This window comes from Tachysurus fulvidraco, chromosome 7, assembly GCF_022655615.1.
Source record: "Tachysurus fulvidraco isolate hzauxx_2018 chromosome 7, HZAU_PFXX_2.0, whole genome shotgun sequence".
Classification (NCBI taxonomy): Eukaryota; Metazoa; Chordata; class Actinopteri; order Siluriformes; family Bagridae; genus Tachysurus; species Tachysurus fulvidraco.
The window spans coordinates 5,705,838-5,773,171 of record NC_062524.1 but is presented as its reverse complement, the minus strand read 5'-3'; the positions used below and the strand labels follow the sequence as shown (position 1 = coordinate 5,773,171).

At 40.3% G+C, this 67,334-nt stretch overlaps 6 protein-coding genes across 11 annotated transcripts in view; 4 read left to right on the top strand and 2 right to left on the bottom strand.

Annotated features, from left to right (window-relative positions):
- Positions 1–12,495, top strand: part of sacm1la (SAC1 like phosphatidylinositide phosphatase a) — a 22,307-nt gene extending 9,812 nt beyond the window's left edge. Inside the window, exons 7-20 of the mRNA XM_027133837.2 lie at positions 2,409–2,442; positions 2,538–2,639; positions 2,720–2,805; positions 3,594–3,680; positions 5,804–5,872; positions 5,960–6,039; positions 6,615–6,713; positions 6,796–6,934; positions 7,369–7,438; positions 7,990–8,062; positions 9,116–9,209; positions 9,320–9,412; positions 9,584–9,641; positions 9,798–12,495. Coding sequence (XP_026989638.1) covers positions 2,409–2,442; positions 2,538–2,639; positions 2,720–2,805; positions 3,594–3,680; positions 5,804–5,872; positions 5,960–6,039; positions 6,615–6,713; positions 6,796–6,934; positions 7,369–7,438; positions 7,990–8,062; positions 9,116–9,209; positions 9,320–9,412; positions 9,584–9,641; positions 9,798–9,934 — 1,221 coding nt within the window. The 3' untranslated portion in view covers positions 9,935–12,495. The remainder of the gene's footprint in view (positions 1–2,408; positions 2,443–2,537; positions 2,640–2,719; positions 2,806–3,593; positions 3,681–5,803; positions 5,873–5,959; positions 6,040–6,614; positions 6,714–6,795; positions 6,935–7,368; positions 7,439–7,989; positions 8,063–9,115; positions 9,210–9,319; positions 9,413–9,583; positions 9,642–9,797) is intronic.
- A 6,674-nt stretch (positions 12,496–19,169) lies between these two features.
- On the top strand, positions 19,170–25,728 carry LOC113634708 (zinc finger and BTB domain-containing protein 12). Of its 5 annotated transcripts, none has more exons than XM_027133832.2 (5): positions 19,170–19,327; positions 22,125–22,328; positions 22,567–22,761; positions 22,882–23,067; positions 23,302–25,728. In XM_027133832.2, the coding sequence occupies exons 2-5, from the start codon at positions 22,125–22,127 to the stop codon at positions 24,319–24,321; spliced, it is 1,605 nt and encodes a 534-aa protein (XP_026989633.1). In that variant the 5' UTR covers positions 19,170–19,327; the 3' UTR covers positions 24,322–25,728. The 5 variants fall into 5 exon arrangements, with proteins under 5 accessions (XP_026989633.1, XP_026989632.1, XP_026989631.1 ...); XM_027133831.2 differs by lacking the exon at positions 19,170–19,327 and adding an exon at positions 19,428–20,067 and having other exon boundaries at positions 22,570–22,761; XM_027133830.2 differs by lacking the exon at positions 19,170–19,327 and adding an exon at positions 19,731–20,067.
- A 507-nt stretch (positions 25,729–26,235) lies between these two features.
- Positions 26,236–30,385, bottom strand: nelfe (negative elongation factor complex member E). 2 transcript variants are annotated; one of them, XM_027133839.2, is made up of 11 exons: positions 30,270–30,385; positions 29,925–30,009; positions 28,944–29,013; positions 28,617–28,762; positions 28,403–28,477; positions 28,277–28,314; positions 27,927–28,201; positions 27,608–27,752; positions 26,933–26,987; positions 26,746–26,848; positions 26,236–26,476 (listed from the first exon to the last, which is right to left on the bottom strand). In XM_027133839.2, exons 2-11 carry the CDS (start codon positions 29,997–29,999, stop codon positions 26,403–26,405), a joined length of 1,056 nt encoding a protein of 351 aa, XP_026989640.2. In that variant the 5' UTR covers positions 30,000–30,009; positions 30,270–30,385; the 3' UTR covers positions 26,236–26,402. The 2 variants fall into 2 exon arrangements, with proteins under 2 accessions (XP_026989640.2, XP_026989639.2); XM_027133838.2 differs by having other exon boundaries at positions 30,299–30,368.
- A 251-nt stretch (positions 30,386–30,636) lies between these two features.
- On the top strand, positions 30,637–48,569 carry skiv2l (SKI2 homolog, superkiller viralicidic activity 2-like). Its single transcript, XM_027133829.2, has 29 exons — positions 30,637–30,762; positions 31,335–31,456; positions 32,038–32,159; positions 32,328–32,445; positions 32,622–32,736; positions 33,232–33,306; positions 33,441–33,494; positions 33,592–33,749; positions 35,168–35,335; positions 35,475–35,620; positions 35,899–36,045; positions 36,285–36,369; positions 36,553–36,659; positions 36,868–37,014; positions 37,979–38,075; positions 38,208–38,420; positions 39,684–39,794; positions 40,438–40,549; positions 42,497–42,615; positions 43,610–43,741; positions 44,080–44,217; positions 44,359–44,463; positions 44,579–44,714; positions 44,816–44,942; positions 45,026–45,236; positions 45,670–45,780; positions 46,081–46,299; positions 47,105–47,245; positions 47,975–48,569. Exons 1-29 carry the CDS (start codon positions 30,750–30,752, stop codon positions 48,173–48,175), a joined length of 3,750 nt encoding a protein of 1,249 aa, XP_026989630.2. The 5' UTR covers positions 30,637–30,749; the 3' UTR covers positions 48,176–48,569.
- Positions 48,570–50,540: 1,971 nt separating this feature from the next.
- On the top strand, positions 50,541–56,044 carry prrt1 (proline-rich transmembrane protein 1). The gene is made up of 4 exons (XM_027133911.2): positions 50,541–50,872; positions 53,194–53,540; positions 53,800–53,991; positions 54,832–56,044. The coding sequence occupies exons 1-4, from the start codon at positions 50,854–50,856 to the stop codon at positions 55,006–55,008; spliced, it is 735 nt and encodes a 244-aa protein (XP_026989712.1). The 5' UTR covers positions 50,541–50,853; the 3' UTR covers positions 55,009–56,044.
- A 4,857-nt stretch (positions 56,045–60,901) lies between these two features.
- Positions 60,902–66,778, bottom strand: LOC113634767 (transmembrane protein 268). Its single transcript, XM_047816102.1, has 10 exons — positions 66,754–66,778; positions 66,187–66,256; positions 65,412–65,527; positions 64,344–64,438; positions 63,713–63,820; positions 62,881–63,039; positions 62,625–62,735; positions 62,005–62,094; positions 61,588–61,797; positions 60,902–61,151 (listed from the first exon to the last, which is right to left on the bottom strand). The coding sequence occupies exons 1-10, from the start codon at positions 66,776–66,778 to the stop codon at positions 60,984–60,986; spliced, it is 1,152 nt and encodes a 383-aa protein (XP_047672058.1). The 3' UTR covers positions 60,902–60,983.
- Between the last annotated feature and the right edge of the window lie 556 nt (positions 66,779–67,334).

Below are 67,334 nucleotides of genomic sequence, written 5' to 3'. Positions count from 1 at the left end.
AGCTGGATTACAGGAGCAAAGATGAGCGGAGAGTTGTTGTGCATTAACCATACAACGTAAGAGAAACAAACAGGGATACGAATGGGAACGAGGCGAATAGAGTGAGTTTCACTTCAGTCCGCATTTCCTAACAGCTGGCGTACATCATATGACCTTTATTATTTGACCTCATTCGAAACAAAGCAGACATTAAGCATGAACACGATCACACACATAATAATAATAATAATAATAGCAAGAAGAAAACCTAAGACATAAAAATGTTTTTACAAATGGAAAAGTTGTGTATAATCAGCTGCGAAATCAAGACTCGAAAAGTAACGGTTTAAGTTTGTCGTCGTTAAATGTTTTTACATTTTCTGTAGCAGCGATGAGGCTCTAATGCGGTTAAATAATTCCCTTCTCATGATATTCCCTTTACATTTGACCATGACATCAAATAACTTTTATTTTTTGAGGTTTGCAAAAAGGCAAAAAGAAAAAACAAAAACAATTAAACATGGGGAAAAAAATAAAAATAAACAATTTTGTTAAAAAGTAAAAAGTTTAAAAAAAAAGTGTAGTTTTGTTTTGGAAAAGTAAACTGTTGAACTTCCATTTAGATTTCGCTTGAATTTCCTTATACTACCGTATCGCTAAATTCTCAAATCCGATTGGCCGAATTCGAGAATTCAGCAGCGCGTGAAGAAATACGGAGTCGTTTCTATAGCAACAACTAATTCATGGGCCGGTAAAGTGAATTCTATGCAAAATGATTTAAGGTCTCGTTTGTCACTGCTTTTGTAACAGAAGGAGGGAAGTCTGCAAATTTCCATTTTCACATCAAAAGGTTTCAGTACGAAAGGTTTCAGTCAAGCTTTGCGGTTTCTCAGTAACCTAAGAAGGTGAATTTGTGAGGGAGAGAAATGAGAAGTGGTGAAGACGAGACAGGAACTGACATGTTTCATGGACATTCCACAGCACCGAATTTAAATAATAAATGGATATTTATTATTTAAATTATTATTTAAGTAATACATTTCTATACAAAGGCACGATTATTTCTATATAAAGGCACGATATTTTCACGGATTAACGAATCGTTTGTTACGTAGGCGAACGGCTTTATGCTGGGTTTCGTACAGAGCTTCCCCAAAACCCCTACATTTACATCGATCCAAGTAGCAGACGCTTTTCTCCCGGAAGAAGAAGCAAAGCAAAGTTTTGGGACTTAGGGGCAGGTTAAGGGTTAACTTCTGTAAGGGCTCACAGAAGAGGTGGAGCTTCAGAGGGTTTGAAGATCGAGATGGATTGCTCTTTCCACATCGTGTTCAGTCAGGGCCTTTTTACACCTGGTCACTACATGTGTTGTCTCTGATCCGATTTGTTAAAACCGCTCCATTTACATTAGGCCACATAAACGCGTCTCGGCGAATCGGATATCGATCCGATCTTTCTACTCCCGCCCAAAATGCTAATATATTTTACCTCATTTCCGGGGTAACTGAAATGGAACACGCTTTTGTGTATGCGGTTTGGTCACCTGCGAGTGACGTACTTCCGTTTGGGAGGAGTATAGCGCTGACGTATGTGGCTTGAACAATCACATTCATTTACACCTGTCCAGTTTCATCTGAAACGCGTCCCAGACCACCTCCTGAAGGGGTTCGAACGATCGGATTTATATCTGTCTCGAAAACGTTTCGGAGGACATTTAGACCTGGTCTTTTTACCATCGGATAGCTATCTGATCACAGAAAACGCATGAAGTGACCAGGTGTAAAAAGCCCCTCAGTCTGCAGGGTCTGGGATCGGACCTCACGCCTCACAGTCTGATCACAGGTTGCGAGATGGAACATATTCCTTGTGCACAGGACAAGCTCTTGTATACATGAGCCTCAAGGTCTTGAATTGGCTCCAGTGCCCAGGAAAATGTTCGGAGACCAAACGCTGGCTTCCTGATGCAAAGATAAATGAACAGTTGTTGTAAATTAAATATAAAACACAAGAAAAACACACAAAATCAAATGGCAGTGTGGTGAATAGAGTGAGTTTCACTTCATATCACATTTCCTATCAGCTGGCGTACATCATATGACCTTTTATTATATGACCTCATTGCCAACGTGGCAAACATTGAGCATTAACACACACACACACACACACACACACACACACACACACACACACACACAAATAATAAAAATAATAATACTTAAGACATGAAAATATTAAAAAACAAACAAACACGTAAATCATGTTCATTCAAATTCATGCCTCTAAATACTAAATATATTAAAAATGATTTATTTAATATATAATACATAATGTTTAGAACAGGAAGATCTTTCTCTCATATGTGATGTTTTTTTTTTTACAACCCACAAAACTCCATAACTTTCATCTGTGTTCATTTCTATGCTTTTCAGCTCCACAAGTTCACGTTTCCTGTCGTCCACGGCTGTATCCTTGGCCCGTTTTTCATTTGGTTAAGACTCCCGTGTGTGTGTGCCGCGTACTGTGTGTAAGCCGAGTCTATCCTTAACTCTTCTCCCCAGTTATTGTCATGAAGCCTTGCTGCATTAACGGCAAGATATTCGAATGGATCCTCATCTCCAGGAGGAGCTGCTTCCGAGCCGGCGTGCGCTACTACGTCCGAGGTGAGGCGGCGTTCCCGACACACACGTTATCGTGCGTGGGTCGGCGTGGTGTATTTCACTGTGTAACCTTTTGTTTGTAGGGATCGACTCGGAAGGACACGCCGCTAACTTTGTCGAAACGGAACAGATAGTGCAGTATAATAACAGCAGAGCCTCCTTCGTGCAGGTCAGTAAACACCAGGACGAGTCTTTTGTCAGCAAGATGTTTTAACCGTGCGGTGATTCGATGACAGTCCGAGCAGACGAGTTTTAAAAGGGATCTTAGAAAAGGTTTTTAAAAAATAAAAGACAGCGTTAGAGACTCGGCGTCGGCTCTGAAAGGACCGTTCTGATCACTGAAACTTTAACGAGATGCCCGAGGAAACATCCGAAATCTCTAATGAGGTCCATTTGCGCTACCAAAAGCTTTAATGATTTTTGAAGGCACTCCTTGAACCCCTCTAATCCTCCTGATGGATGTGGTGTTCACTTCAAAACATTAACTTTTAACATAAAACCAGAGGGATTTTGAATTCTCAGATCCGCTGCAGGACTAATCACAGGGTGCTATTAAATATGGTGTTGTTTTTAAACTAACACTGTACACAGTGACCTGCACTGCGAACGCTAATAAAGTGCTAATGAACTGATTTAAATACACGTTGTAGATGTAATGTAAATACACGTTGTAGATGTAATGTAAGTAAATACAGTGACTGTTATTAGGATGCATCCATGAGAAGCAGAAGGTGTGTATGTGAGTGTTTGTTTGTGTTTGTTTGTGTTTGTTTGTGTGTGTGTGTGTGTGTGTGTGTGTGTGTGTGTGTGTGTGTGTGTGTGTTCAATTCCATTCAAATTTATTTGTATAGCACTTTTAACAATTGACATTGTCTCAAAGCAGCGTGTGTGCGCGTGCGTGCGTGCATGAAAATACTCTTCACCTCTTTTTCTCCCGATCTCCGTCGCCTCTAACAGACTCGAGGCTCCATGCCTTTCTTCTGGTCTCAGAGACCCAACCTGAAGTACAAGCCCAAGCCACAGATCAGCAGCAGCACCAATCACGTAAGGCCTCATTTATTTATTTATTTATTTAAGTTATTTATTTGTTATTGTCATTTTTACACACTAAGAACATCTTTGACATGGTTTCGTTGGCACATGGGCTGTAAGTGAGACAGGAGGATTTCTCACATGCTTCCTTCTTCTTTGTTCTCCATGTTTCAGTGTGATGTAGTAGTTCAGGCTTTTCTGATCCTCTCTGTCATTCAGAAAAAAACTTCAGGCTAAAGTAGATTGAAAAGTGTTTTTATTTATTTATTTATTTTAGCTTTACTCACTTTGTTTATTTTCCAACTAATTAAAAAATGAATTCTTAGCAATTTAATTTTTAAAAAATCAAACATTTTAATTTTTGATTAAATATAATTTGGGCTGCAAAAATTCTTTTACAAATCGTTCGAATTGTAAATATTTTTTATTTATTTATCTATCTATCTATCTATCTATCTATCTATCTATCTATCTATCTATCTATCTATCTATCTCATTTTTTTTATTTTTTTTATTTTTCCTAAATGAGATTCAGACCGGGGGGGGCACGGTGGCTTAGTGGTTCAATTCCCGCCTCCGCCTTTCCTCCGGGTACTCCGGTTTCCTCCCCCGGTCCAAAGACATGCACTGTAGGTTGATTGGCATCTCTGGAAAATTGTCCGTAGTGTGTGAGTGAATGAGAGAGTGTGTGTGCCCTACGATGGGTTGGCACTTCGTCCAGGGTGTATCCTGCCTCGATGCCCGATGACACCTGAGATAGGCACAGGCTCCCCGTGACCCGAGATCGGATAAGCGGTAGAAAATGAGTGAGAGTGAGCGAGCGTGAGATTCAGATTCTCTTGACTCTTTGTTCTCTGGTGGTCTAGCGGCTAGCGGCCTGCGCTAGGATCGTGTTAAAGCTACAATGAGGATGAGGTTCACTTTTGAATCTGGTTTATCTCAAGGTTCCTCATATCATCTGAGTTGTTTTTTTTTCACCACCATCACCTCAGGCTTGTTCATTAGATATAAATATTAGTTTAAATTTCAACCTTTTAGCATTTGTAATAATTTTTTTTCTTCTCCTGTGAATCTGCTTTGCGCAATAGAAATCAAATCGAATTGAACCGAATTGCGTTCACAGAGAACAAACCCACGGTTCTAACCCCAGACAAAAATCTAGGACTCACGAAGGGCAATTAAGTTAAAAATGAACTCGATGTTAATGAAGCGACTGTTAATGAGTCAAGTTACTCGACTCATTAAGAGTCACTCCGTGAACACTGACTGGAATTGTTTTGAATCATTATTAAACAGTGAAGAAAGGGAGAATATAGATATCACGAACAGGTGAGGATTCAGTACGTACATGTGTAAGTTTGTACATAATGTTAAATGTATATTACTGACACTGAACATTAACAGGTTTCCCCTCGTCGCTGTATTATAGACTTACTCACTCGTCCACTGACGTTATTTATCAGGGAAACCACACATTACGCTTTAAAACCATCGCTCGTACAGTACACACGCACACACTCGGTGTTTAACAAGGTTCTCGGAGTGTTTTTATTCTTCTCTCTCTCTGACTCAACTTTCCTCATTTCAGCTCTCATCATGTCCTGACCTCATGTTGTTTCCTTCACCGCTTCATGCAAAATATTTATTTAAACGTGAATTTAGCAACATAGATTTGGTTTGGTTTGTGGATTCCAAAGTAAACATCCGTAACCAAATGATTCACTTTATTCCGTAGTCTCGCTCAGCTCTCGTTCTGATTGGTCAGAAGGATTTTTATTTTTATTTATTTTTTAATTTTTTATTAGACTTATTAACTAATAGAAAGAGAGGAAAAAAACAAAGAGAACAAATTTATAGTTATTGCTGCTAGAGCTATTATTCAGTTATTAATAGAAATGTGTGTCGGCGTCGGGACTAAAAAACTTAAACAAATGTAAGATTTTTAAATGTTTCCTCTAAACTTTTTCTCACAATGCAGTTTATGCATTTTTTTTTCTGAGTAACACAAACACTTGATGGAGCTCACACGTTTCTTTATATCTGAGTTTAGCTGAGTTTAGATCCACAGCGCCATCTGCTGGATGTGAAGTTCATGTTCAATCACATCTGTTTCTACACACTTTTATCTCCTGCAGCTCGATGGATTTCAGCGACATTTTGACTCCCAGGTCCTCATTTATGGGAAGCAAGTGATTTTGAATTTGGTATATTTATCTTTTTTTTTGTTTAGAATATAATATTTAGAATATTTGTGTGCTGTGTTTATGGATTAACATGATTTTATTCTCCAGGTCAATCAGAAGGGTTCAGAGCTGCCTCTTGAACAGGCGTTTGCCAAACTGGCAAATAACATGGATAATGGGAGCATCAAGTAAGATACACCTCTTTCTCTCTCACACACACACTATCTATCTATCTATCTATCTATCTATCTATCTATCTATCTATCTATCTGTCTATCTATCTGTCTATCTATCTGTCTATCTATCTATCTGTCTATCTATCTGTCTGTCTCTCTCCCTTTCTATTTCTCTCAGTCTGTCTCTCTCTCTCACTCTCTCTCTCTCTCCCTTTCTCTCTTCCCCCCTTCCCTCCCCTCCAGTTCCTCCTCTCTCTTTCTTTCTCTTTCCCTCTCCCTTTCTCTCTCACACACTCACTCACCCCCCCCCTCTGTCTCTCCCCCTCTCACTTTCTCTTTCTCTCTCTCTCTCTCTCTCTCTCTCTCTCTCTCTCTCTCTCCCCCTTTGTCCTTCTCTCTCTACCATTCTCTCTCTCTCCCTTTGTCCCTCCACCCTATCTCCTCTCTCTCTCTCTCTCTCTCACTCTCTATATCTCTCTCTCTCCCTCTCTCTCTCTCTTCCCCCTTCCCCCCCTGTTCTGGAGTGTGATTTAGAATCTGTAATAACTCTGAGGTCTCAGGGCTGATTATTTCCCCCCCCACTTAAGGTACATAGCCTTTGATTTCCATAAGGAGTGCAGTAAGATGAGGTGGCATCGCCTGCAGATCTTGGTGGACGCCGTGGCTGAGATGCAGGACGAATTTGGGTAGAACTGTTTTCTTTACATCATGTCTGTATTTTTAATCTGTGCATTAAAACGACGTGTAACGAGCACCACGGCTCCGCAGGTACTTCATGCTGAACTCGGACAGGAAGGTGGTGGTGGAGCAGAGTGGAACATTCCGCAGTAACTGCATGGACTGTCTGGATCGTACCAACGTGATTCAGAGTCTTCTGGCCCGCCGTTCTCTACAGAGCCAGCTTCAGGTCAGAGACGATACAAATGGACATAGTGTTACAGAACAAATATTTATTTCTTTAATCAGTCTGTTGATTATTTTCCTGTAACAACAGCTTTTATATGTTTATAGTTACAGTTCATGTACCACATCCACTAAAATAAATCACTCCTTTTATCACTAATAAATAGTCAGGTCCCTCATTTACACTTGCAGTCGATGAAATAAGATGTTAGCGTTAGTTAGTTTGTTAGTGTTACAAAACGTGACCAGCAAGTGGACTGTATTAGTCATTAAATAAAAGACGCTTTCAGAAGTCACTTTAATTTTATATGTGTTATGTATGTGTAATTTTAATGTATATATGTATGTGTAAAATTGAGTAAAAGTGGTCGTTGTATAAATGAATCGGTTAAATAATGCATCTTGTTATTAGATTCTGATGAATGTATTTTGTTTCAGAGGATGGGAGTCCTTCATGCCGGCCAGAAGATTGAAGAGCAAGCTGATTTTGAGAAGATCTACAAGAACGGTGTTTACATGATTCTTACTTTTTCTTTTCCTTCTTTTTTATTTAGTGAGGTCTCATTTGTAATGTAAATCTGTGATAATCTTTATTAATAATAATAATAATAACAATAATAATAATAACTAGAATGTACATTTCCTGAAGAAAATGTGAATGGTGCTTGCACATGGCAAATCTCGGCACTCGGTTGCTAGGGTGAAATTTTAGGAATTTTCCATTCAAGTATATGGGACATTTTTGGCCGCTTTTTCGTCTACTGTGCGAACATCGTCGGTTGGATCGCTAATAAAAGTCATAGCACACCTCTCCGAAATGAGCCGGTCGATTTGACACCTCATTCATGGGTTTAGGACAAAAGCTGTGGGACAAGTTACGGCGCCAAAATTTTGTCCAGAAGAAGAATAATCCGTATGCAAGATAGAAAGAATGTTGCTTTGCAAGCACCGTTAATAATCTGCTGTCTTTATAAAATTGTCTACCATTGAGTGCTGGACAGAGCCGTCTTACACCTGACCTTTAGTTCATCCAAGTTGTTGTTGTTGTTTGTCTTCCAGCCTGGGCTGACAACGCTAACGCATGTGCTAAACAGTACGCAGGAACAGGAGCGCTAAAGACCGACTTCACCAGGTGTGTATATGAGCTCTGTGAGGAAGACTCGCTCGGGGTTGTGTGTTTCCAGGAACATAATCAGTGAGAAGGTGGTTTGATGCCGGGCTGATGTGAAGATACCGTTGCACCCTGAGGTTGATGACTTTTTTAATAACAGCATTCCTGATGCGTTTTATTCCTCTACGAATAACTAAAGATTACAAGTTTTGTGATTATTGAAAATCATGTCATAAAATATGGAGCATCCTCGATTTTGAAAAAAGAAAATTGCTGAAACTGGAGACTCCTTTCAAAAAATGCTAAATTCGTTAAAAAAATAAATAAATAAATACATTAAAAAAAAAAAAAAAAAAAAGGTTTACTGCCTCTTTTCCAGTTTGAGTGCTTAAGCAAAGGCTCTGAACCAGTGAACCTCTGAACCAAAGTGGTTCTTAAGTACCGCTTGTGTCAGGGGCTGTGGGCGGGGCTACTGTTAGCGCATTTGATAATGTTCCTTAAGTATACTAATGTTTAATACACTTTTACTTTACCGCGATATGATCAATTATCAGCACACATGATAGTAGGTAGCTACATGCTAAGGCAAACTTTTTTTCTGTGTTAATAATAAAATAACGTTGTGTACTTTCTCGATTGCAACCTCCGTTTATACAGATTACATGGAGCTGCACGTACACGTTGGATTCTAATGTAGGTTCGCAAAGCCATGAGCATTAACAGTAAAGCAACATCCGCCATTGTTGTTGTGTTTGTCACTGATGCGCTAACGCTGCTGGGAAAGATGAGACGTATATAGGGACGTAACACGTAGCTCTGTGACGGCTCTCTAACCGATGGAAAGGCAAACCGGTTCTTAGAAGGATCGCCAGTGGAACCAACTTCGAACCAGCACTAGCTCTGATCCAGCACCCGGTTCTTTCTGGTGGAAAAGGGGCGATGTAGAATTCAGTATCATTATGTAATCGACACCTTCCGTCCAATCAGATTTGAGAATCAGTGCAGAATAAGTGAGAGTAATGTCTGCTGTTTCTCTTTATTATCTTTGACTCTTTGTTTATTGTTTTGTCTCAGGACCGGGAAAAGGACTCACTGGGGTTTGCTGATGGACGGCTGGAATTCCATGATCCGTTATTACAAAAACAACTTCTCCGACGGCTTCAGACAAGTAAATCTCCGCCGATTCGTCTTCCGTTCCAACATCGTTCCTTAATTAGGACGAGGGATCAGTCGAACGCCTGCCGTTAATCCTGTGATTGTGTTTGTGCTTTGTTTTAGGACTCCATCGATCTCTTCCTTGGCAACTATTCAGTAGATGAATTGGAGAGTCTGACACCACTTCAAATGCAGAAAGACTGGAAATTCCTCACGGTCCTTATTTTATTCCATGTCCAATTAGAATTTTGGAAAAAATTAACTTTTGTTTTGTTTTTTTGTTTTTTCTTTTTTAACCAAAATGCTGCTGTAGATGTTTAGTGCTGTGGATGAAAGTGCATCAAAGCTGTGATTATGACTGAGGTTGTATTTCTCTCACTCCTGTAGTTACCTGTCATCTTGCTGGTGGCCTTCTCCATGTGCATCCTGTGCCTCTTTATGGCTGGTAAGACAAAGAAAGCGCTTAATTTTCTGGATTTTTATTTATTTATGTATTTTTTATTTATTTATTTATTTATTTATTTATTTGTTTTTACAAGCTTGAGAACTTGCGTCTGTAACAGGGAAGGTTTTGTGACATTAGCACGTCTCTCGCTCTCAGGTGACACATGGACAGAGACGCTCGCCTACGTGGTGTTCTGGGGCACAGCCTGCGCTCTCACCGCCGCAGTCATCCTCTTTAACGGGAAGGAATTCGTTGACGCTCCCAAGCTGGTCCAGAAAGAGAAGATGGACTGAACGTAGCTCTCTCTTTTTCTTCCTCTCTGTCTTCTTCTTCCTCCTCTTCCTCTTTCTGGAGTCTGTACTGATCTGCTCTTGTCCTGTATGTGCAGTCTGCCTCTTTTATTACAGATGTAACCTCATAAACCCACTCGGCACAGGGTCCAATGATATAATCATTCAACACTAAAAACAGATCAAGGGGGATAAAAAAAAAAGAGTCCACTGACGTCAGTTACGAAGAATAAAGAATAGTGTGTAAAAAAAAATATATATATCTAGATATTTACAGACTGTGTGTCACTATTTAAACTAAATCACTAAATGTAAATTTAAATGAAATCAAATATGATCCAAATTGTCGGTGAATCTCTAAAGCATTTTCAATAATATACATCATGTCCCATAAGTCCAGCACCATAAGAGGAATGAATGAATAAATAAATAAACAAATACATGCTCAATAGGTCCAACATGATGTTTTCTCGAACAGATACATCAAGGTCTGTATCTGAAAATATAAACCTCTACACCAACCCTATGATGCTGGACTAATGGGAGCCTTAATCTTGAAGAATAACTCCAAAAATATCCTCCACACAGTCTATTATGATGATAGAAACCCAGTTCTGTAAGACCTTGTCGGACTCAGGCAGTTTACACAGCACAAAGTCTTCAGTGGACCAGTTTGTTGTATCTCTCAGCTTTACTGAGCAATATCGTTGTTACCAAAGTCATTTCGGTTCTTTTGCCATTCTGCTGCCTAGACGTGTAAAGTCGCCAGTCGTCGAGAACAAAGGTACCGTATGTTGTCGTCTAGATCGACGTCGTTGAGGATGCACTCAACAGCCACTTTATTCAGAACATCTGGAACCACTGTTCATTCAGGCTTCATACAGTTATTCAGTCATGTTCTCGACTCTCAGAAGTCTCATGTTCTGTTCATTCCGGCTTCATATAGTTATTCAGACATGTTCTTGACTTCTTCTCAAGGTTTTATCAAGCTTGAGTTGCTTTTCTGCTCACCACGATTGTCAAGAGTGACTATATGAGTTAACGTAACCTTCCTGTCAGCTCAGACCAGCACGTCCGTCCACCTCCTGAGATTTTTTTCCTTTATATTTTTTCCATGTTGTTTCGGGACCACTCTGTATGAACTCTAGAGGCTGCTGCGTGTAGTAAATCATCTGTCATCTGACCTTTTTACGTTCTTCTTTTTTTTTTTTCGTGCTGCCGCCTCATGATTGGCTGATTGCAGGAATGAACAGGATACTCGGGGAGTGTTCCTAATAAAGTGGCCAGTGAGTGTATGCTTTTTACCTGTGAAAGTCTGTTCTTCTTCAAAAAAGAAGAAAAGTACCTTTCTATCTGAAAGTAAAAGCCGTAACGCCGCTCTATGACCATACGCTCGCCGAATAAAAGGGGTATTAAAGGTGTTCCTTTCCTTGTTGCTGAAAAAAAGTCATTGGTGCTGTGTGTCTTTCACCTGGACATAGTGTTAATACGCACCTGTCCATGGTACTGAAACAGATCTGCAACAGTACCCGGGTAGCACCAGAAAGAAAAGCTATAGTTTAATACCCCCATTATCAGCCCCGAGAGTGTAAAACTGTGCAGATTTCTATCTCACCATGTACGATTAATTCTCCACAAGACTCCTTACTTACTTACACAGCTCCTGTTTTACTTTACTCTTCCTCTTTTTCCACTTTGATTCTAGTTTTGCCTTTTTGTGCAGGTTATAAGGAAAAAATAGGCTACAAAGGCTAGATGCAGATGTTTATTTAGTCGAGTAAGTTTGTCGGTTCTCTCAGCACTTTACTGATGATTTCCGTTCCTGTAAAAACAACACTAAGAGGTAAATGACACACGAGCACGTTCCCTCCTAACGGCTCCGTGTTTGAAGAAACGAGGGTGACGGTGAAATTTTATTACGTTACAGAATTCCACTTCTTTTCTGCTTTATTTTTCACTTCCTATTTAATCATTTGGGGAAATTACTGTCTTGTTTTGAAATGTTTTTTTTTCCTTAAGGGCACTGAAAATGATTGTATGTGTGTTCTGTCTAGATTGTTTAGGATTATCAAATTTATCTTTGCATAATTAATGAACACACACACACACACACATTAGTACTTCAGATTTAAATTCAGTAAACATAAAGCTCACTCATATTCTCGGCTAGAAAACAGACGATTACAAGTTTCAGCACAAAACCATGAGTAATCCTGATCATTTGTTTGATCTGCACTTTGTAAATTGTACATCGGTATAATAAAAGCATCAGTTCTAAATTATGTACTGTACTGTAATGTAGGGTTTACAATTAGCATCAGATTGCCTAGAACAGATCACACACTGTTACAAACGACTCTGTAGTCTCATCCTTGACTCCTGTGTTAGCGTGACTTCTGATCCACAGCTAGGATACAACATTCCCACCCGAATGATCCCGAATGTAGTAGAATACGATCGTTGTATTTTTTTTTTGGACTGTTCTGAAAAATGTACTCTTGCTTCATTCCAAGAGGTCACATACGCCTCACCTGTTAACTTTGTAATAAAATGTCTGATCGATGTGTGTGAGTGCAGAGACGGTCAGTGTCACGATTCACAAATACACCTTCCCACCGATCACACAAGTGATATGCTGGATTAAAGATGTGTCCAGAGTCATGCATGGTCTTTTAATCATGGGGTGTTAGGAGCATGGGGTTTATTAGGAACACCGATACGCCTGCTCGGTCATAAGCTCATGTAGCCTGCACCTACGGTAGCCTCGGATTCCAGCACGTCCTGACGGGAGTGTTGTAGCTCATCCACCTCGAGGTTTAAATAACAAATGTAGGGGTTTTGTAGCATGGTGTAAATACTTATACAATTAGAAGTTTTAAACTTTGAATTTGGAAATCAATTTGCAAACAATAAGGATTTCATCCACTACAATATTACAACCTTTTTTTTTTGGCTATAAAAAACGGGATATTTTCCCCATCCAGATTAGGTGCCTGCTGTAGCCGGGTGTTCTTTCTGACAGAAGTGGAACCCAATTCTTTTCTGCTCACCACGGATGTAAACTGTGGTTATTTGAGTTACCGTAGCCTTCCTGACAGCTCTGAGCAGTTTGGCTGTTCTCCTCTGAGCTCTGTCATTAACAGGATGTTTCTGTTGCACATCTGATGCTCACTGGATGTTTTTTGTTTTTCACACCATTTTGTGTTAACTCAAAATCAGAGAAGATGAAACGTTCCTCAAATCAGCCCATTTGGCACCGACAAACATCCAGTGGTCAAATTTACTGATCATTTATGTGTATTATTAACTGAAGCTCCTGAGCTGTATCCGCACGAGTTTATTCATGGTGCAGGCTGCAACCTGATTGGCTGAAGGGATAATTGCATGAATGAACAGATTTGGAGTCGATCCTAATAAAGTGCCCAGTGAAGTGTATGGTTTATATAAAGAATAACACACTTAGAGGCATGTGCCTGTAGAAAAATAATAAAATAATGGTCTTGCCTATTTTCACATTGGATACGGGATTTTTTTTTCAGCACGTCTTGGAGTGTTTTATTCCTTTTGTTTATTATTTATCAACGATTGCTGTTGAATGCAGTTATAATTACTTTGTACTAAGAAACCGTGCAAGATGCAAGATTTCCCCCAAAATGTTTCAGCTTTTTGACTTGCACAAACAAGCTGATATTACAATGAAATATAGACCCAGATACTGCACAGAAGGTCCATCTGTAATCAATTACCATCGACGTCAAACCTGACGGAGTGTATGTACATTATATCAATATTAAAACAAATAAGCATTACTCATTTCTGACAGAATCAATTTCTTTCAAAATGAATTACTATTTCAGTTTTTTTCTTTACGTCATCCGTCATTGAGTCGTGTTCGGAAAGCTCTGTGAAAAAGCTTGGGAAGCCCAACAGACCCACTGTGGAGGGGATTAGTCTTCTCTCAACCAAATATATCAGACGGAAAGACAAATTCTGATGAAGCAAATTCCATGTAAACATCAAGCACCAATTTCGAGCCTCATTAAGCAAATGTGCATTTAATCAAACTTGACTAAAATCTACGCAGGACAATTTTCCACACAATTTACAGATTCATCACCATAATCACACTAAACAGTTAATTGAACGTTGAGCAGTTTATTTGTTCCTAAGACAAAAGCTGTATGCAGAATGTGGATTTTTCTTACTGGCTTTGTGTGTGGATGCATCATCGTCTCTTATGGGAAAAAATATGAAATATGGAAATATATGAATTTCATATGTTGACTTGATCATAAAATGGAAAAAAAATAAGTTAAACCACATGGGAAAATATTATGTACAAATTTGTCTAGATGTGAAATGTATATGATATATAAAAAGGTACTAATAACCTGAAAAATAAGATACATTTAAAATATTTTAAGAGACATGAATATTACATAAAATGGGAAAATAAAAATCATAAAACATGTAAATATGCAAAAAAAATATCTGTTTAAAGCTATCTAAAAATTATCATGAGAAAATAAAATGCCGAGGATGATATAAAGATTTCGTTTCGTATCTGTATCTTTTAAAAAAAAACCTGTAATAAAGAAAATTCATACAGTAGATGTAAGGAATTCTCATCTGTCGCCAGGGTAGCCATTGTTTCATCTGCCGCCTGGGCAGCATAACCTAAAATTCAGCCGCTTGGACCTCTGCTCGATTTCCATTCTCCACAAGCGCTTGGGGAAATCTCAATGAAACACATACGCGTCAGTCTTTCAAAGAGAAGTTCCAAAGTTTATTGTGTCAAACATGAATATATAGAGGCAGGACATAATGTGTGTGTGTGTGTGTGTGTGTGTTTGTGTGGAGCTTAATGCTAGTATCAGCAGAAGATACCTCGACTGTTATCATGAAGCAAGAAACCTCCCAGAGCAGTATCATGTTTTTCATAACTTCTTTCATACAAAGTGGAGCAGATGTGCTGGGAGAGGAGGTCATGCTAAGGTCAAGATATCTGTGTGTGTGTGTGTGTGTGTGTGTGTGTGTGTGTGTGTGTGTGTGTGTGTGTGTGTGTGTGTGTGTGTGTGTGTATGAGAGAGAGAGTATGTGTGTGTGTATGTGATTGTGTGTAAGAAAAGAACATTATGCATTGTACAGAAAGTCTGCAAAATGATCAGAAAAGATGAAGTATTTCATACAATTATTCTCACAGTAGATAAATATTGTTCGCTTTAGTCTCTAAAGATTACAGTCTCCTTCAGGATTTCAGTGAGACTCTCTTTGTTTAAGTCTCTTTCAGGATTAACACTGTCCCCAGACATAGGGTATGAAGGTTCCAAAGGATTGGTGAGGAGAAACAAATTCTGTACTACTGTTGTGAAAAATCTTAGTAGAAATAATTAAAGTATTATTACTTACAATACTATAACCAAAGTACAGTATTAAGCCTTGCAAAATATTACAATTGGTGTCATGAGACATATGTAGGCGATGTCGTAAGCAAGAAAAATGTTTATTGTAATCATAAAATTAGTGAAAGTAACCAGATTCGGTATTGTCAGGCCTCGTCAGTCTGAGCTCTCTGATCAACAATGTGTGAGGAAGTGAAAATCACAAGTAAAGCTGAAGGGAGTAGGGCGAAACAGCTGAATCAGCTGAATTAAGCTTAAGGAGTCAACATAGGCAGTAACATTATATACAAAGCAACATTATAACAGCGAGGGCTTAGCAAAAACAGTAATACAACATAACCAATATAATCAAGAACTTTTATCATAATTCAAACTCATAAAGCTAACATATAATCAATCAATTATATAATCAGTAGAAATCATATATAATAGCAAGCAATGAAATGAGGAAACTTGCTCATTATAGCTGTAAAACGGGATTAATCCTCCACTTTGACCAGGAAGTAAGGCTCTTTTGAGCACATTACAAAATAACAAATACAAAATTACAAATACAAAATGTAGAATGAAGAAGACTTTGGTTCCCAGACCTTAGCTAATAAAGTGTTATGTAGAATAAAGAAGACCTTGGTTCCCAGACCCAGGTCCTGGGATCTCAGGGGTGGAAAATCCATAAATGGGCATATGGGTAAAAGGTGCTGGGAAATAAGGGGAAATTAGTGAACAGGATGTTAGTGTATTTAGAAAACATAGGAGGTGATGCCGGTAAATAAGGTGATATGAAGAAGGTCACCAGGTGGAACTTCACCGTGGGACTCTAAGAAATACTGGGAACCAAAGAGGAGGTGCCTAGGAGTGGCAGGGTATATATTGAGGAGATTTTCTGAGGGTGGGTGTGTGTGCGCGTGTGTGTGCATGTGTGTGTGGGAGGGGTGTGTGTGTGTGTAAAAACTTTACTTTGCAAGAAAGTCTTGAGAGTTTTGTTTTTGATTGCATGAAGATGCTCTTTTTGGGTTTTTCATTTGTTACTTTCAACTTGGCAATTTCTCTTAGAGAATTGTTGGCTGATTGACCACAATAAAGAAGTTTGCTCATTCTCATCCAGGTCTGAGGAGTTTTCTCAGAGTTTTGTTTGTAGTAATTATAAAGTTATCAGTTAAGTCTAACTAAAACAGTCTTCATTGACCAAAAGTCTAAGTGTGGAGGTCACCTCGCGATGTGTCCACTCGGAGGCGGGCTCTAAGTTCCGACACTACATCCAACAGAACCCCAATGGAAGATTTCCACAATCGTCATTAAACCAATATCTGAGTGAATACCTTTGGGAAGTACTGTTCATCCCTCCAGTACAGCTCTAAAGCGCATTGACACACTTCTTTCTGAGACAACATCTTTCTGAGACACTTTATGTTGTTTTGTCTGCCCTATGTAATTGCTTTGTCTGCAATTTTGTTGAAAAAGATTCAAAATTTCTGTCGTGTTTCATGGATTCTTTCTTGCATTCCTGTTTCAAGGCCTTCTCCTCTATAGCCTCTGCCCCTACGGTGCATCTTGATCCTTTCATAAGTAAAACACATCTGCCCAGAGCGCCACTTGAGACTGGCACCGTTTTATTCAGGCTTCAGATGTATAATGAATCGAAGTAGTGTTCAGAACGTAGTCAGCGCCTGAGCACCACTTTAACGCTTCCTACACAAGAAGGCATGAGAGGCGTCTTTGTCTGATCGGCTAGCTCTTGTGGTCAACTGAAATATTCATTCCTTCATTCATTTTCTACCGCTTATCCGAACTTCTCGGGTCACGGGGAGCCTGTGCCTATCTCAGGCATCATCGGGAATCGATGCAGGATTGTCAGAACTTTTTGGAGAGCCACCCTCCAAGTGGACATATGCCAGGGGTGCATTACAGCCAAATTAATAGTCAATAATAGATAATAGTCAATAATAGTCTTTCACACTTAATACTAAAATAATTATACTTAACACTAATTTTATAATACTTAATTATTAATACTTAATACTTATTAATACTTAATACTAATTAATTAATCACACTTTAAACTTTGTACTTAATACTATTTGAATTTGAATAATAAGAAAACTTTCCAGACCTGGATGAGAATGAGCAAAACTCTTTATTGGTGCTGATCAGCCACTGCTTCCATTGAGCTCAAGGAGGAAAAACTTCTAAGTCGAAAGTATCAAAGAAAAAACCCAAACAGCGTATCCCCATGCCACCCAAAAAGTTCCCCCACAAAAAAGCAAGCAAGCAGGAGCAAGAGCGCCCCCTCCAAAGGAATCTCCTCAATATATACCCTGGCACCTCTAGATGCGTCTATACCTTCTTACGTCAATCCACCTGACCTGTCTGACTTTTCTCCTGACACTACAGAATTACAGAATTGCCCGTGGCCCCCCTGCCTCATTTCCCCGAAAAACCAGTCTGCCCTTTTACCGAAAATTAAGTCTGGCCTGTTGTTGTTGTTCCCGCCGACTTTCTGAACTTCTGCATTACTAAAAATATGCTGCGTTGACAAAACTATTGTCCAATCTCACCAATCTCCCTTTATACAATTACAATGAGTGAGAGTTTTTCTCTATCTTTTTCTATGTTTTGTATATGATGATTTGATATGATATGATTTCTCCAGATTATACGCCTATATATATATATATATATATATATATATATATATATATATATATATATATATATACATATATACATACATATACACACACATAAACATATATATATACAAACATATACATAAGATGATTACCTGTATTGTATACCTATACTACATGATTACCTGTATGATTACTATGATTACCTGTATTGTACGCCTATACTATGTGTATGTTGTGTATGATTTCCCTGACAATCACATATAAATCATTTGCTCTACACTGGATTAATCACATCTCTACATATAACATAAACATATAAACTGATCAGATCAGTGATGATACTCAATCCCCAATCACCCACCATCACCTATGATATAGGAGTTCTGATTTAGTCTGATTATGACATACAACATTTTATGATCATATTTTAGGATACGATTTTCTTGATTACAGTAACATCAGGTTCCAAATCAACTGGATTATATATTATATATATATATAAATTTTTTATCTGGTTAGTAAAAGTACTGCATTATTACTTAAGCTAAGCTTTTGCATTTTATAATGTTGTTTTGCATATATGTGGAGAATTGTTTATGCTGACTCCTTAAGTTTGCTAGACTTATGATCTCAGTCTGTCTTGTTTGTCCAGACTGGGCCTGCACATGCATAGTATTTTAAGTGCATACCCCCATATGTCCTACAACATCAATTGTAATAGTTCATATTATAAGAGCACATATCAAGATTTTTTCCAACAGGATACACCCTGGACAGAGTGCCAACCCATTGCAGGGCACACACACACACACACACACACACACACACACACACACACACACACACACACACACACACACACACACACACACACACACACACACTCTCTCTCTCACCTGGAATATGTTGTAAAATGAAATTGTTTAGAAGATTTTGTCATTTCCGTGATTAAATATTTATTATTATTTTTGTAATTGCTTCTTTTAGGGTTGCACATACTAGGCTAGTTTAATCACTAGCACATACTCTTTATAGGCATAGCAAAGGTGACCAGTGTAGAATTTATTTTTAGAGTGTATTTAATATGTAATATTATTTATTTAGACACCCATGAACAAAAAAAAGAAATTTGTACTTTAGCTAACTTTGAACTATCAACAGTTATGTTTCCCACCAAAAAAAAAAGAAAAAAAGGACCAGTATTTTCTGCTTCGATTTTTCCAAACTTTCACACGCCGGAAGTCACTTTCCGGCCGCCGTAGTATAGGTTACGCTTGTTAAAAAGTAAACACTAGACCTAAAGACTTCGTGACGCTCAGTGACGCTGGTGGGTCTGTTATGTGAGACGGAAATCTATTTAAAAGGTTTGGGTTTTTTTTATTTATTTATTCGCTTTAAAAACCGATGGGAAAAAGTGCTCGAGGTTTTATATTTGTTATTTAATGCCTCGTGAACGCGGCTAGCGTTAGCTGGCTAGCTACACGAGACAAAAGCTAACTATGCTAAAGCTTAGCAGTGTAACAAGATGCAGAGAGTTTCTGTTAAAGCAAGAAAACAACACGTACTTTAATCATAATTATAGATATGCGTTAGTTTATAAAGGGCCTCGGGTCTCCGTAATGAGCTGCAGCACATATCAGCTAGCTGTATTTGTGTAACTGTTTATAACAGGGTGTGACAGAGAGTGTGGGGCTTTACCCTTAAAGCTATAGAGTGAAAGATAAATAAATAAATAAACAAACAAACAGAACAGGATTTAAAATGAGAAAAGATGCATGGAGTTGTGCGACATTGCATGGAAAAGTCCATTTGGAAAAATGTTTTCCGAGCCGGAAAACACTTGTTTATGTTTGGATGAGTATTAGATGTGTTTGATGTGATTAAAAGTTAATGAACTGTTAGAGACCAGGTGCGGTATGAAGGTGCACACTGTGGGCTTTAAATGGCTGGAGGACAGCTGGGGTTCTGTGTAGTTTCGTGTAAGCACATTGGTTCTGACTCTGTCCATGAATACATCGGAATTAGAATCAGAAACAGAATTAGTTTTGTTCACCAAGTGGCGCAGACACACAAGGGGTTTGTTGTGGTTCTTAAGGTGCTCTTGGTAAGTACATCTATACATAGATATATACACATATACATGCATATATAAATGTATACATATCTGGAACGAGAACAGTAAACATTTAAATAGTAAGGATTTACATATTTACATAGTACTTGAGAAAGAGGCAGTAATTTGAGATGGAGAATTACAGAATACAGGTAATAATCCTGTATTAGCCGTTTAAGCCGGATATGGCATGGGGGGAAAATTGTTTTTGTGCTTTGATGTTCTAGTGCACAGAAATCTGTAGCGTCTTCCGGGGTGATAGGGGTCCGTAATGATGTTACCTGCCCGTTTCTTCACTCTAGAGTTGTACAAGTCCTGAAGGTTGGGCAGATGAACACCAACGATCCTTTCTGCTGTTCTAACAGTGCACTGCAGTCTTCTTACATCTGATTTGCTGGCTGACCCAAAACCAAACAGCTATAGAAGAGCTTTGCCACTATTATTTCTCTATTTAGTGTGTATTTGGCCTGTTTATACAAGGCTTTGTCCCCAGTTCTGTAGTCATCCTCTTTGGACCGGTGAAGCTGTTTGAGTTTTATGCTGAACCAAGGTTTGTTGTTGTTGAATGTTATTAAATAAGTCCTGGAGGTAACACACATGTCCTCACAGAAACTGATGTCACAGTGTCACAGAGCTCATCCAAATCAGTAGCTGCAGCCGCAAAAACGCTCTGCTTCATTTGTCCATCTCTTTACAGATCATATACAACAGGCTTAGCAGATTTAAGTTTCTGCTTGGAGGCTGATAGAAGATGAACCAAACCGTGATCAGAGAGTCCAAGAGCTACACAGGGACCAGAGTGTTATGAAACCTTTAAAACAGTGTAGCAGTGCTCCAGTATATTGTTGTCCCCTGTATATTGTGGGCATGTGATGTGCTGTTTGTATTTAGGCAGTTTGTGGGTGACATTAGCTTTAGGAAAATCACTGAGAATGATAATGAAAGAGTCCAGATAGCGCTGCTCAGTTTGTGTGATCTGATCGGCCAACAGTTCTAGCGCCGCGGTCACACGCGCGTCAGGAGGAATGTTCACACTCGGCAGAATTTACGAGAACTCCTGCAGCAAATAAAATGGATTACAGTTAATAAAGAGAGCTTGAAAAATTTGGGCAGCACAGCTTCTTTAAAACTGTCACATCTGTACACCAGCCCTCATCGATATAAAAACATCATCCACCGCCTCTCGTTTTCCTCGACAAGTCAGTGACACGATCCACTCTGAACAGCTGGAATCCCGTTAGATGTAGCGTGCTGTTCAGGATAGCTCCGTTCTGCCAGGTTTCCATGAAGCAGAGCGCAGAAGAGTTAAAAAGGTCCTTCATGCGGGTGAGGAGTTGTAGTTCATATTTTATTTATTTATTTGCAAGTGAGCGGAGATACGCCAGATGGATGCTTGGCAGCGAGTTTCAAAAACCGCACTGTCTGAGTTTTACGAGCTTCCCTCGCTTGCGACACCTGGAGCGCTTGTATAGGATCGCAGCTCCTCCAAACTAAAATGTCCAGTAAAATGTCTGACCTCTCAAACATCGGAAAAAGGTTGTTTGGTGTGCTTTTTCACTTTCACTTAACCCTCAGCATGTTTTCAAACACAGACATTCCATGAATGGTGTTAAACACTCCATTCTGATTGGTCAGAAGGTATCGATAGATTTGCTATGACAGCAGCTCTGACTGCATGACAAGCCGCAGGATTATAGTTTTCTGTTCATACAGTGCAGTCTTTAGGACCTTCTCGTTTGTCTCATTTTAAGGAAGGAGTCTCGAGTGTCAGTGCTTTGTGGCAGTCAGAGCAATACTTCACTTTATTTCTTAGTACTGTGACAAGATGTGTTTCGATTCTCTTAATAATTTTGAGGGAACGACTGTTTATCGATGCTGAACGTGATCAGAGGAGCCTGTTTTGTGGAACATTTGGAGTAACTACAAATGGTTAATGAGGCACTGGTTAATATATATTACAGTTTGATCATCTACAAAGAGCTCTGAGGGACAATCCCAGGGTTCTTGCAGTGACGACGAACATTAACGGTTGTCCTCTCTGTGTGCAGATGGACGTGGTGTGTTTCCGCCTTCCTGGCCACAGCGACGCAGCTCTGAGGAACATGAACTCCTTGCGGGAGCAGCGCCACTTCTGCGACATCACCATCGTGGCAGGCGGCAGGCAGATGTTCCGCGGTCACAAAGTGGTGCTGGCCGCTGGCTCGGCCTTCCTCAGGGACCAGTTTTTACTGAACCCCTCTGCAGAGCTACAGGTATGATCCTGGGTCTGGGTGCTGTAATGTCCGAGGGTCTGAGAATGTGATGCGATACGTATGTATAAAATCCGCAGGCCTGATCTAAACATCAGACACGGGCCATGTGTAAATTATGCCGGACAGATCGTAAATTTAACGCTTAAGCAGAACGCACTTCTTGAGTTCATTAATTCCGTGGCTTTCTGTTCTACTTGAAGATTATTGTGATGTTGGTGGTGTTTTGTGTTTTGTGCAGCAGGTCTCAGTGCTGCACAGCTCCACAGTGATCCGTGAGCTGCTGCAGTCCTGCTACACTGGCATCCTGCAGTTCAGCGCCAAAGAGATCGTCAATTACCTGACAGCAGCCAGCTACCTCCAAATGGAGCACGTGGTGGAGAAGTGCCGAGTGGCTCTGAGTCAGTACCTGCAGTCTAAGAGCAGCAGCTCAGGAGTGAGTCCGATTCCATCCAGTATTATAATCGTCTTTATTATAATCATGTTTTTTTTTTTTTTCTCTGTACGTTCGACTCATTTGGATGTCGTGTTTATTCCGTCATCGCTTCTTGTTCAGACTGTAAAAACAGAAGAGTCTCAGGGTATGGCGGCGATCGTCAGCGGAAGCACTCACGACATGTCGCCACCTTCCGAGCGTGCATCGTCTCTGCAGCCTCACAGCTCGGAGGAGGAGCCGCAGGTCTCAGGAGTCGATCACACCGGTGCTCATCACAGAGATGAGGCTGATTTGTCCGTAGTGCGGGTAAATATCTCTTCGTGGCCTTAATAGATATCTCAGGAGAGACAGAGGTCAAGCCCGGGCTGAGGAGAATTGAGACAAGTTTAAAAACTGTGTTTACTTTCAGATATATTTCAGCATTTAATTGAATCATTGAGTCATTTAAATGAATCATTTTAGGTTATTTTGCTCAATTACTCAGCCCTTGAATAAAGTTTGAAATAATACTGATCTTTGATTAATGTGTCAATGTTGCAGCTTCGATCCTCAGAGCACTCCGGAGGTATCGAGGACGAAGAGAGCAGGAACGACTTCAGTGTGTTCGAGGTTCGCATCAGAGACGAGCACCGTGGCCCAGTGGAGAACGCAGGAGTCCACGAGGACCACGGAGACGCTGTGGACTTGTTGGCTGTACGCCAGGTCACACACCCGCACGCTGAGGATCTGAGCAGGGACGACGGTGGAGTGCCGGGCAGCAGCCCGAGGGGTGGTGTACGCATCTGGAGGCGGAGATTCGGGGAGCCCAGGGGTGGCCGGGGGCGGGGCTTCAAGCACAGGAAGCGTTACACCTACCGCGAACGAAGGCCTTTGGGGAACTTTCAGCAGGCGTGGCGCTTTCCCACCTCTGAGGAGATCATGGGGAGTTTTGGAGCAGGGATCGGGCAAGACTACTTAGATCTAGGAGAGGGTTCGATGCGGGTGGATTATCAGCCGTCAGAATGCCAAGGAGACGCGGCGGGTTCGGACGGTGGCCCTGGTCATTTTAGCATGGACGGAGCGAGCGGTGAGGACGATGTAGGAGTCGTCCCGTTGGCCGCTAACGAAGAAAACGGTGGTGAGGACTCTGTGGCTGTCGTGGGCTCCACATCCTGCGTGACGGGCTCTGTGGCATGCGAGCAGTGCGGTCTGGCATTTTCTTCAGTGGAAGATCTAGCCACCCATTCACGCTCCACCCACCTGCTGTACGTTTGCCCGTGCTGCGGCAAACACTTCAGCCAGACGAGCAACCTGAACCGCCACATGGCCGTCCACCGCTCGGCCAAGCTCCACAGCTGCCCGCTGTGCCACAAGACCTTCACGCAGAAGTCCACGCTGTCCGACCACATGAACATGCACAGCGGACAGCGGCCACACGTCTGCGCCTTCTGCCGCATCTGCTTCGCCCACAAACCCGCGCTCCGGCGCCACCTGAAAGAGCAGCACGGCAAGACGACAGCACAGAACTACCTGGAGATCCAGAGAGAGTGTGAGGAGCCTGCTATAGGAGGAGGGGTTTAAGGAGACTTTTCAGGAAAAGTCTAAAGTAGCATTATTGATCTAATGAGGGACGTTACTAGTGAAGATTAAGGGCCAGAGTCTGACATCGTCTCAAACATCTACACACGTGCTTTAGGATCCTGACTCCAACACCAGCAGCTTGCGCTAAGGAAAAGTAAAACACATCAGGCACTGTTCAGTGAAATTTACACTAATTTACTCTAATCAGTCAGGACATGTCTGGTGTCTGACTTGTTTGCTTCTTTCATCATGTGCTGGAGCGATCACAATGACTTACTGAACATGTTACAGGTTCAATACCATTTTTTTAAACCATACATTGTATTGCAAGTCTGTCTCACATGTTTTACTTCATCTCCCTCTGTGGGATTTTAGTCATTTTGTATTCGAGTACAAAAAAGAAAAGGAAAACAAAACAACAATAATGTATTCAGTTAATCAGTATTTTAAGCAGTTGGCCACGGACAAATCAGTCAGTTTGATCCAATCATTTTAACAGAAACGTCAGGCTTCATTTTCCAAGCAGCATCCCAACAGATTTATCCCTAAATCATCTGTAGGACATTTCACTTCCGGAGAGAAAACACTTTAGTAAAAGTTACTTAACTAAAATGCTGATCATCATCATTATGAACCTTTTAGTATTTTATCATTCTCGCTTTCTTTCTCAACATAAACGCTCACTACATAGAGTATTAATATAACAGGAAATTCCCAGTAGAAACCTTCGGGTTTAAACTGGTTTCACTTGCACAGGTTTGCCTTCAGTATCAGTAAAGATTTAAGTGTCGACCCTCTGCTTTGCTTCCTCACAGACAGGTCAGATCACCCTGACCTCAAACAACCTTCTACATTGGGAGAGAAGTTCCTGGTTTTTTTTAATGCTACAGAACGAGAAACACATCATCATCGTATTCATATTATTCATCATCTTCATGTTATCGGTCACGTCACATCAGTCTCACACAGAACCGGAAGAACAAACACGGTCTTGGCTGATTATAAAGTATAAAGTTCGTTCCTTTAAGAGTCAGAAGAAACCAGAGACACGAGTCAGAGTCTGAGCTTAAGTCTGAAGGTCAGATTAGTTACCTGGACACCTCACTACTTGCTGTATCCTGTTTAGTTAACCAGGGCTTGGTCCTCGAGACTGGAGAACATCCGTGCCTCATTGATTCAATTAGTATCTGAACACTGTGCTGACAGACTGCATTGTGGGGAATAAAAACAAGAACAAAATCCATGTCTGTGTAATTGTCTGTGTGTGTATTCGGTAAATAGCCTGTGACTAGTCGAATAAAGCAGTTAGCAACAAGCCAGTAACGATGTGATTAAGTGTAGCGTGATTCGTTTCCTGTCTCCTGTCTTCAACTGTTGTCGATTAAAAATACAGGGAGCTTTAACAGAGTTCTTTCCCCTTTCTTTCTTTTTTTTTTTTTTTTACACAAAACATTACGACTCGATAAAGGACGACTTTTGCACACGTGTGTGTGTCTGAATGATTTGTATTCTCATGTTGTCTATTTTAAGAGTATGAGTGAGGTTCTGAGTGAGACTGAGCTTTTATACCACAGCGTAGAGCCAGATAACTTCTTCCTGAGATGTTATGCAACAGCAAACATGACTGAGAATGGAGTCAATAATGTACGTAACATTCTTGAAAGAAAAAAAAAACAGTCAATTGCTGAGGAATAAGAAGACACGCTTTAGGATTAAAGTCGGTCTCGGTTGGATGTCTTGATCTTCAAACGAGACCAAATAAATAAATAATCCTCTGAAATCTTACAGGGACTAAAAATGATGTCCCTTTGGTTGATTATTTCCCTATAACAGCATGACCTGTTATGACTGAATGCTTGTTAAATGTTTCCGTAACCTCGATTCACACGTCCCTGTTTACAAAGCTGCAGCGAGTCGTGTTCAGTCTTTATTGACGGCCGTAATGCCGGAGTACAGTGAAGCTGACATTTTGACAGACGGATTTCAACGAACAGATATTACACATAATTCTCATGATGAAAAAACAAGAAGATTGAGTTAAGCATTTAAAAAAAGTGTGTGTGTGTGTGTGTGTGTGTTGCTCAGATGAAATCTTCACTGTAGACGACTTGATTCCTCTTGTCCCTGTAGGAGCCTTTGGCGCTGTTCTGTACAGCTATGAGAGAAAACAAAAGACTTGTTTAAAATAACAAAAGGTGATTAAAATCAAAGGCAGAAACGTTTGTGTACGTATTTAACTGACGGATCTAAAGCCACACCGCGGGTCGGTACAAAAGATTTTCTCTTTCAGCCGTTGAAACTTTTCTCACGTGATGGACGGAGCATCTAAAATCGCTAAAACCGGTGCTGTTTTCTCCTTTAGATAGTCACTGGTGTAGTTTAAACACAACAAGGCTGAGAATCTGTTGCATCTGTGTTACTCACCCAGAGAACCCCAGACCGATTTCCCCGTAGCTGCGTCCAACATGGGCTGCTTCCTAGCGATGCTGACTTTGATGGTGACGTCACCCACTGTGGTGTTGTTCAGCTAAAATCAGAGCATCCTGTTGTTAGCGTTGGGTAAAAAAAATGTTAATAAGACGTTGTGTGAGTGCTGGGATTCGACTCTGACCTCTAAAATGGCCTGATCGGCCGACTCCATCTTCTCGAAGGTGACAAAGGCGCAGCTTGGAGAGGAAAAACAAGAAGAAATTCACACTGAGGTCAGACACACACACACACACGACAGCTAACGTTGCTTTTGTTCCTTTCAGAATCTCCTGCAGATTCAGAGCATGCTTATCAACATGGGGTCGTGACGCTAAATGTACGACGGGTTTGGTGTCATCGATAAGTGAATATGTTGCTAAGAAATGGCTGCTTGACTTCCTGTTTGCGGTCAAATTAGCCGTGCGATTGTATTGACGAAACTGTCCCTAATACCAGCAATCCAAGAAACCTGGTTTGTTCTGGACGGACTCACCATGATGGAATTCATATTTCATAATTATTGGGCATTTGAACATTTTGTAGTTGTTTTCTTTAGCTGTTTTTTTTTTTGTTTGTTTTGTTTTTTAAAAGCTAAGAAAACAAATATTACAATTGTTGATCTAATCACCGCTTAACCGAAGGAATCCTAAGAGGCGAGTGAAAGTGGTTGAGCTACAGTACTAGAGTCTACCAATACCACATAATGATAGGTCTACAGTTCTGCTCATGGTTCAGTGTGTTAGTGACTGTTATATGACCGAATAATGCAAATGGCTCCTTCACCGTCCCTCGGATTAGCAGGTTAAGTCTGTCGTACTTGCGTGGCGAGTCCATGGACAGGTCGATGATGGTCCCGTGCTGAGAGAAAGCTGTACGCAGGCTCTCCTCCACCATCCCTGCACCGTACACGTACACCGTGTTTCCTTTCCGCATGCCTCGCCGCTCCGGGTACGAGTCTGTACCTGCATGGCCACAAACGTCAGTGTGAGCAGACTCAGTGTAGCTCAGATGAAATCACAACACAACACATTAATGATGTGAAAATGAATATAAAAATAAACAAATCATCAAATCCATTACTAATTACTAATTATTCAGTAGAAATTATGATCTTTTTGATTATTATAGAACTTTACGTCTGAAGGATCCTTCTCTGTCTCGCTCTCTGTCTCTGTCTCTTTCGCGGTCTCGGTCTCTTTCCCTGTCCCGGTCTCTGTCTCTGTCTCGACTCCTGTCTCTGTTCCTCTCTGGTTCTCGCTCTTTGTCTTTGTCTCGTCCACGATCTCGTTCTCTGTCCCTGTCTCGATCGCGCTCTCTTTCCGGTTCTCGTTCCCGGTCGCGCTCGATATCCCGGCTGGTTGTTCCTTCGCCCTCCTCCTCGTCACGTGAGCGTTCCGCCGGGGTGACGAAGCTGCAGCAGCAAGTGTGAATTTTAATACCAAAAATTGTCTAGATAACTTTCACACAAAGCGTCATTTAAACTCACCTCTCATACAGAGCCTTTCTCTGGGTCCTTTTGGCCGACTGCAAAAGACAAACGTTGTTTAAATTGGAGTTGAGTAAAATGACCTATGGCTGAATAAGACAAGCTGTGTAATTAAATCAATCTGACCTCAGAAAGCTCCTCATCTGCAGAGACGCTTCTCTGAAACGGTAGGAATGCCGGAACTGGACCTTTCTCAGGATCCTAAGATGAAAAAGAAATAATAACGTTTGTAGTAAAGTAAAAGTATACGTCTTAAAGCACAGCGAAACGTGAAGCCTGATTAAACTGCATGTATTGACAAGTGAAATGACGACAGTTTAACAGCACACTGCTTTCTTACCTTGAGTTTACCCTCAAGTGTTCGCGATCGCTTGAACCCCGAATTCTTGTTCTCTGATTTGATGGCACTTATGACTCCAGATTTAATGAGCATCTTGGCCTGTTCAGTGGCTGTCGCCGTGTCCACCACAGGCTGATCTGACAAGGCTTAAAAGAAACAGTGTAGAAAAGGGTATTAAACTCCTTTCCTCAATCAGGGCAAGGAAATGAGATGTGAAAGAACTTACTTAATAAAAAACAACAACAATAGTTTCTCACTGCAATAATGACTTGCATACTGATTCATGCTGTGAATCATTTTACAGCCAGTAATGAAAAATGGACTCACTGCGTTTCAGTCCAGCTTGACTCGTCTGATTGCTGGAGCTCTGCTTTTTAAGCGCTAATAGGGCTTTTTTCTGCCATGAGGAAAAAACGAAGCAACACGATAAAATGAGGCTAACGTGTTCAACCGGCAATTTTTTCTTTTTCATTTTTTGTCCTTGAATAGTCTCACATTAACTTTGATTAAAAAAAAAAGTTCCTCCCTTTGAGAAATCCGTTGAAAATAAGAAAATCGACTGAACCTCCGATCTTAAACATACGCTTGTGAAGTATACGCTTTATTAAAAAGCGATATTTTAAATGGACCAATAAAATACAGCAACAAGACACCGACCAGCTGTAACAGAGTTAAAGTTTCTATTTCTGTAAATGCATTTTGATTAGAGAGGAAAAAAAAGCATAGCATTATATTGCAAATTATATATATATATATATATATATATATATATATACTGCTGAATGATTATGGGGGTTTGTTATATTATATTTTATATATAAACTGGTGAATTATTTATTTATATATGGCATTATGGGGGTTTGTTTTATATATATTGATTATTTTCCTGTATCAACAGCTTTTATCTGCTTTTATAGTTACAGTTCATGTACCACGTCCACTAAAATAAATGACTCCTTTTATCACTAATAATTTTGTCAGGTCCCTCATTTACACTTGCACCTATACTGAATGTTTTTAATTACAGAAAACATAAATAAATAAATAAATAAATGAATGAATAAACAAACAAACCAGTTTATATATATATATATATATATATATATATATATATATATATATATATATATATATATATAAAATATACACACACACACACACACATACATACACATATATACACAGTATATATAAAACATAAACCCCCATTATGCCATATAGAAATAAAAAATTCAGCAGCAGTTTCTGTGTGATTTCACATGAATATTGCACAAATCCTCCATCAGTAACGTTTGAATGCATTTCTACCTTTTTCTTTAATTTGGCATATTTCTTCTGCAAGGTTTCCTCCTCCTCTGTCAGTGAGTTTGGAAACAGAGCCATGATCCAGTCACTGCAGAGGGAAAAACACAGAGAATGTTTATTACTGAAAACCACCACAACAAACTGAAATCATCTACAGTTCATCATTTGGCTACCAAGTGAAACATTAGCAGTGTTTTTGTTCCTTAGCTCATGAACTCTATGCTAGGATTTAAAAAATAGCTCGTAAAACCCTTTAATTGAGCTGTCGATGTTTTTTTTAAGGTTTTTTTTTAAGTTGTTGGTTGCACGTATTATGATGTCAAATACTATATTTAATAGTATACATACACATAAAACCAGAAAGAAATGTTTGTTACTTCAAATCTCTCCTGGATGCAGTATTAAGAGCAACGTCGCACGAATATGACGTCATATGTTGCCGTATTTATTTTATTCATTTATTTATTTATTTATTTTCATTCTGGAGTCTATAATATCGGGTTTTCACTGCTTGTCTTGGTTAAATTGATACTAAACGTTTTATTAAATATTGTTACGTTAAACAATCGCTGTGAATTAATCATTATGTACATTATATAGGCAAAACTTTGTGGGGCCTCGAGGCACGAAATGCAGCAGTTATCTCTAAACAATGAGATATTATTATTATTATTATTATTATTATTATTATTATTATTATTATTATTATTATTATTATTATTATTATTATCAACTTTGAAACGAAACCTCTACACACTTCCACTGCGTCACTTCCTGTTCTCGCTTCGCTTGTTTTCTGCAACTTAAGCGAGAGCAGCAAATTTCGGGATGGAGAAAATACGTGAGTTTGAAAGGGACACGTTTTTATGCATAGTGGATATATTTTATATATATATATATATATATATATATATATATATATATATATATATATATATATATATATATATATATTTCTTTTTTTTATCCATTCGAGCGATTATGTGATTTTGTTTTGGACAGTGGCAGCGTTTATTTTAAACTTGCCAACATGACTGGCAGCTGGTTTAATCCCAAATCGATCCCGGTTGCCTATTTATGTGCACTACCTAGGGTGCGCGTGTACACTATTAAGTATTCTATGTAGTGCACTACCTAGGGTGCGAGCGTGTGATTTGAGATACGGTACACGGTTGGCTAGCGAGAATAACATTCATTCAGTGTTGTAATTTGTAGATAGTATAAAACTTATTGGTTTTTTTTGTCTTCTGACAGATTCAGCAAGAATTTGGAGATTTGTTTTAGGGATAATTTTAGCATGGCTTCCTGTTGTGGTATGTTTTTATTACCTTATAATGGTAAAGTGAAATAATAAGGTGTGTGTTTGTGTGTGTGTGTGTGTGTGTGTGTGTGTGTGTGTGTGTGTGTGTGTAGATTTGCCAGCTCCTGGTCCTGATGATCTGCCTCTGTCCCTGCTGGAGATGGGATGTTCAGGGAAGTTTGAGCTCCTCACACATACACAGCCCTCTCACACACCCTTCCCACCACAGAGCACGGTGAGAACACATACAAGACCTTGCATTCACTTTCATATTGAGACAGAATAAAATATAAAGCTGTTAAAAGAGCAGAGATGCACAGTTTCCACCGACTGACCTACTGACCCGAGCCACCATCACATATATAGTGAAGTTTTCGTGAAATCATTTGTTTGGCTCTTTTATCCGGAGTGACTTATCATTTCAGTAGTTGAGGATTAACGAGCATCCTTATGAGGACCCTACCGTGTCAGCTTGGCAGTGTCGGGCTCTGAACTCACAACCTGTAAAGTTCAGATAAAGATCAAATAAAATATTTTCAGTTTGGTTGTTGCTTTTATTTTGGTTTCCACAAGAGCTGTTTTCAGAAGAAGAAATCTGTTGTCCTGCATATCATACCGAACAGCACAATTCCTCTCTTACAGCACACATCTCAGGTTATTTAGAAGTTGGAGTCAGAGGTCAGGGTGTTCTGATCAGTAACCCTGTGTCTCAACCCCTAACCCATCACTGGCATGTTTATTCCTTGGAGATCTTTAGAGAGAATTCGAATGCTTGTATGTGAGTTACTGGGATTAATGATTCTTTTATTCTTCCAGCTTCCTCATGGGCTTCCTCCATTCAGTGTGGACCTGAAGATGGAGGTAGAAAAACGTTTTTTGCGTGATCCCGCATGGATGCCCATACACGATACGACAGACGCCTTCCAGAAGTTTCTTACGTATGAAAACATCTCAGACACAGATTCACTATAAATACCAGTTTATTTTACAGGCTTTTTGTCCTGTAAATATTTTGAGACACCTGGATTCATTAGATCTCATTTATTAAATGGAATCGGTTTATCAGTGTTAAAATAATCGATTCATATTTTTTTTTAATCTTTCAGACTGACTAAAAGGGAGAGACAAGTGGACTCGTTATTGCACTGTTCCCAGTCTCCTCTGCACTCGGGTCTGTCTGTAGTGAGAGATCCCACCACCGGCATGCTGCTGGATTTCACCGAGGTTTCCACTTTAACCCTCATGCAATTTTCGCATCTAATTCGAGATACTAGAACAGTATCATTATATATGTATACTACTCTCCTGACTCCTCTCTTCTCCCCCTCCCCCCCAAGTTGAGGCTTCAAATCCATGTTGGTATTTGAGATTAATGTTGTATGTTTCTCTCTCTGTTTAAGGTGTTACTGGAGGACACCGGCTTGTCCGCAAAGAATTCTTTATCGATGCTGCGGCAGCCTGGACCCCCGTCTGAGAGTCTTAGAGGCAGCAACACCAACTACCCGTTTTTACCAGGTTTTTTTTTTCTTCTGTGTACATAACAAATTGGTCAGTTAGACCTAATAGAAGAGAGACATTATTGTTATTATAAAGGCTATAATCTATAAACTTTAAAAAATAAGCATGCATACTTAATTTTTGAGTATTCATATTCTGCATTCTTTGAGTCAAGAAGAAGTTTTTATCGTCATATAAAAACGTCATATATAGATAAAGTAGATTTTCTGTCTTCGGGTTTTGTTTAAAACGGGACGTATTTCCAGTGTAGATTTTATAACATCATGGTATCTTGTTATATGGTCACTAATCTGGAAGCTACTGGAATAAAGTACTGACTGGATTATTATATACTGTATATAAACACACTTACTGTAGGTTACTGTATATGCGAAAGGATTCGAATACATTAGCTGTATAAACCACTGAGGAGTTTATAGTAGGATGATGATGATGATGCTAATGATGTCTGGAGCTGATGTAATGCAGAGCTTCTTTTTTTTCCATCCTCAGGTGGTATGGAAGAGCTGACATTAGAGCAGATAAAGAAAAAGTCTGATCTGGAGGAGAACATCGGTTTTGAGAAGGGTGAAAATTCTTCGCCTTTTCATATTCAGTACTTGGCTAGATTCTTTATAAGCATTTCTTCCAGGTAGGTGTGTGTTAAGGTGTTTTTTGTTTTTTCCTTTCCTTTCTTCGCACTCTCTTTTCCCCCGGTTTAGATTTACTGACGGTGCCTCCGGGGCTGAAATCCGGCATGAACTTCAGTAATAAAGGTTTAGATCACAGCTATTTTGCACATGCTTTACCACACCGCTCTCCTCATGGTGATGCACTGCTCATTGCACTGTTTCTGCTCTCAAAACACCGCAGAAGCCAAACCTACCAAAGGAGACGTGAACCTGCTTTCCCTGTTGTCTACGTTTGATGATGTAATTGAACCTGTGCCTGAGGAGAAAGAGAAAGGATCAGAAACAGCACAGGAGTCCAAACTCCACAGAACTAACAGCCTCGAGGATCTGGGCATTAAGGTAAAAGTTTAGCTCTGATTTAAGGAATAAAACGCTTCGAGGTAACAGATTATAGTGGGTCGTAGGGCTGGGCGATATGGCTGAAAGCTGTATCACGATATCAGTGTTTCATATCGGTCGATATCAATAATTATTGATATTTTTTATGACCCATTTAAAAGGACCAGGAGAAAGATCTATTACATTTAAACATTTTTATTTTAAACTTAACCTTCCTCTGATCATAATCCCCTCAGGTATTAAGACAGAAATGTCAACAACCATAGAAAACTCAAATAATTATAATGTAAACATAAGTCTAAAGTCACGATGAACACTTAACAATTATCTCTTAACCTTTAAGGTTCAAAATGAAAGAAAATGTAAGAAATGCTTAATAAAGTGTAATAAAATAGTGCGAAGTTTTAAATATGAACATAGAGAAACCTGAGAATTTATTGCACGTTCAGTGCTATTGCATAATTTGCAGACGACATTGGCGTGACTACGGTCAGACTTATAATAAGGTAGTCAATAAGGAAGAGACCTTTAAAAGAACAGTAATAAAAATGACATTTCCTTTTCTTCCGCAAAAAAAAAAGAATAAAAAATATCGAACGTTTTATCGAACACATTTTTTATTGATATCGATCACCTGTCTATCGCAATACATATCATTATCGTTTTATCGCCCAGCCCTAGTGGGTTGATTATTTTAATAGGCAGGCACTAAATTCCAGGGGTTTCGTTACCATGACATAATGTGGGCATGTTTTCCGGAGGTTTTGGAAAAACGCCTTCTTTCAAAAAAAAAAAAAAAAAACAGTACACTACGAAGGACAAAACAGTCATACAGGTTGATTTATTTTAGAAAACAAATAAACAACCAAAAACTACGGTTATGGTTAGGGATAGGGTTAGATTATCAAATAGGCCACGCCAATCAAATAGGCCACGCCTACCCGATGACACAATATCTGTTACGCTGTACTGAAATCCCTGGAAATAAGTGCCTGCCCTATAACAGTGTGCTGTAGATTATTTAAAACCTCCTTACTGAGAAATTAACATTCTGTACCAGTACTCACACACATGTCGGACGTCTGTCATTCAAATCCCGGTCTAAGCCGGACTGCCCTACGCACATGGCGGCGAGTTCATCAAAATATATTCATATAACCAGTGATGTACAGGTTATATCTCCAGCCTGAGCCAATGTCTGAGTAGCACAGCCGTGTCTTTCTGACCAATCAGATTCAAGAATTCAACTGCGTTGTGATGTAAAAATGTGTATATAGCAAAATGCATTACAAAGTATTTCTGAAAAAAGAACCAGTTTAACAGTCAATGCTTTAAATCCTACTGGATGTCATGTGATGCAGTGGAACATGATATGAGAAGGTCCGAGCATGTGATTTTTCTCTTTTTGCCTTTTCCAGGACTCTTTGCCATCACCTGCCCCCGCTGGAGCTTCATCACCAAGCAATACAGATGGGAAAACACAGAAAAGCAAGGAAGAGAAGAAGGAAAGGAAATGGGCCGTGCCTGTGGACATCAGCTCTCCGTGTGAGGATTTCTACAAACGAATCCCCAATCCTGCTTTTAAGGTACAGATTATACCTGTGTTTTATGGCAGTGTCTGACTCCATGTGCTCGGCTCCACGGTACAAACATAAATCCATTCTAAACAATATCATCACAGAATAGACAGAATAGGATGATAAATTGTGTGTGTGTGTATTTCAGTATCCGTTTGAGCTGGACGTGTTTCAGAAGCAGGCTATCCTCAGGCTCGAGGCTCACGACTCGGTCTTTGTAGCTGCTCACACCTCGGCGGGCAAAACTGTGGTGGCTGAGTACGCCATAGCGCTCTCGCAAAAACACATGACCAGGTGTGTCTGCGCGTGTGTGCGTCTGCGCGTGTGTGCGTCTGCGCGTGTGTGCGTCTGCGCGTGTGTGCGTCTGCGCGTGTGCGTCTGCGATGTGTGTGTGTGTGCGTCTGTGTGTGTGTGTGCGTCTGCGTCTGTGTGTGCGTCTGTGTGTGTGTGCATCTGTGTGTGTGTCTGTGTGTGTTTCTGTGTCTGCGTGTGTCTTGAGTCTGCTAATAACAATAATAATGAGGATGATGATGATTGATGTTCTTTAAATCCTCCTCCATCTTTCCTGCTAGAACCATTTACACGTCTCCAATTAAAGCTTTGTCTAATCAGAAGTTCCGCGACTTTAAGAACACATTTGAAGACGTTGGGCTTTTGACTGGAGATGTTCAGATAAACCCTGAGGCCTCCTGCCTCATCATGACAACTGAAATACTGAGGTAATGAAGCAACCAGCAGCATTCAGGAACATCCACCTGTATAAGAGGAGAGATAAGCTTCCATATCCTCTCTCTCTCTCTCTCTCTCTCTCTCTCTTTCTCTCTTCCGCTCTCTCTCTCTCTCTTCCGCTCTCTCTTTCTCTCTTCCGCTATCTCTGTCTCCCCCCTCTCTCTCCCGCTCCCCCCTCCCCTCTCTCTCTCTCTCTCTCTCTCTCTCTCTCCCCCCCCTTCCTCCCCAGGTCTATGCTGTATAACGGGTCAGAGGTCATTCGGGACCTGGAGTGGGTCATATTCGACGAGGTTCATTACATCAACGATGCGGAGGTGAGAATTATTTCTGTGTTTACGTTTTGTCCCTTTAGTGTTACCTTTTTGCCACATTTTCACCATCATAGATTAAAAATGTTGTTTAGTTTCTGAAACTGTGGTCACAAAACACTGCCACTGAGTCATTCACAAACTGCTCCCCAGTGATCAGAGTCTCTGTGTGTTTTCTTTCTGTTTCAGCGTGGTGTTGTGTGGGAGGAAGTGCTCATCATGCTGCCTGAACATGTGAGCATTATTTTGCTCAGTGCTACAGTGCCCAATGCAGTGGAGTTCAGCGAATGGATAGGGTATGTCTCAACGAGTGCTTTTCCTCTAGCGATCTCTGACACTGTGTTTTATTTATATATATATATATATATATATATATATATATATATATATATATATATATATATATATATATATATATATATGATCTAATTCCTAGAACATAATTAAAATCTAAATCATAGCTCTCGCGTCTCTATTTCTCTTCTCTTTCTCCTGCTCTCAAAGGCGAATCAAGAAGAGGCCGATCTACGTGATCAGTACGGTGAAGAGACCGGTGCCTTTAGAGCACTATCTCTACACAGGAAACAGCACCAAGACTCAGAAAGAGCTCTTCCTGCTGTTGGATGCTACTGGAGGTTTCCTCACCAAAGGGTAAAACCAAGAGACTCGTCTTCATTGGGTGGATCGGCTTTTAGAGTAGGACCAGACAGTAAAAAATATACATGCATGAAATTTCTCAATGTTGGGAGGGATTTGGTAGTTTTTGGCCTGTTAAACTGAACATGTTCCTCTAATAGTTACAGTAGTTCAGGAGTAACATTACATTGAAACCCCCCACAACTAATTGAAGTGCTTCATTTAACACAGCTGTAATTACTTAAGATGTTAAGCAGATAGACAGCAAAGCCCCAAACTACAGTAGCACTAGTGCAGGGTTTCCTGCAGAAAATTTGTTAGTTAAGGTGGTATGGTTTGCCTGGGGGGCAGGGTGGCACTTCTTTGTGAGATAGACCACAGACTCTCTACTACGTTTAACAATTCTTAAAAACAGGCACGTGCAACCTAGCTAGCAGGTGAAGAACTCAAACAACAAAATCACCAGCTAACTTACTTTAAATTTGCAAGAACTATAGACTAATACAATAACAGGCTTAAATAAACCCAAAACATAAGTGTACTTACACGGACACGCGTTTTATCAACTGGCTAGTTATCCTCCAGACAGTGACGGACCACGTCTTTCTCTCATTTCGGCCGTGTGACGTGCGTGCCCGCTCACGCTGTGAAGCTCGTCCACGCTTTTCTCCGAGATGCACTTGGCGGCCTTTTGTGCAGCGGAATTTATTTTTTTTGAACGACCTAGTTAAGGCGGTAGGGTTTCCCAGCTTAGGCGGGCCGCCCGAACTGCAAAGTGCTGCGGGAAACCCTGCTAGTTGGATAAAAACTAAACTAGCAAATAGTGCCAAATGCATTGTATATACATTTTAACATGTTCTCTAATCAGACAGAATTGAGATTGTTGTTGTTGAGTTTTTTTTTGTTGTATTTTTTTGTGATTTATTGTCACATGGTAAGAAGCTGTGCATTTTCTGTGTGTGTTTGTGTTTGTGTTTAGGTACTATGCAGCTGTGGAGACCAAAAAAGAGCGCACCAGTAAACATGCCCAGTCTTTCGGTACAAAGAAGGTGTCACAAAGCACCACACCAAATCAGGTCTGTTTACTTATTCTTAATGATACTAATAATAATAACCACAACACCAATAGAGCCTGTTTTCAGAGACAAGAGGTTTGTTTCCTTGCACTATATGAAGTATAAATAAGTATGTGTGTGTGTGTGTGTCAGGACCGGGCCGTGTGGCAGACGCTGCTCAACTTCCTGTCAGAGAGGCAGCAGACTCCGGTGGTGGCGTTCACCTTCTCGCGCACACGCTGTGACGACAATGCTCGCTCGCTCACCTCTATGGACCTGACCAGTTCGATGGAAAAGAACGAGATCCACTCCTTCTTCCACAAGAGTCTGAGCAGACTGAGAGGAGGAGACCGGCAGCTCCCTCAGGTACAACTTGTTCCATGATCATCTTGTTTCATTGCCATAAAACACACAATACTTGGTTGTCTCTCTCGCTGCATGTTCTCTCTTTTCTGGAAAAAGATCTACTGTAGTATCCAGTGGTTTCGATGCTACCTGGATAAAAACATTCCTGCTGTATTGTAACTGCTGGGACCCGAATGTAAATCATGTGCTGGAGATTGAAACAATCAATCACGTAGTTTGTGGGAAGAGGAAACGTCCAACCAAACAAACCGTCCCACATGGAAGAAGGAAGCCATCCTGACAATTAGAACTGTGACAGTGAAACAGCTAAACACTGGATGTTGTGATAAGAGTGATATCTACTTCACAGACTCATTTATTTGCACAACTTGCTTAAATGAACGATCAGTGTTTGCACGCCGGTCGGTTTTTGTAGAGACTTTACATTCTCACGCCTCCAATCAAGATGCAGAACCAAACTGAACTGCGATTTATTGCTTTACAAGTTAATCAGCCCTCTTGGGGGGGTTTTGGCCAAAGATAAAGCTGTTTAAGGAGCCCAGAGCTTCTGCGATCAGTCTTAAGGTCTGGCTATATGAGACTATATATTCAGAGATTACCCCTGCTGAGCACTTTTTCCACTTCATGCCTCGTATCCTCTTACTTCAGAATCAGTCAAGGCACGCAGAGCACTAACTAGCTCAGAGGTGCGTGTCTGAATCCGGGTAATTAACCTTACATATTTTTACAGCCAGTGCTTGGTTTAATGGACCTCACTTGGATTTAGATTACTTAAGAGCAATTACAAAGCAGGTGGGGAGAAACAGCCAAGCAACCTGGTATTAAGAAGAAAATGAGATGGTACAGTGTATGTGATGTGACGTGACATACGGCTAAGTACGGTGACCCATACTCAGAATTGGTTCTCTGCATTTAACCCATCCAACGTGCACACACACAGCAGTGAACACACACACAGCAGTGAACACACACACACCGTGAACACACACCCAGAGCAGTGATTAGCCATTTATGCTGCGGTGCCCAGGGAGCAGTTGGGGGGGTTCAGTGCCTTGCTCTGGCACCTCAGTCATGGGCGTCCTGAGACTCGAACCCACAACCTTAGGGTTAGGAGTCCAACTCTCTAACCATTAGGCCACGACTGCCCATTTTTCGCATACCCCAGACATAGACACTGGCTCTATGATTTTTGTCAGAGAAGTAGATTTGTTCCTGATAACTTGCCAAATAAATGATGATTTTTTTTCGCACTTCGCTTCCCAGATCTTGCAGATGAAGGACTTGCTGAAGAGAGGCATCGCTGTGCACCACAGCGGCATCCTGCCCATCCTGAAGGAGGTCATCGAAATGCTTTTCTCTAGAGGCCTTGTAAAAGTATGTCTTTAAACTTGCACTGTTTGTTTTATCCAGTGTACTATATATATTTCAGGAATATGTCAAATCGTGTCTTTGCATCAACTCAAGTGTGGGAGGAAATCAATAATAACAATTATTATTATCATGAAGTGTTTCTGCACTTTAAACTTAGGACCTGCCGATATTCAAGGAAAATCCACTTCCTGGTGGTAACGGTGACTTCGCTACGTCTCGCGAAACACCTCGTCATCGATTGTTTTCCCATCACTGCCCCACCGAGTGTTTTATTCCTGACATAAAATATGAGCTAATGAGGTTTCAATATGCAGGTCTTCTTACAGTCTTATTACGAGCACAGGTTTGGGGGCATCATGCATTTTTTAATGAGACTTTTCAATGAGTTTTACTTCCCCCTGATCTCATTATTACATGGAACTTTAATATTAGGCAGTTCCACGATGCTTGTTGATTTGTGCATTATGAAACCCACTGGGGATTAGTTATAACTAGCATTGTAATAAATGTAGGATACCAGGCTCTCCTTGTTCCCCTTCAGTTTAGTCATTTAGTGCATGCATATGATCACAGCTGTCTCTCTCTCTCTCTCTCTCTCTCTCTCTCTCTCTCTCTCTCTCTCTCTCTCTCTCTCTCTCTCGTGCAGGTTCTTTTTGCTACCGAGACTTTTGCGATGGGCGTAAACATGCCGGCCAGGACTGTAGTGTTTGACAGCATCCGCAAACATGACGGAACCGGATTCAGAAACCTTCATCCTGGTATATGAAGAATATATAGAACACCTTTTATTAATGTGTCCTTCTTTTTTTCTTTGTACTATTCTCTTGGTCCTCCTTTCAACTTCATATTTTTATTGGCAGCCTTGGTAAAGAGTGATTGGGGGAGGGAATGGTTGTGAGCCGGCTTAATTTCAGTCTGAAATAATACAAGAGCACTCATCGTCAGTGAAGTAAATGAATTCTACAGAAATATGCAGCACAAAATGTTATATTATTAACAAGAACACATGTCGGTGTTATCGGCACGCCTGCATTTAGTACTTCTAATCTCAGAGTCTTCTATAACGCGTCATGAGAATACAGACCGAAGAATCCGAGATTTATCGGTCCCAATTCTTTCAAGATTCTATAGATGCTGTAATCTGCCTCTGTGTTTGTTCTGAGTGAGTAACTGCATTGCATAGATGAGTATAATCACTAGTGATCAGTGAGCGGAAGAACATCAGAAATGACACACAGCTCAATTCTGGTGCAGATTTGTGGTAGTGATAAGCTGAACATTAAAGGCACCTGGTATTACATGACAATACATATTATTAGTAGAAGTATTACTAACAGACACACACAGAGGACACGCCTCCTTCACTGGGACATAACAGATACAGAGGCCACGCCCCTTCACTGTTTCTGACAGACACAGAGGCCACACCCCATCACTGTTACTGAGACATGCCACGCCCCTTCACTGTTACTGAAAAGGACTGACTGTTACTAATAGACAGGCCACACCCCTTCACTGTTACTGGCAGATGCAGAGGCCACACCCCTTCACTGTTACTGGCAGATGCAGAGGCCACACCTCTTCACTGTTACTGGCCGATGCAGAAGCCACACTCTTTCATTGTTACTGACAGATGCAGAGGCCACGCCCCTTCACTGTTACTGGGAGACATGTCACATCTTCACTATTACTGGCAGATGCAGAGGCCACGCCCCTTCACTGTTACTGGCAGATGCAGAAGCCACGCACTTTCACTGTTACTGACAGATGCAGAGGCCACGCCCCTTCACTGTTACTGGCAGATGCAGAAGCCACGCTCTTTCACTGTTACTGACAGATGCAGAAGCCACGCCCCCTTCACCATTACTGAGACACATGCCACGCCTTCTTTACTGTTACTTACAGATGCAGAGGCCACGCCCCTTCACTATTACTGGCAGATGCAGAAGCCAAACTCTTTCACTGTTACTGACAGATGCAGAAGCCACGCCCCCTTCACCATTACTGAGACACATGCCACGCCCCTTCACTGTTACTGGCAGATGCAGAAGCCACGCTCTTTCACTGTTACTGACAGATGCAGAAGCCACGCCCCCTTCACCATTACTGAGACACATGCCACGCCTTCTTTACTGTTACTGACAGATGCAGAGGCCACGCCCCTTCACTATTACTGGCAGATGCAGAAGCCACACTCTGTCACTGTTACTGACAGATGCAGAAGCCACGCACTTTCACTGTTACTGACAGATGCAGAGGCCACGCCCCTTCACTGTTACTGGCAGATGCAGAAGCCACGCTCTTTCACTGTTACTGACAGATGCAGAAGCCACGCCCCCTTCACCATTACTGAGACACATGCCACGCCTTCTTTACTGTTACTTACAGATGCAGAGGCCACGCCCCTTCACTATTACTGGCAGATGCAGAAGCCAAACTCTTTCACTGTTACTGACAGATGCAGAAGCCACGCCCCCTTCACCATTACTGAGACACATGCCACGCCCCTTCACTGTTACTGGCAGATGCAGAAGCCAAGCCTTTTCACTGTTACTGGCAGATGCAGAAGCCACGCCCTTTCACTGCTCCTCCTTTGTAGCATTTCAGTCTAGTTTCTGTCACAACCTGGTACACGAAGTGTCATATTAATACACACTCAATACACTCAATACACTCAAAGGTTTTGTGTGTGTTTGTGTCTGCAGGTGAATACATACAGATGGCAGGGAGAGCAGGCAGAAGAGGGCTGGACGCAACAGGCACCGTCATCATCCTCTGCAAGACCGGAGTTCACGACATGGCAGACCTGCACACCATGATGCTGGTGGGTTCTGAAACTGAGTGCAGCTCCATTTTATAGCTGACTTTAATCTTCTCTCTATGAAGCCATTTTGAAGTGGTACTTATTCTGGTTTTATTATCACTGTTCAAGTCTTGAGTTGTGGTGCAAAGAAAACACGTTGGAATCAGAAACAATTCCTAGCAGCTCTCTCTCTCTCTCTCTCTCTCTCTCTCTCTCTCTCTATTTAAGTGAAATCGATAAAGTAGCTTATCGTGTTACAGAGAAAGTGTAAAATCCTAGATCCTGTAAATCCTACATATCAAGGAGATATGAGATGTTTGGAACGATGAGGTTATTGATTTATCTCAGCTAGATGTAAGTAAGACGCTATAGGATTGTTTTTTGTTTTCTGAGAGCCAATTCTATGTTCATTCCAAGTGATGAATTGAAGTGATCATACATTATATTGACTAATTGTTCCTCTCCATCCCCATGCAGTACGGTTAGATCTCTAAAGTGGATTTAAAGGAGAAACAGAAAAGCTTGGCCGAGCAATCAGCATTCATTCATAAAGAGTGTGTTATAGCTTTTAATTCATTTTCTTTACAGGTGCCATTTGTATTGCATAATGAAGGGTTTAAAAATCTAAGTGCTTGTGCAAGCTGTGTGTGTGTGTGTTTGGGGGGGTTCCTATCTGGCTCTTGTCTGAATGTTAATCAGCGCTGTGTCACGGATGGTTCCAGACACTCATGCCAGCCTGCTGCTCCATGGCAACAGCATCGCCGACGGACTGAAAGATGTAATTACTCACAGCGGATTTGAAAGAGAGCCGTGATCTCCATCAAGCCCATTTCAATTATTTTTCACATTCCTCATGCTGATGTAAAACTCGGATTTTGAGGTGTTTTTTTCCCCAGCTCTTTGGTCATATCTGTGTTACTGTTACATGCATCAAGGTTTACATTTAACTCATTTGCAATTTAACATGATTATGTTTACGTGGTTGTTTAGAAAGATATTTTTCGCTTTTCCTCAGGGAAAGCCGACGTTGCTGCAGTCCCAGTTCAGACTGATGTACACCATGATCCTAAACCTGCTGCGCGTCGAGGCCCTCAGAGTCACAGACATGATGCGCAGGAGCTTCTCTGAGAGCCACAGAGACACACAGGTGGATACATTTCCCAGCAGCCCCTGTGCATTAAAACTCTTTTGTAACATACCTGAACTTAGAGTTTTATTAAAGAACATTAAATACAGGGAAAACTGTAATGTGAAAATAACACATCGACCGCTGAAGAGATTGCGTTCTGGAAAATTCATGACTGTTTTATTCTGGAAAAAAAATCTAAAGCTTTTAAACCCTTTTAGGTTTTTTTTAAGGCAAATTATCTTTGGCTGAGTTCAAGTTTTTTTTTTAACATGTAGCAGATGTAACCTTCTTCTCTCTCTCTCCCTCTCTCTCTCTCTCTCTCTCTCTTTCGCTTACTTGCTCACTCACTCTCTCAGGCCAATGAGAGGAGGATATCTGAGTTGAAATGTGAGCTTTCGTCTCTCCCACCTCTTGACACAGAGGGTCAGTTATCTGATCTGCTCTCCTATTACCACACACTGACAGAACTACGCATTACAACAGAAGCTCTACAGGTACACGAACACACACACAAACACACTATCCGAGACATGCATCCTGTGCATAATGTACAACATCTATAAATGTACACAGTAAAAGCTTTAGGGTTTTTGCACATAAGAAAATATGTTAGTTTCCCATTTCTATTCTCTCAGCAAGCAGTGATGGAGTCTGTGAATGGGATGAAGGCCTTGTCGGTGGGGCGGGTCATTGTGGTCAACAACGCTCAGCACTTTAACGCCCTGGCTGTTCTCTTACAGGTAGATATATGTGGCTGGATGTCTGTACGTATTTCTAAATGTTTTTCCCTCAGATTAAGAAACTTGGTGCCTGAGTTTGTTTAAATGGAAGTGCCTGCCATTCTGTTGCCCGCAGGTGTCCACCGGCTCTGTGAATCGGACATTCACCGCCCTCATCATTTGCGAGAAAGGGAACGAAGAAGCAGCAGGAAGCGTTCAGAACAACCGGGTGTTCACACACCTTCACGACACCAGCCTTTTCATTCCAGAGGGTCAGTGTCGCACATGACACCACCTCGTACTGGCTACTGTAAGAAACATTTTTTTTGACAAGATTATTGTTCTCATTGCTTGCGTGTGTGTATATATTTAGGTCCTTGTAGTCACACAGTGCAGAAACTGAAGCCTCAGGACATCTCAGCCATCACAGTTAAGACCCTGAAGATTATTCCAGAGAGGATAATCGATAACTATAACAAGAGGCAGCAACCGCGCTTCAGGTGGGCGAGCATCTGTTTTGCGACCACTCCCACTTATTTCACTCCAGATCATCGAAGTCAGCTTAAATTTTTTGTCCCGTCAGAATGGATCCACCCGGTCAAGCCATTTCCACCGCGACTCAGGAGCTCCTGCGTTTAGCCGAGGCCAACCCAGAAGGTGTCGCGACCCTCGACCCTGTGAACGACCTTCACCTGAAGGCCGTGGATGTGGTAGAAGGTGTGATGAGGCGGCGAGTCCTGCAAGAAAGTCTCAAAGATTTCCATTGCACCCACTCACCCACTTTCACTGAGCAGGTGTGTGTCGCACTGTTCTTCTCTCACCTGTCTCACTCTCACTCATTCTTGCCTGGATCATGGCACCAAACGTTTCCTTTAAAAAATATATATATATATGTTTATTTCTACACCTGACATACACCTGGCACCCACTTGTACAGCCGCTTGAAGGAAATCCTAAATACGTTCTTTTAAGCTGCTGCACAACTTTGTGTGGTGTTAAATACGGAACCATAATAGCTAATCCTTCTGGCCCCGGGCTGCCATCTCTTCAGTCTCAGTGCATAAGAAGCTAATGTCTCATAAGCTGATGTTTAATGTCATCCAGGCTCCAGCGTTGGAGGAATGAGATTAATTTGAATTTACCCGGATGTCTGGTCAGGAAAGCGTCTTCACTGAGTGAATAGTGAGCGAGCAGATCGTATAACAGCTGCTCCTTTTATGCCTTCAGTTCTCACGTGTGCAGGAGAGGATGAAACTACAGGAAGAGTTGGATAAACTGCTGTACTTGATCTCAGATCAGTCCCTGACTCTGCTTCCAGAGTACCACCAGAGGATTAAGGTCAGTGTCCATTAAAAGCACAATATTTAGCCTACAAATTAAAATGCACAGGAATTTGGAGGAATTGCTTTACTATAAGTGATGTGAGGGTTTTCATGGTAGCTACTTATGTAAAAATTGTCAGCAGACTATAAGATAAAATGTGTATACTTTTTGCCTTATTCATTCACACAAAGAAGTGATTGGTAATTAAAATGCTGGCTGAATACTGGTTGTGTATATCCAGTAAATGCAATAGCACAATGTAGCATTATATAATGATTGTGTGATGTGAATATTTTTTGGTGTTATAACGCACAGGTCCTGGAGGCTTTGAACTACATCGACGGTAACGGAGCAGTGCAGCTGAAGGGTCGAGTGGCGTGTCAGATCAGCAGTCACGAGCTCCTGCTCACAGAGCTGCTGTTTGAGAACACGCTGAGTCCTCTGGCACCGGAGGAGAGCGCCGCCCTGCTGTCCTGCCTCGTCTTCACGCAGAACACTCAGATGGAACCGCACGTCCCTAACACAATCCAAGAGGTACTGCACAGTACTGTGTGTGTGCGTGTGTGTGTGTGTGAGAAAATTCTTTTATTATCTCTTCACTATTATTCATAGACATAGGCAATGTGCAGTGTCTGCCTCTCATTCCTCACATTATTATATATATCTAATAATAATCTTGAATTTTTTATTCTGTTAATTGTTTTTCTATTATTATGCGTTTTTTCTTTTATTATTCCTTATGCTTACCTTCTGCTCTATGTTTATGTTCTGTAAAGCCGCTTCGAGACGATGTCTATTGTAAAAAAAGCGCTATAGAAATTAAATTGAATTGAATTATTGCATAACTAAACATAACAGTAGTAGTGCAACCTGATAGCGATTTTAATTTATAATATGAATGGGAACATTATGTTCAGTACGCTCGCTGGCTTCTCATGCAAAAAGATATAATGATTTATGTTTCCATTGCACTGCCAGTGTGTCTAATCTGAGCGCTTCCTGAATCACTGCCAGAGTGCAGTTACTGGAACAAACTGCTTCTGCTCCAAGCCTCCATGAAGGGCAACACACCTGCTGAGCTCAACACATATACACGCTCACACACTTGTTCTCTGTCAGTGTGCATTGTTAAACAGCTACGGAACATGAACAGGCTTTAAAGAGGGCCTGAAATAGTGATGAAAGGCAAGCACTGAGAGTGATCGTGACTTTTAGCATGCAGCCGCTCCTCTGAAGGAGAGCAGAGAGTCTGGGTAGAGACCTGGAAGCTTTCTGTCCTACAGGTTTAATTACTTGAGCGATAACATCCTGGCTGCTTGACTTGTTTCCCCTCAAACAGGCGATCGATCGGGTGCTGTGCGTGGCTCAGCGTATTGGGGATCTACAGCGTGAGTGCGGCATCGCTCAGACCGCTGAAGAATACGTGTCCCAGTTTAAGTTTGGCCTGACCGAGGTGGTGTACTGCTGGGCCAGAGGAATGGTAAGCACTGACCCAAAATCCTCTCACACTGGCCTCGTTTCTGTAAAGAGTTTCGTGACGTGCTTTATATGAATTGAACAATGTAATAAATAAGGAATAAAACCCTTAGCAGAGTGCTATTATTGAAAAATAATCAGTGACTGGGTGTTGTATTGAAGGGGAGGGGCTGTTAACACACCAAAGCATCTGAGGAAGTCCGTGAAGGAAGTCAGTTTTTGTTATCGCTAGCAGCTAGAAATACATAGTCATTCTCTCTCTCTCACATACACTTAATAAGACAAAATACACGTAAGAATCTGTAATGGGCAAAATCCTCTTTCCTGTAGACTTTTACTTGGAGTAGATGACAATAAATCTTCTTACAGTAAATGTGCCACTATCCTATACCTACACGGCACTGATTAGATACAAGATTTTTAATCTGTTTATTGTTAATGTGATGCTGCGAAGTGCCCAAATAACACCACAAATCGATTTTTTATTTCAACAACAATACTCTAGATATCTAGTCATCTTTTTAATTTTTTTTTCCTTCTAGTATATTTTCCCGTGTACTGTTTCTAGGACATTTTATAACACTTGTGGATATATCAGAATGAAACATGATACAGTAGTAAATCAGAGCTCTCTGTGTGTGTGTGTGTGTGTGTGTGTGTGTGTGTGTGTGTGTGTGTGTGTGTGTGTGTGTGTGTGTGTGTGTGTGTGTGTGTGTGTGTGTGTGTGTGACAGCCATTTGCGGAGATCGCCCAGCTGACAGACGTACAGGAGGGAACGGTGGTGCGCTGCATTCAAAGATTGGACGAAGTTCTGAAGGAGGTTAGACAAGCGGCCCGAATTGTAGGAGACTCGGTTTTGGGCAGCAAGATGGAGAGGGCATCACTGGCCATTCGCAGAGACATCGTGTTCACAGCGTCTCTTTACACACATTGAGTGAGAGAGAGAGTGGGCACTTAAGGGTGCCCGTGTGTCTGTGTGCTAGAGTGCAAAAATGGACAAGTAAACATTAAGTGCCAGTTAACGATTGCGTGAATGTGCTAACATCCTGATTAATGGATGTATAACCTCAAGAGCACTGAAGATCAGCATGCTTTATTGTTGGAGGAGAAATGGCTGTTTTCTATCTGTACTGATTTCAAAAGGTGGAGCTGTGGAGCACTGAAGATGGCTGAAGATACAAAATCTGTATGAATACAGACATGTTTACATTTGTTGTGCATGAGTGAGTGAGTGAAAGAATGTGTTTGTTAAGAAAGAAATCAAAGACAGAATCCTGTCCTGTAATTTATTGTACAGTAATAAAAATCCACTGAATCTAAACTAGGAATCAGGACTCCAAGTGAACATTACATTATTGTCTTATGAAGTGAATTTAAAAGTCTTGTTAAAAAAAGAAAGTCATCGTGATTAAAGGAATTGGAATGTACTGATAAATTCACAGCATGATAATCCTGCAAATGATATTCAATGCCATGTAACACTGCTGTAATAAATCACTCTTAGCCTTCTAAAATAACACTTTCTCAGATCAGGTAGCAGATTTTCACAGAATCTGTCAACACAAATTCAGCAGTGTAGCATAATGTTATTCTTAGATTTATTTTGCACCCAGTGTTCCTATGGTACTAAAAATAAATGAATTCGATAAGAGACTGGAAAGTAGCTGGCATAGTTCTCTACATGTTTCGGCAGCTTGTCAAGGTCCAAGCTAGTAGATCGAAGACACCCGGACTTGTTCATTCCTGCTAACAAGAATATATCTTTGTGTTCGTTATGCCAAAAGTATTCGAAAACCTGATTATACCATTGTGTGATCAAATCCATTAGCATTATGATGGAGTTTACAGTTATTCATTCATTTTGAATAACTAATAAATAACTAATAACTGGTAGGTTGATTGGCGTCTCTGGAAAATTGTCCATAGTGTGTGAGTGAATGAAAATGTGTGTGTGTGCCCTGTGAAAGGTTGGCACTCCGTCCAGGGTGTATCCTGCCTTGATGCCCGATGATGCCTGAGATAGGCACGGTTATTCAATTAAATTTTATTTGTATAGTGCTTTTTACAATTTCCATTGTTTTAAAGGAGCTTTACAGAAGTATGGAATCAAAAGATAGAGAAAAATAAATAAATGTAGAAGAAGACGAAGAAATAAGAATAAATAAATAAATGCAATTAAAGTTTAAAATTAATTTTTAAAAGATTAACTTAAAATTTAATATACTATTTATCTATCCCTGTCCCTAATAAGCAAGCCAGAGGTGACGGTGGCAAGGAAAAACTCCCTGAGAGGACATGAGGAAGAAACCTTGAGAAGAACCAGGCTCAGAAGGGAACACATCATTTGGGTGACACTATACAGTAAATAATGTCATTTCTATAACAGTTTATAATAGTGCAACCGAGAGCTCCTGATCAACTAATGGGTCATCGTAAACTCTGAGATCAACGCAGACCTGATTGCTGATAAAGACCAGACCATACAGCTGACTGACACAACATTGGTTCAAAAGAAGGCATGACAGTCTCTAGGTGGCTTCATTCAGAACAATCCCATGTGACACTGGCTGAGTAGAGTAGACTCTATAAGAAGAGTAGAGTTATAATATAAGCTCTACTCTTCTGGGAAGGACTTTCACTGGATCCTGAAACGTGACTGTGGGAATTTGTGTTCATTTTGTGGTCACAGTTGGAGACCCGGGGTGCAGTCATGTGTTCCAGTTCATCCCAAAAGTGGTCAGTGAGTTTGGCACTTGAGTTAGCACTTGAGTTTTTCCACTCCAACTTTAACACACCATGTCTTCGTGGACATGGACGGCATTGTCTTTCTGGAATACTGATTGATTCATGCCTCTCGGTTCCAGCGAAAGGGAAATTGTAAAGCTACGGCATATAAAGACACTTGACACAAATGTGTACGTCAAACTTTTTTTTAAACAGAAGAACCACATGGAGTTTGAATGTGACGTTCAGGTGCCTACAAACTTTTGGTTGTTTACTTTACAATCGCTTGTCCAGAGACATACCTGGAGTTTACAGCAGGGTAGTAAAATGGATAATGGTTTTGTCAGATGAGATGCAGATAAGATGTATCTGTATGTCTTTATCTATGAAGCCATGGCTTATCTATGACGCCATGGTCACGAGTAATGATGGGATAACTATACAGTACGTGGTATATTAAGTTATTTGTATGATTTTTTTTATGTTTTGTTTTGTTTTTTTTGTGTATATTTGACTGAAGATAGAGTCCTGTGTGTCTCTTTAAGACATCCACACCGTGCATGTGATTAATTCAGTGTGATGTGATGCGATGCTCTGACAGGAGCCCATTTTCCCCTACATGTAGCTTACTGCTTCACTATTACATGCTGAGGGGGAAAATCCAGTGCAATACACTTGGCACCTACAAAGATTCTGTATTAGATCCTAAAACAGGGGACTAGAAAAGCTGAGATCACATTGTTTGTTTTATGTGAAGATGCTCTGATAGCCTGAAGGACTCTGCAGCCGTTTTAACGGTTAACGGTTTAAAAAAAAAATTAAACAAAGGGCACGCGCGCCTGGCGTATTTCCAACTGAAGAATCCTTACCTCAGATAAATTCAACGTGATGTCATCGGCGAAACACGGTAAGATCGATCGATTATTCTTATTTATTTACACGTGTCGTTGATCATTATTATTTTTTTATATTTTCTTAACATAAAAACACTCATAACGGACTTATAATCCGTACTCTAACATTAAAATGGGAATTAAAAAAATATATAAAAGCGAATTTGTTCTTAAGCTATACCCAATTAAAAACTAAATATCCGAAAGTGGATGTTTACTTAAAAAAATTGTTTAAATAAATAAATTAAATGAATAAAAATAAAAATACATTTGCTTCACGGCGGCCGTATTCCAAATTACTGTATGATCCCTACATAGGCGCACTTCATCGAGTTCTCGGTAAAGCGCTCGTGCACCCTACGAAGTGCACTATGTTTCTAAGATGTAGCAGTTTGGTGTTCGGAAAAAAACGATTGTTATTAAGAAAGGCAAATCTATTTCTTTATGTTTGTGGCTTCTGACGTTAATCCGTTACCGTAGAAACCATTTTTGTGCGTGTATAATTGTATTAAACAGATCTGCTGATATTTCTAAGCATTTCTACCTGCACAGAAAAAAAACATCCCTTTGTGTTTAGTTATTATTATATAACTGGTGTATTTTAAGGGTTTTCTTCTATCATGAATTGGAGAAAAGCAACAGAAATGAAGGGAAATTAGATTCATATGATGTTGTCCAAGTTGCTTTTAATGCAATTGTGGCTTTTCTATGGATATACTAGTGTGTTTATTACTATTTTACATGCAATATTACATATTGGTGTTGTTGTTGTTGTTGATGTTAATAATGATAATAATAATAATAATAAGAATGTTGATGAAGAGTGTTGATGAAGAAAAACACCGAACAGGAAGAATAAAAGCACACAGGAGCCTGATGTGACATTGCAACACGTCCTCTATCTGCATTGATTTAATCTTTAAAGCTGTAGTGTTCACAGATTCACAGATTTCACCCAATAATTTATTGCTGTTAAAGCGAAAATAACAGGTTGTGGTGTGTTGCTTCCCATTTTGCAGCTGTGCATGTTGTGCGTCCGTCTCACATGACGAGGTGTCTGTCGTTCCTCGTTTCCTGTGAACGAGATGAAAATGTATTTATTTATTTTAAATCCAGCAGCGTTTACTACAGAGCGATGGCACGACGGAGAAACCTCTCATGCTTTTCTCTCTATAGAGCCAGGATTTTTGCCACTCTACCATTTTCTCTTTTCTTATATAGGTCTTATATGAGATTCTCTGCTGGTTTGTGTACGATCCTGATAACATACATTGCAGATCTGATCGGGTTTCTGTGTCAAGACCTCAGGGCCGCTGATCATTTTTGTTCTAATTGGTGATGTTGATAACATTACCGTGATCATTGCCCGGCAACCGATAACGACACTATGTGATGTACATTTACTGTGTGTGCGACACAAGAGGATCGACGTTTTTCAGGACTTAATGATGGAAATCAAAGCAAAGCAAGCTGTGAAAATACTAAGAGAAGGAACTACAGCACCTTCCCACAACTAACCTGATAGAGACATCTTACATTTAACACCTAGAACAAGCAACAAATGATTAAAACTAGATGACTGACTTTTACCCAAGATGCTGTAAACGACTTCAGACTCGATTTCTGGCATGATGTAGACGACAAAAAAAAAAACTTGACTAAACAGAATTTAACCCAAACCAAACCTCAACCAGGTTCATTTTAAGGTAACGAAAGTATCTAGTTAACAAACTTTATTTCAAATCAACTTGCCAACCTTATAAAGAGCGAGTCTTTCAGTTTAAGCTTTTAACATACTGTAAGTGTGTCACGTTATAAACCAGGGAAACATAAGAAGAGCTAAACAAAATGTTCCATGATGCCCCTGAGTAATTAATATTAACAGGTCACTCATATCATCCTGCTTTGTGTCTACGAACACACTCCATATCCTGAGGTACTTCAGAAAATGGAAGCAAGCTTATCTAAATATACTGATGCAACACTTCAGTATAATAGTATAATATATAGAGTATAGAGTGTAAAAATTAAACTAATATGGTTATTAAGGCTGATGTTTGTTTTAATGATGTTTGCTATTTATGTTATTTAGGAAACAAATCTAAGGTTTAAGGTTTCTGTTTTCAGATTCAAAACCACACAACATGTCAAACCAGGACCTTTGTTAAACCACACTGACCACAAAGCTGACCTCTGAGAGGCAGAGTCTGGCCTTTACAAGTGAATGGAATACAAGTGAAATTTAACAGTCAACTTTTTTTTTTTTTGGAAAAACAGGTATTAATAACCACATATTAAAGACATTTTGCACACGTTTGTGTTCGTCTGATGGCAGGTCATGAGGAGGCAGCAGGAAAGCAGCCCATGACTCAACCACTGAACCAAATGCCTCCTCCACCTTACCTGTCGCAGGACCCCAACATGCCTCCTCCACCTGGCTGCGGCCCCCAGCCTAATTACCCTCCTCCTCCTCCTCCGCCTGGCTCTGAAGGGTATTTACAGGAGACACACTTCCCTTCTGGAAACCCTCCAAGTCATGCAGCTCCTAACGGTTACACGGTCCAGACGCACGGGCCCGGTGGCTCGGTGCCTCATCCCCCCATGGGTTACCTGCAGCTCGGATATCCACTCCAACTGCAGCCCTGCGCTGCTTACGTACCTGTGTATCCCATTGGAACAGGGGTGAGTCAGGGCCGGTTTCATACATTGGCCTCAACTGGTATAACAAAACAGTATGTCATTCTTTTGTGAAATCATAATGTATAGAGGACCATAACAACTGGAACAAAGTAAATTCATAGCAGTTTTTAAATGTACAACTGTTTCGAACAAAATCAGTTGAATGTTATGCTGCTAGACAACGACTATGACTTTGACTTAACCCTGAGGTTCTCTGTCAAAATCATTTGAAAATATTCATCCCTGTGTCTATTTCTCCCAGGGACAGCCTTACATGCCTAATGGTACACCCCATGCAGGTGTTGCGCCAGGGCAGGTGCCAATGCAAATGCCCCCTGGAGTTGCTCTAATGGAGCCACGGCGGCCCCCTCACGATTACCTGCCCATCGCTGTGCTCACCACCATCTGCTGCTTCTGGCCCACAGGCATCATCGCCATCATCAAAGCCGTGCAGGTGAGCCGGCCATGCAAATGTCGTGAATTCATTTGAATATTAAGCACTCATCAGGGTGAACCTTTATCACACATCAAACTGTACAACTCTATTGAGTTATGCATGTTGGCTTTTCCAAAATTCACAGGTTTGTGATTATCTAACCTCATTTCAATAATATACTTATATTCTAAAACATTACCTATGAGGCACGACATTCAGGATCCAGTCATTTATAATCACTTAAACCCGCCAAACAGTGCACGTGTTGTACATGCGCCGTTTGATCGCTCGTTCTTACAAACATGCACGACTTACAAATTTAATTTAACAATAAACTTGAACTCTCCAGCTTTTTGTTTTCAGGAAAGCATCAGCAGTAACTGTAGCTAATTAAAGCTTAAATTTAAAGTGCATCCCTGAAGGTAAAACAATAAAATTTGTAAAAAATAAAATAAATAAATAAATAAAGTGTAAACAAGCATAAAGACTAAACCGGTCACATTACAGTAATTCATGAAGGCTATTTAAGTGTGGAGTAAAATCCTTTCATTACCCTAAAAGCAATTTAGAAGACAACCAAGACACCCCTGAGATAGGATAACTGTTAAATTAGCCATTAATGCTAACATCTTTATACACGGCCCCCTGGAATGACAATGATTGCGTTAGTCTAAATCTAGAAGAAGCGTACGGTGTTAATCTCAGCTCGGGTATTAAATAAATAATAAATAATACATTTTACCCCTTGTGTTTTTATCTAACTAAACACTGTTGAAATAACTCAGTAACTGAGCACATGGTAATCTAGTCGAATTGCATTTTTGCCATTTTCTGAAGAGGCTGTTTCTTCTTCGTTAGGTGCGTACAGCTATCGCTCGGGGTGACATGGTGTCGGCAGAGATCGCGTCACGTGAGGCACGTAACTTCTCCTTCATCAGCCTGGCGGTGGGCATCGCCTCCATCGTGCTCTGCACCATCCTCACAGTGGTGGTGATCATCGCCTCGCAGCACCACGACGAAGACTGGGAACCGTAAAAACTCGTCCTACAACCCACACCACGCTACGGACTGAAGGCAGTACAGCCGGTATTCTGCTCATAGCGCTCCCTGATCATCACACATCGCACTCACTGCTACAGTCACTCACAAACCTAAAGCGAATAATCATTTGCTACTGTGTTAGCTTACAGGCACAGATTTACATTCTTAAATAATCGCTGATGGGAACTGGGAACAAATCACTCCCATGGTTTCTAATGCGTTTAGCTAATCACTTCAGTAATCTCCAAGCAAACTCGTCTTACGTATTGGTTACACACCGTGTTTGTGTTCAGTCCATTCTGTCATCGATTCGTGCCATTAATCTGTTTAGGTACAGTGTCGTACAATAGAAGTAAAGCATTTCCTGACGCTGACGGAAATGATTATGTCAAGCAATCTGCTATTATTTACTCGTATTGTAAGATAAAAGTGTTAGGTACTGTAGCTAAGCAGAAGCGATAATCATTCTTTACTCGGTTGAATAACAATAGAGTAGACTTTTACTACAGTCAGTGTAAAAAGATGTATAAGTTTATTAAGTAGAATATGGATCTTTGCTGACGGAAATTATTCTGTTTTACACACTCGGTGGAATGTTATGACGGCTACAAATATTTTTCGCGCTCAAAGTGTTTCTGCCTCATGGCAAACTAGGAAAGATATATTATTATTATTGTGTGGCAATGTTACTTTATGTAATGTATTATACATTATTTATTAATTTGTTTGTGCATTCATCTAAGTATTTATTACTATTATTATTATTATTATTCTCATTATTCAATATTTATTAATCTATTTAGCCATAGCTTTATTGTTGAACTGAACTGAATTATTTTTATTGTTTAACGATTACATACGATCATTACGGATTGCACAACTTCATATCGCAGCGTATTTTTAGCCGAGCATGTTGCTACACGCACTTTTATACACTGTGAGGGTGTAAATGCTGCTGCCTTCCTTCTGGTTTGTTTGCCAGGTGTGAACAGTTAACAGGATTTAAGGGTAAGTTAAAAAAAAAAAGAAATAGAAAAAAATACCCTTTCTGTGTAGGAAACGTTTGAAACGATAGATTTTTAACAGACTTATTCCTTGTAAGCACTACGTTAATTAAAGAAAGAGGATCAATCGATAGCATCGATCAAAATAAATAGAATCCGTGTTTTTTACTCTTTTATCCGCCTCGTATTTTCCTGCTTCCGAGCAGAATGCGGAGGGGCTTTCATCAGGGTTGTTGTTCTGTTGTGTCTCAGGCTCATTCCCCTGAAAGCTTCCTGTCCTACACTCATAGCCACAAGAGATTTGTCACCGATAATTTCAGAAATTCAGGAAACTGTCAAGTCCACACAGGCTGGGTTACTATTACTCAGCTGCTTCTGCTTCACAACAGAAGTGAAGTGACACGGGAGGGTGGGAGGTTTTTGGGGTTGTTGGCAATCCAAATAATTGTCAGCGACAGGACATTTTGCATAGTCCTCACTGTTTCTAAACATTTATGGTGCTGCTGCTGAAAGCCATACAGGTTGATGAGGATATATTTCATTAATGTGAATCAGCACTTTCTGTTGTAAATGTCACTTTTACACCTGTGTAAGGTGATTAGCAAATGAATGTGTTCTATTATCTCGGTTTGTTGGACTCCACAAATACACCTCCCATCAGCCAATCTGGCTGAAAACACACAGCTCATGAGCCTTATGTATATTCTCTTAGATTTAGCTTCTTGTGAATTTCCCTATTAAAGGAAAAATCCTCCCTGAAAAACTTGAAATGAAATTCTGTATGAACTAAACGGGTTAACGTTTCCTACACTACCCACAATGCCATTCAACTACCCCACCGATAGTGCTGCAGTGTTATTTAACCCTTGTTTCCTCTCTATTTAAAGAGACCACAGCTTTATTCCTTTAGACCGCCCGGCTCTCTCCGCACAAACGGATTGGCTTCTAAAGCTTCAGCTTTCACACTAACCTCCTGTCAAAAATATCACGCTTGTTATCTAAGAACTAGATAACTCTTCAGGTGTAATGTTTGCCATCTCCACTTTTGATATATAAAAAAGCTCTTGCTCATTTATTCACCAGAATGAACAAATTCACTTTACAAATCCACCCATTTTCTGTACCACTTATCTTACACCGTGTTGTAGGGAACCTTTATCACAGGAGTTCAGGGCTGGATGGGGTGCCGACCCCTCGCAGGTCACCATCAAACTCACACCCATACACACACTATGGACAATTGATGCCAATCAACTTGCAATGCATGTTTTGGACTCGCATAGGGAGAGAACTGGAAACCGAACCCCCATCACAGGTGTCCTGCAAACCTGCCTACCACTAAGACATTAGAAATATTCTACTATTAACAAATTTACTGAGCTTCAGGTTAAAGCTTTCCTTACATTTTTCTATGGGCATGTGTGTCGATATGAGCTGCCAGGCTGGTTCATGGGATTGTACTTGTGCTTTTAATTTAAACCCAAGACAAATTAACTATCTGAAAATTGGTTCACAATCGGTTGGAAATCTTGAGCCTGTGACGCTTTGGTCCACTTTTTTGTGACTCATGTATTTAATTATTTTTTCCCAACTTTATATCACGTGATCTTATTTTCTTCTTTTATTTTCTTAAATATGTCCGTTTTTAGATAAAGAGCTTTAATGTAAATGCACAGTGAACACAGATGTATCGCCGTACCTATTTTATCTACTATGGAATAAAAAATAAAAAAAAGAAACCTGTGGGGAGTCCTAACATTTTGGCTGTGTATAAAATCACCCCCAAGTGGTTCTCTGATTCTTAATGCATTAAACAGAAGATCTGTTCGTATTCTAATTATTTATCTATCTGCTGCCAGTGCAACGTATTGGTGTTGTGGGTTCTTGGTACCTAGATAGAACTCCAGCAAAAAAAAAAAAAAAAAAGCTTTTCTGCATTAATTTAATATGAATCTGGTCCTGTATTGTTACAGATAACTTTGCTTAAAAAAAAAAAAGAAATAAAAGTATGGATCCCCCTATAGTTTCTGCTCTCTTAAGATGATTTTATCCGAGCTTGTAAATGTGGCCAGTGGCTTATTGATAAAGCCTGAACAATGACTTGTGTACCTGTGCTTTAAAGGTTTATTCTGTTGAATCATGCTTTACATGCCTTTTATTGTGTATGAATCCTGTTAAAAATTAAAAAAACACTGCAGGAATGGATTGTGGTGCAGGTCTCTGTCTCGCCTCTTCTCTCTCTCTCTCTCTCTCTCTCTCTCTCTCTCTCTCTCTCTCTCTCTCTCTATCTCGCTCTCTCTCTGTCTCTCTCTCTTTCTCTTTCTCCAGCATCTCACATGTGCTTGCTATTTATAGATGACCTGTTTTTTTCCATCATTCTTTTTTTTTCCTTTTTTTTTCTCCCCAAATAGTTTGTCTCACTTCTTTGTCACTATGTTCAATACTATGCATTTGAGAAATGCTTGTGTATTCTACTGTGTAGTAAGAGGTCCATATTCCCTTTTAATCTTCAGGGACATCATTTTATTGAAAATATTCAGATTCTGGGGGAAAAGAGTCAGGCAGCACTGGGAGAGCATCTGAATTAGATTTATAGTTATATCGGACAATCTAGGCTGGCCAGACTGTCTGCCCGATCACAGATGGTCATTTAGCCCCCCAACGAGACACAGCATCGTTGTGATCGTTTAAGCAGGTCTCACGCTGGCTCCTCCATCACATGCTTCTGTCTTTCCAGCTCACATTCTTGCCTCTTCTTTCACCATGACCGTTTTCTCATTAAACATTCACTTGCCAACTTCATCAATGTGGATTAAAGGTTGAAGCATGGGTTGGGTTACACTGTGCCGTGTTACATTATGCTGTGTTGTTTTACGTTACGATGTGCTGTATTACATTACACTGTGCTGTATTACATTACACTGTGCTGTATTACATTACACTGTGCTGTGTTACATTATGCTGTGCTGTGTTACACTACACTGTGTTGTGTTACATTATGCTGTGCTGTGTTACATTGTGCTGTGCTGTGCTGTGTTACATTACCCTGTGCTGTGCTACATTACGCTGTGCTGTGTTACATTACACTGTGCTGTGTTACATTACGCTGTGCTGTGTTACACTACACTGTGCTGTGATACATTATGCTGTGCTGTGTTACACTACACTGTGCTGTGTTACATTACACTGTGCTGTGTTACATTATGCTGTGTTGTTTTACGTTACGATGTGCTGTATTACATTACACTGTGCTGTGTTACATTATGCTGTGCTGTGTTACACTACACTGTGTTGTGTTACATTATGCTGTGCTGTGTTACATTGTGCTGTGCTGTGCTGTGTTACATTACCCTGTGCTGTGTTACATTACGCTGTGCTGTATTACATTATACTGTGCTGTTTTACATTACACTGTTCTGTATTACATTACGCTGTGCTGTGTTACATTACGCTATGCTGTGTTACATTACACTGTGCTGTGTTACACTACACTGTGCTGTGATACATTACACTGTGCTGTGTTATATTACACTGTGCTGTGTTACATTACACTGTGCTGTGTTACAATACGCTGTGCTGTGTTATATTACGCTGTGCTGTGATACATTACACTGTGCTGTGATACACTACACTGTGCTGTTATACATTACACTGTGCTGTGTTATATTACACTGTGTTTGGTTACATTACACTGTGCTGTGTTGCACTACGCTGTGCTGTGATACACTACACTGTGCTGTGTTGCACTACGCTGTGCTGTGATACACTACACTGTGCTGTGTTATATTACACTGTGTTTTGTTACATTACACTGTGCTGTGTTACACTACACTGTGCTGTGTTACACTACGCTGTGCTGTGATACACTACACTGTGCTGTGTTATATTACACTGTGTTTTGTTACATTACACTGTGCTGTGTTACACTACGCTGTGCTGTGATACACTACACTGTGCTGTGATACATTACTGTGTGCTGTGTTACATTACGTTGTGTTGTGTTACACTACGCTGTGCTGTTACATTACGCTGTGCTGTGTTATATTACACTGTGTTTTGTTACATTACACTGTGCTGTGTTACACTACACTGTGCTGTGTTACATTACACTGTGCTGTTATATTACATTGTGTTTTGTTACATTACACTGTGCTGTGTTACATTACATTGTGCTGCCTTCTTCCCTGAGGTATATCACACAATGCTGTATTAAAATGCATTGTGCAGTGTTGCATTATTTCCTGTGCTTTGTTGCATTACACTGTGTGGTTTGCCTCCCTGACCTGTTCTATTTTCACTATACTGGCATCCTCCCTGTAATGTATTGCCTTTTGCTAAACTGCCTTCTTGTATGTGCTATTGCATTTCACTGTGTGTTCTGTTTTACCTTTCACTATACTGGCTTCCTCCCTGTCCTGTATTACCTTTCACTATTCTGCCTTAATTCCTGCCCTGTGTAATACCGCAGTGTGCTTTCATTCTTCGTCTGCTGTAACATTTTATTGCATTATTCACCGAAACACATTGTACTGTCATCCTTGCATCCATGTGCTTTTACATTGCATTACTGGTATCCTTTTTGCTGTAACATTGCACTGTGCTGGTTTCGTTTTTGCCCTGTTAGACTCCCTTGTTCTCTAATAAGCTGTTTTGTCATATGCTCTGCTGAATTAGAATAAGCTTTTTTCCACCACATGCAGTTCTGTACAGATTCAATGACTCGTTTTCTGATTCATACTGACAGCCTGAGCATAATCTCTGAAATGCATCAGTGACTCTCTCTCTCTCTCTCTCTCTCCTCTTACACAACCTTTATGTAACACCCAGGCTATAACATCACAATGCACCACTTAAAATAAGGAAATATATATGTATTTCACAAAGCAGCTTAAAAAAATAATTTAATAAAGAACAGAGAGTGCTACAGAAATGCATTGTGGGCAGTCTTTCCCAGTTTGAGTCTCTCTACTGCAGAAGTTTGTATTGTACATACTGACAAAGACACAGTGATGCCATTGTGCAGTGATTCCTCTCTGAATTTAGAGGGTGAACTGAGGAGCTGGGAAGTCTCTCTGACACCAGCAGCTTCACGTAGACGGCACTGTATATCATCAAAAGGTGGTTTGCAATGTCCTGGGAGCACACACACAAACAAACAAGTCAACCATGAGGACAAATAATGTATTATTCATTCATCTTCAGTAAACACTTCATCGTTAAGGTCATGGTTTCAGAGAGCATATACAGTACACCTTGGTAACCCAAGCTAGAACCAGGGGCCCTCAAGATTACATTTATCGGCACCAATACTACCTTCTACACAACTGTGCTATCTCTGTACCATATTTTCAGATTATAATTTGCTTCTTTCTTATTCACATCAATGTACAGGACATTTTTATTTATAGAAAAGCTAAGTACAGCTTAGCAGCAGCTGGGTAATGTCTCACGTTCACCTACACACTCGCTCACTTCAGTGATTTCTGCTTGCTATGACAATGGTGTTATTTATAATCAAGATCATAAGTGAAACACGGAAATGAACATCTCTCTCTCTGCACCTCTTTACCTGATATGAGAGGGTGAAGTCTGGTAACAGGCTAAATGTTTGGGTCAGTATAATTTCTTCTCTTTTCTTGGTTGAAGCGTGGTTCTTTTTGCCCCCTCCCAGCAAGAGCTGTTCTTCATCAGGTTCCTCAATGATCACTCCAGCATCAGGCTCAGGAGGTGGGATTTCAGCCACTACAGTGAGGTGGGACATTCTCTTCTTCAGTTTGTTCTAGAGAGTAAATTGGAAAAAGATTTGTTTCCTAATTTTTATAATTGTGAAAATGTTCATATTCAATAACTGAGCATATGTCCATATGTAAGTATGTCTGTGTATGTCCAACACTATTTGTATATACAGTAGGTCCTGCCTTAAACTTCTTAAACAGAAAGAACATGTTAGGATTGTAATGTTGGTTAGAAGTACAAATCTACAAACCTTTATCTCATCTTTGATCAAATCCAGCTCCTCTAAAGTTTCACTCAAGGTTTGCAGACATGGACCCAAATCCCAGAACACACAACAAAGCTGAGGGAGAGAGAAAACGTGTGTGTGTGTGTGTGTGTGTGTGTGTGAGAGAGAGAGAGAGAGAGAGAGAGAGAGAGAGAGAGAGAGAGAGAGAGAGAGAGAGAGAGAGAGAGAGAGAATGAGCCTTGAAAAAACTGTGAGGACAGAGATTAGCTACAGGGTTTGAGACTGTTTTGACTGGAAGAGATTCATCTATTCATTTCAAGTCCGTGGTTCAAGTCAAATGTGGTGACTTGAAGTGCCACCACTATGGAACAAAATATAACCACACTATTTTCATAATGGTGCAGTATTAAGCACTAACCGCTGTTACATTTAACTCATATTAGTTGCTCATCCAGATCCTTGTGAACATCTTACAGTATGTAACTCTACTTTCATGATTAGGTACTGTAATGTTTAAAAAGAATCACACTCCCTTCCGTAACAGATCCATAATTTCAGTTGATGAAACAAAACCCACACATAGAGCACATAGCTAAAACACAGTCACTTGACTTTTTAGGTTTTCTCTTGTAACTGAACGTTACCTGCATTTTTCCAGTGCACTTTTCAATCCAGTCCGCTACCCCTAGGAGCAGATTGTGCCTGATGAGCCGTTCGTTCACTCGCACCAGACGCACGTCAGTATTCACATTGATCTGTGCCAGAAATCACAACAGCAGTCTTTAATCGGTGCTTACAAACTATACAAGCTGTATCTGATCTATAGGCAAGGGAGTATTGCAATATAGTAAGAGAAACACTTTTAAAGGGTAAAGGCATATAAACAAAACAATGTCCTGCCTCTTTGTTGTTGTAGTGGAAGATGAGGACGATGGCGACGGTGATGACGACAACAACAAGGCTCACACACAGACACAGAACCCAGAGCTTCATGACGCTCTCGCTGAGGTAACTGTGCAGGCTGGAGTACATGGCAAACCACAGCACCATGTACATGATCTGCAGATAGAAACCATTCACATCACACAAATGCACACACACCGTGACCTTCAGAAATATGAAAGTCTCTCACTTCTGCAAATTCCACATAACTGCAGCAAGCTCCAGAACAGACATGAAAGAATTATGAATTATAAGAATGAGCTGTAAGTCGTTTTGAACGAATCATGATTCATTTAAGTGAATTATGTTACAGCAGTGCAGCGAGTTGCATAACCATGGATCATACCCAGTTCTTAAGATCTGTTCTGCTGAGAACAGGCCTAGACATCTGTTAATCTAAAACCACATTCACCCAAGACAAGACATGTTTGGTGTGCAATGTTTGATTTCTTTTTAGATTTTGCTCTGGAGACTCGAGGCTAATGTGATGCAAATCTGAAACGATTTCCCACAACGTTGATCTCTCTGAACACACTTACAGTTCTTCAGTTATGTTTCACACACTCCCCGATTTGAAACACAGTGTGAATTTCAGCAGTCTATAAAAAGAACAAAAACTCAGTGTGGCTGAGCACTGCAATGTTATAAAGGCAGCCATCTTGGAAAGCACAATGACTTTTTTTTATTTGTCTTTTTTCTTCACATGTCTGTAAATACAGATATTTCATACTATTTTACCAAACACTTTGGTAAAATGGAGTTGTAAAAAGACACATTTTTTTCTTCTTACCGGGGCCATGATGAAATGAAACAGAGATGAGTTGAAGAACAAGTATCTTCTGATGGAAGATGATTCCAGCGCTGTTCTTAGAGGAGTCTCAAAGTCCTCGACAGGGATCTTGTTAGAACAGAGAGAATACTGGCATTGTAATATACAGTATAATATTGCATATGGGAAACATTTATTTCCCTGAAAACTGGGGTCCAAACATAGTCTATATATCGATGTTACATTTACATCATTTAGCAAACGCCTTTATCCAGAGCGACTTACATTTTTATCTCATTTTTATACAACTGAGGGTTAAGGGCCTTGCTCAGGGACCCAGCAGTGGGAACCTGGTGGACGTAGGAATCAAACTCACAACCTTCCGATTGGTAGCCCGACACCTCAACCACTAGGCTACCACATGCCATGTTATAGTCAGGTTTAGTGGTTTCCAGCTTTGGAAATTTCCCATGTTGTCTGTAGCCATGACTAAACATCATTCTGTTGATTATCTCATATTTTATCTAACTGTTTCTAATATATATATAAAAGCAACAGGCCACATTTGGGCCTGGGATCAAACTTGCTAAAACTTCCTAGATTGAGGTTGTTTGTTTACGATCTTATAGAACAGACATTTGAAAATACTAACATGGAAGCCTTCTTTCTCCAGCTGTGTCCTGCAGAGTTGCAGGTCGAAGCTTGGTGTTAATATAGAGGGTGCGGGTGTGGCCACTATACACTGACCTGATAAAAACACACACATGGGGACATTGAAAATGGACATTCACTTCGAGAAGAAAATTCAAATTTCAACTTCGACCAAACTACATACATTGTATAAAACGACACTATATGTGTAAATAGGAAATTAAACGACGGCAGGTGGTGCGATGGTGTCACTGTTACTACACCAAAGTTTATTATTTTCCCATAACAGCATAAAACCAAAGTGTTTTATTCCTTGTAATCCATAGGGAATTGAAGTCGCTCTATTGACGAATGACTTATTAAACTTTTTCTCCGTTTCCACTTACATTGAATGTCATGTAAGTCACAAGCGAGATGTTATCACTTACTTTAAAACAGCTCTAAACTGTGTGACTTCTTTATCTCATTCAACTAACTCTGTGATTCTTTAACAGAAATGTGAGTCGAAAAATAAATATGAAATGATTGTGTGAACAAAATGTGTAGATTTTTTTATTTTTTTTTAAGTACAGGTCTGTGACACATTGTGCTATTATCAGTAATGAGGCAAATCCACTCTTTTTGGTGTAAACGCTTAACACATAGTATTTCCTTTCATAATGTTGTTAAGAAACAGTTGAGTGTTATAAAATTATTCACAAAGGCAATGAACATTTATTAAAAAAAAAAGTTAAATAGCTGGTTGTTAAACATGTAAGATCACTACTAGGGTCACTACACGGGTAGACAGGCACTGAATATTTTCCTAAATACTGATACTGACTTTTCTACAATAATTATTATCCTTGCTTTTGAGTTTGTAGCTCATGGTATTGAGAACTCAAAGTCCTTTTCTTCCTAGAAATGAGAAGACTCTTTAAAACCTAAATTATTTTGTTCCATAAATATAAAACGAATGAATTAATGTGAAACTGTTGAAAACCATGAAGTTTAACACTAGTTTCTACAGCCGTTGCACCTCAGAGCTGGGAACTCCCAAAGCAGGACGTGTCATGTGAGTGCTACATACCATTTGTCCATGTGGACTTTCTGCCGTTTGTTCTGTGCACTCGGGAGTTTTCCGTCGACATCCCTGATTCAGGATCACACCTGTCTCTGTCCCTCTGACCGGCCCTGTCCGCCATGCTGAGAACATGTCACAACATAAATTACCTGTCTGATTTATTAAAAATCAGATATATTCAAAAATATTTCCAGAGTTTGATTTTAGAAAACAGAATCAAATCACTGTGGAAGATCACACAAGAGCATGAGTCATTTTCTGTCATCACAATCCAACTGAATCACACATGCATCATATGAACATCAGCGACTGTTCAGCTGATATTTACTTCTTCCTGGCAGACAAAGCTCTTCCTTCATCTTACTCACATCATTCACACTTTAGCTGGAGATTCCACAACAACTCTATAATGAACTCTGAGACTTTATTCTGGATTCTGAAAAAAACATTTCCCAAAAAAGGGGCCCAAGGGCTTTTGTTTTTGCTAAAAGCAAAAAGTAGACAAAACAGAACAGGAAATATCGGCCTGAAACACTTCTTCTTTTATAGCTTTGTTAAATGTTTCAACATACATACCTCAGTGTACTTTCTTAAATAAGCTTACTTTCTCTAGTTTTTTTTTAACCTGAATGAATATTTCATAATCATCGTTGAAAGACTTTTCCGTGTAGCGAAGTGAGAACAACTACAACCTGTGGATGCATAATCCCTGTATCTTTCCTGCTTTGAGCTATAAATCTCAGTTCTTCCATGCAGTGATACGAATAAGATTAAAACTTACTGCACTGCAGATGAAGCAGTCAGCACAGCACCATATGACCAACACTTGCTGATCTCCAACACCTCACGAACTGTGAATGAGAAACAAAGCAACATAAAGAGAACGGAAAAAGACCCCTGAGTAAAATGCAGCATCACACCATCTCATTCTCTCTCTCACTCTCTCTTTACACCTCATGTTTACTTACCGCTGCTAACTGACAGGAAACTAAATGCACATTATAACTATGATTGGGTGATGAAGACTAGTCCATTTCTTTCATCACTGTTGCATTTTGCTTTCTTTTTTTCTTCTTTGCATGCCTTTACTGTAATTTCCTCCTTTTTTGCCAGCTCCACCTACTCGACTGTCAAGTTCTTAACTTCTTCACTATTTTATTTGCCGTCTAGATTTTCTTCATTCTTTCGTATGTGCTCTGCAAATTCCACTCTCTGTCACTCTCTTTCTGTCTGGGTTTGGCATCACTTCCTGCTTTTGTGTGTATACGACACCTTAGCATCAGCCCTCCCCCTGTTTTTTCTTCTCTTGTTATATCATCAGTTTTTCTTTTCTCTTTCTCTTTCTCACCACAGCATGTGACTAGGATCCACATGACCCAAGGAACTGAAAACACTTCTCAGTGTGGTATACGATTGAAAACATGGAATATTCTTAAAAATTGCTGCGTCACTGAGACTTGAGAACGTCTTAACCAAAACCTGACTGAGAAGAAAATATATCGAGCCATTCTTGAATCAAATTCTGTCCATTAAATTAACTCATCATTACCTTTGGGTTGGTGATCATGTGTGTCTGACTTGTCAATATTATGTCCCTTCGAGGGGATTTCCGCTGAATGCTCTGCGGTTAGGTCTAACCACGAATTAAAGGAAGTTGTTTGCCTATTTCAGCTTTATAGTCACACACTGATATAAAGAATTCTAATGTAGAATGACAATATGTTTAAGTCTTTCTCTTCTTTCCAACGATCCACCGATGGAAAAGGACCATTACTGTTGTAATAAATGGTGGACCCGGTGATCATTTGCACATTGTGAAGCTTGTAGCAGCAAATGTGCTATGGTAATTAAAGGAATTTTTATTTATTTAGTTATAACCAGACATAATGGCCAATAGACTATGTGTAGCTACATGTATATGATGTGGAC

Excerpts from the sequence above, each read along its gene's own strand:
- LOC113634708 (XM_027133830.2), top strand. The coding sequence starts at position 19,906 with ATGGCTGGAGGACAGCTGGGGTTCTGTGTAGTTTCGTGTAAGCACATT. Across the intron at positions 22,329-22,566 it reads ACCCCTCTGCAGAGCTACAG|CAGGTCTCAGTGCTGCACAG; the intron begins GTATGATCCTGG and ends TGTTTTGTGCAG. Across the intron at positions 23,068-23,301 it reads CTGATTTGTCCGTAGTGCGG|CTTCGATCCTCAGAGCACTC; the intron begins GTAAATATCTCT and ends TCAATGTTGCAG.
- nelfe (XM_027133838.2), bottom strand. The coding sequence starts at position 30,354 with ATGACGTCATATTCGTGCGACGTTGCTCTTAATACTGCATCCAGGAGA. Across the intron at positions 30,010-30,298 it reads GCATCCAGGAGAGATTTGAA|TGACTGGATCATGGCTCTGT; the intron begins GTAACAAACATT and ends TTCCCTCTGCAG. Across the intron at positions 26,477-26,745 it reads ATCGGTCTGGGGTTCTCTGG|CTGTACAGAACAGCGCCAAA; the intron begins GTGAGTAACACA and ends TTTCTCTCATAG.
- skiv2l (XM_027133829.2), top strand. Across the intron at positions 38,076-38,207 it reads AAAGCACCACACCAAATCAG|GACCGGGCCGTGTGGCAGAC; the intron begins GTCTGTTTACTT and ends TGTGTGTGTCAG. Across the intron at positions 45,781-46,080 it reads AGTACCACCAGAGGATTAAG|GTCCTGGAGGCTTTGAACTA; the intron begins GTCAGTGTCCAT and ends TATAACGCACAG.
- prrt1 (XM_027133911.2), top strand. Across the intron at positions 53,541-53,799 it reads TGTATCCCATTGGAACAGGG|GGACAGCCTTACATGCCTAA; the intron begins GTGAGTCAGGGC and ends TATTTCTCCCAG. Across the intron at positions 53,992-54,831 it reads CCATCATCAAAGCCGTGCAG|GTGCGTACAGCTATCGCTCG; the intron begins GTGAGCCGGCCA and ends CTTCTTCGTTAG.
- LOC113634767 (XM_047816102.1), bottom strand. The coding sequence starts at position 66,778 with ATGTGGATCCTAGTCACATGCTGTG. Across the intron at positions 66,257-66,753 it reads GATCCTAGTCACATGCTGTG|TTCGTGAGGTGTTGGAGATC; the intron begins GTGAGAAAGAGA and ends TCTCATTCACAG. Across the intron at positions 62,095-62,624 it reads AGTGCACTGGAAAAATGCAG|CTTTGTTGTGTGTTCTGGGA; the intron begins GTAACGTTCAGT and ends TCTCTCCCTCAG.